The 72,089-nt window shown below is 48.0% G+C and overlaps 1 long non-coding RNA gene across 1 annotated transcript; it reads right to left on the bottom strand.

Moving 5' to 3' along the window:
* Positions 1 to 15,810: 15,810 nt before the first annotated feature.
* Positions 15,811 to 50,705, bottom strand: LOC138444306 (uncharacterized). Its single transcript, XR_011258429.1, has 4 exons — positions 50,522 to 50,705; positions 49,820 to 49,964; positions 47,926 to 48,082; positions 15,811 to 21,342 (listed from the first exon to the last, which is right to left on the bottom strand). It is a non-coding gene; the product is annotated as an uncharacterized lncRNA (long non-coding RNA).
* Between the last annotated feature and the right edge of the window lie 21,384 nt (positions 50,706 to 72,089).

Below are 72,089 nucleotides of genomic sequence, written 5' to 3' on the forward strand. Positions count from 1 at the left end.
GAGGGATGTACTGCCACACACCATCATGGCCTGGCTCAGTTCAGTTCAGTTGCTCAGTCATGTCCAACTCTTTGCGACCCATGGACGGCAGCACGCCAGGCTTCCCTGTCCATCACCAACTCCTGGAGTCCACTCAAACTCACGTCCATTGAGTCGGTGATGCCATCCAACCATTTCATCCTCTATCCTCCCCTTCTCCTCCAGCTTCCAATATTTCCCAGCATCAGGTTCTTTTCCAATGAGTCAGTTCTTCACAACAGGTGGCCAAAGTATTGGAGTTTCAGCTTCAGCATCAGTCCTTCCAATGAATATTCAGGACTGATTTCCTTTAGGATGGACTGGTTGGATCTCCCTGCAGTCCAAGGGACTCTCAAGAGTCTTCTCCAACATCACAGTTCAAAGGCATCAGTTCTTCCGCACTCAGCTTTCTTTGCAGTCCAATTCTCACATTGATACATGACTACTGGAAAAACCATAGCTTTGACTAGACGGACCTTTGTCAGTAAACTAATGTCTCTGCTTTTTAATATACTGTCTAGGTTGGTCACAGCTTTTCTTCCAAGAAGCAAGCATCTTTTAATTTCATAGCTGCAGTCACTATCTGCAGTGATTTTGGAGCCCAAGAAAATAAAAGTCTCTCACTCTTTCCATTGTTTCCCTATCTGTTTGCCATGGAGTGATGGAATCAGATGCCATGATCTTAGTTTTTTGAAGGTTTAGTTTTAAGCCAATTTTTTCACTCTCTTCTTTCACTTTCATCAAGAGGCTCCTTAGTTTTTCTTCACTTTTTGCCATAAGGGTGGTGTCATCTACATATCTGAGGTTATCGATATTTCTCCTAGCTATCTTAATTCCAGCTTGTGCTTCATCCAGCCCAGCATTTCGTATGATGTACTCTGCATCATAAGTTGAATAAGCAGGGTGAAAAGATATAGCCTTGACACACTCCTTTCCTGATTTGGAACCAGTATGTTGCTCCATGTCTGGTTCTAACTGTTGCTTCTTGACCTGCATACAGATTTCTCATGAGGAAAGTAAAGTGGTCTGTTGTTCCATCTCTTGAAGAATTTTCCACAGTTTGTTGTGATCTACACAGTCAAAGGCTTTGGCGTAGAAGTAGAAGTTCTTCTGGAATACAGTAGAAGTAGATGTTCTTCTGGAACTCTCTTGCTTTTTCCATGATTCAGCAGATATTGGCAATTTGATCTCTGGTTCCTCTGCCTTTTCTAAATCCAAGTTGAACATCTGCAAGTTCACAGTTCACGTGCAGCTGAAGCCTGTCTTAGAAAATTTTGAGCATTGCTTTGCTAGAGTGTGAGATGAGTGCAATTCTGCAGTAGTTTGAGCATTCTTTGGCATTGCCTTTCTTTGGAATTGGAATGAAAACTGACCTTTTCCAGTTCTGTGGCCACTGCTGAGTTTTCCAAATTTGCTGGCATCTTGAGTGCAGCACTTTCACAGCATCGTCTTTTAGGATTTGAAATAGCTCAACTGGAATTTTATCACCTCAGGTAGCTTTGTTTGTAATGATGCTTCCTAAAGCCCACTTGACTTTGCACTCCAGGATGTCTGGCTCTAGGTGAGTGATCACACCATCATGGTTATCTGGGTCATGAAGCTCTTTTTTGTATAGTTCTTCTGTGTATTCTTGCCACCTCTTCTTAATATCTTCTGCTTCTGTTAGGTCCACACCATTTCTGTCCTTTATTGTGCCCATCTTTGCATGAAATGTTCCCTTGGTATCTCTAATTTTCTTGAAGAGATCTCTAGCCTTTCCCAGATGGCGTGGTACCCTGTGAGTATTAGCAGGCAGTCTAGAGAGTTTCCTTATTGGGTGAGGATGCCGAGTTCAGAAAAGTCCAACATCACACAGCTAGTGATCAACAGGCAAGGACATGATTTAGTTGTAAAATCCCATCTCCTCTTTTCTTTGCATCGGTCAGCTACCTGGCCCTACCCCAACATGATGCTTTAACCCAATCACATCTCGAGAAATTGCCTTTAAAAAGGCTCACTAGACACAGGAACAGGCAGAGCCCTACGTCACCCCATCACTCACTCCTGAGTAACAGCCCTTTCCTCTCTATAGGCATAAGGTTGATGACACAATACTTCAAGAGATGATTGCATGCATGCTAAGTCACTTCAGTCATGTCTGATTCTTTGCAACCCTATGAACTGTAGCCCACTAGGCTTCTCTGCCCGTGGGATTCTCCAGGCAAGAATACTGGAGTGGGTTGCCATTTCCTCCTCCAGGGGATCTTTCCAACCCAGATCAAACCCTTGTCTCTTACATCTCCTGCATTGGTAGGTGGGTTCTTTACCTTTAGTGCCACCTGGGAGACCCCAAGAGACCATTACAAAGAGTCAGTTCAAAGCCCATGAAGCTCTACAAGTGTGTTAAGACAAAGATTTCTCATCTGGACACAAAACCAAGTCCTTCTGGATCGGGAAAGAATTTAGGAAGCTGTTAAGGATAATTACCTTGTTTTGACAAGGAAGAGAAAGCCAGAGATGGATAGTGACCTTCTCAAGCTCACACAGCTAGTCAGTGGCAGATCCAGGCCTAGAGTTCAAAGCTGATTCTCCAGGATTGGTGAACCTCGCATTCCACAAAGCTGGAGAACATTTCCAGAGCCAAATCACTCAGCAGTTTTGTCATCTCTGGTAAAGCCCTTTGACCAACTTTCACCCTTCCTTTGTCTTCAAATACAGCATCCTTCTAGTCCCCTTTGCAATTGTCCACCGGCTATCTTAAAATTACTGCAGTCTCATATGCTTATTTTAGCTACAGTGGGTCTGAAATTTACACTCAGCTTGTGTGAGCTTTTCAAAGCCAGAATCAACCCCCACACACACTTGTCTTTGAGTATAGGCCATGAAGTGCAGGCCAGTTATGGCCAAAAAAATCAAGGAGGAAAGGATTTAGCGAGCTTCTGCCCTCTCCACATTTCCTGGGTCACTAGAGAAGTTACTTCCATTAAGAATTCTCACTCGTCTGTAACACAAGAAATAAATCAGATGCTCAACCGAACCACACTGCCAGGGTGGCCTCCCCACCAAGTGTCAAGGAGTTGGCACTGTGGGCACCAATATTTATAGATCAGGTCAAGCAATGACACATTAAGGATGTTCTAAGAAACAGAGGTCTTTACATGCTTGACATCAACAGGGGAGGATAAAAGAAATGGAGTGCTGGGGATCTATAGAAACTTCCCAGCAGCCGAAAGGACCTGGAAGGCAGCATGGGAGGCAAATAGGGACTCCCAGGGGATTTTTAACACCCATTCCATTACCCACTAGTCCCTCCAACTTGCAGTGGTGGTTTGAATTGTGGGTGTTTCAGCAAATAGCGTACCTCCCAGCTTCAATCCATCTTCGTATTCCTACAGCGCCTAGCACACAGCAGGTACCCAGTAGCTGCCTGCTGTATGCTATGCTGTGCTCAGTCATGTGACCCCATGGACTACAGCCACAAGGCTCCTCCTGTCCCGGGATTTCCCAGGCAAGAACACTAAAGTGGGTTGCCATCTCCTTCTCCAGGGGATCTTCCCAAGCCGGGGATTAAACCCGCATCTTTGGTGTCCCCTGTATTGGCAGGCAGATTCTTTACCACTGGCGCCACCTGGGAAGCCCCAGCTCCCTGCTGAAGGACTTACTTAATGCGGTTAATGGCATAAGGCACTTGACAAAATAAAGTGAAACACATTTTGCTCACAGAACAGGGTTGTCCCCAGCCAGGGAACCCTTCGAGTGGCCAAGCAGACACCCATGAGTGGCAGTGCGTGCTAAAGGGTGTCACCAGCCTCCTGCCTTCGAGAGCAGACAGTTTGGCAGAGGACACAAGTGGCACACACACACGTGGTTTGGCTGATGCTTTTCATTTTTAATGTACTTCCTCTTTTGCCTGCTTGGAGGGTGACCTTCCCGTCCATCCCAGGGAACCATCTGCCCGGAAGCAGATTAGCCTTTGTTTCAAAAGGGATGCAGAAAGAAAGGTTGAAGCAATTTTCAGTTATTGACACACAAAACAGGATTATACACTGGGGCACTAGTTTTGTAAGCCAGGCTATTGTCTCAAAGAGGATTTCCAAATTCCTTTTTAGCCTCCGTTAGCATACCAACTGCCCCAGAATCCCCCTAATGAGTGGACAAATCCTGGGGCCTATTTGCCATTAAGGTTCAGCAAAGATTTGGAGTTAGAAAGGGAGAAGCTATGAAGAGTGGAGGCCTTCAGTGTCCCCTGACACGCCCACTGCAGCAGGGAGGGATGAATCCCTCAGCAGGTAGTAGACTACAGGGCCAGTGGGCTGGACACAGATCTGGCTGTCCCTCCCCCTCCCCCAACAGGACTGCATCCCATGAGAGTTAAAGAGAGACTGAGTCAGCCAGGGGTGTCCTTGGGACCCAGCCAAGGCCAAGCCAAGGTCCTCCCCTGCCTCTGGCTCTAGCAATGAATGCCCCCAGGCAGACAAAGCAGGGAGCACAGAGGAAATTCTTCCTAGGGACTTGGATTCAACCCTCACCTCCACACAGATTTAAGATTTTATAAGCCCCTCTATATATATACACCTGGACCCCATCTTAGCAAGTGCAACAGGTAAGTATTTTTATTCACGAGTTAAAATGTCCCTAATGAGACTATTTAAAATGATCAAAGCCAAATATATTCAATCATATTAGACAGTTAGTTAATTTTCTTTTTCCACTGTTTAAGATTGGGAGGGAAATCTGGTTAGGTATGGGGGAAAAACACTAGTTATATTTTATCTGCAAATATTAATTGTGTGAATAATCAGATCAGCCATATACACATCTCCTACATAAGGCAGAGTGTGATTATAGCCAAATGAATGGAAAGATAGGAAGCTAGTGAAAATCCAGAGAACCAGTCAAGGATAGGATGGGCATTTCTTGTTTCTCTCTAACGAACTCCCCTTTCTCACTTCCTCCAGTCATCCTGCTTTTCCTTGAAGGACTATACCTCCCCCAGTCCACATGGTCAAGGTGAGGTTATCAGTCACAGCCCCCTTGCTCCAACCAAGGCTTAGACAGATGCTCCTCTGATCAATCAGAGAAGTGTTTATCAACTTGAATGCAGTGATTGGTACAGGATGAATGCCCCTCTTCCCAATCAGAGAAATACCTCTTGTATGAACACAGTGATTGGTCTGGGATGGATACTGATCCATGGAGGACCAATCAGTCTTCTCTGTTCTTTCATATGAAGAGGCTGAGAAGGGTAGTGTTGGGAGGAGGATACATTTTGCTTTTAGATTTCAAGCCATAAAGAACCAAGCTTGGGGCTGCTGGGGAGAGTGCATACTTTCTTCTTTTTTTTAAATCCCATATGAGGAAGAGCCCTGACGTACAGAAGGAAACAAAGAAAAGAGATGGATAGGGAGAGGCAAAGTTCCAAATACACAAATTGTTCCCTGGATCCATCTGTGTCTAAAGTTAACCTTAGATTTCAGAGTGACATGAATCACTAGTTTCCATTTTTTTCTTCTCAAGCTAGTTTGAGATGAATTTCTTATCATCACCATCAAAAGAGAAGATGACTCATACAGAAATGCCAAGAAAGTTACCTGGAGCAGTCAGGTCTAAAGCTAACTCTTGGAAAATGGGAAGTCTATTTGAAGTCTATTTGCTTAATTTTTTTTTTTGTTAACACAGATAGAGAACAAAGAAATTAGAAGAGAGAAAAATGAATGCAGGTGCCAACAATGGTGGGCAGTGTGTGCGGTACTGGGGAAGAGTCAGAGGGCAGAGGGAGCAGTGGGACCAGGGTCAGAGGTTAGGCTGGGCCCAAACTGTCTAGACGCCGAATAGCGAAAAGAGGAGAGTCTTCTTTTTCCCTACAAGCAGTGGAGGTCCATAAACAGTGTTTGAGCAGAATATGGCAACATAGAAACAAGCTCAAGGAAGGATGGCTCTGACCTTGACGCTAGAGATCTCATCCAAAGGAACCTACAGCTCCCTGGTGGTTATCCCCATGCATTTTTATGTTGGTGGCTATAATCACAGAGAGAATGAGCATTCCAGGAGAGACCTTAACGAGCAATGCAACTTTTACAGAAGAAGAAATGGAGGCCCAGAGAGGGTACATGTTTTTCTTGAGATCATCATTAAGCAAGTCAGTGGCAAAAACCTAGACTAAGGTCTGAATCCCCACATGCCTAGATTGTGAAAGTAGTGGTAATGTCTCTATGCAGTTTTTCTCCTAGGCCAGTTAGGAGACTTAACACTTACATCAGTTTTCCATTGCTGCATAACAAATTCGTACAAACATAGTACTAATAACTTCCAAATGCATGCATACATTAGCTCAGGATTCTGTAGGTCAGAAGTCTGGCACAGCATGACTGAGTTCTCTGCTCAAGGTATGACACAGCCACAATCAGGCATCGGTCAGGCTGAGTTCTCATCTAGAGGTGCTGAGGAAAAGTTTACTTTCAAGCCCATTCTTGTTGGCAGAATTCAATTGCTTGTGGTTGTAGGACTGAGGATACTGCTTTCTGTCTGGTTGTCACAGGAGAGATGTTCTCAGCTTCTAAATCTCATCCCAATTTCTTGCTATGTGGCCCCTCCATTTTTAAGCTGTAAATGATGTGTTGAATCCTTTCCATTGCTTCAAATTTCTGACTTTCTCTTCTGCAACCAGCTGGAGGAAACCTCTCTACTTTTGAAGGGCCCCTGCGATTAGGTCGGCCCCACCCAATTACCTCTATTTTAAGGCCAACTGACTAGAGATCTTAATTACATCTGCAAAACCCCTTCACAGCAGTACTAAGATTAGAGGCTGAGAGGAGTTATGAGTCCTGGGCTTCCCAGGTGCTGCTAGAGGTAAAGAATATGCCTACCAATGCAGGAGACTTAAGAGACTCAGGTTCAATCCCAGGGGATTGGGAAGATCCCCTGGAGGAGGGTATGGCAACCTACTCCAGTAGTCTTGCCTGGAGAATCCCATGGACAGAGGAGCCTGGTGGGCGACGGCCCATAGGGTCACAAAGAGTCGACATGACTGAAGTGACTTAGCACACACACACGCACGCGTCCGGTAGCCATGTAGCCATGTCACACTGCCTGCGCATGCTCAGTCATTCTAACTCCTGGGGATCCCATGGACTCCTCTGCTCATGGAATTTTCCAGGGAAGAAGACTGGAGCGAGTTGCCATTTCCTCCTCCAGGAGATCTTCCTAACTCAGGGACTGAACCCATGTCTCTTACATCTCCTCCATTGCAGGCAGATTCTTTACCTCTGTGCCACCTGTCTAGGGGGTTATCTCAGAATTTTATCCCCACAGTACCACAGTGCCTCCTGGACTGGACTACTCATGAGGGGAGTCTGACAGCTTATTTCACTGAATTGGAGTGTGTGTGTGTGTGTGTGTGTGTGTGTGTGTGTGTGTGTTGGGAAGGTACATAAATACACACAAGACAAACCTACCATCTCAAATAAGAAAACAAAGCTTACGGTCAAAGCAAGAACAATAGCCCACCCTACATCTGGGTGGCACACCTGTGTTGCTCAGCGGCCTCTCCTCATAACTGACAACACTGTAACCCATTCAGGTGTGCCTGTAAAATTCAGTGTAGCCACTAGCAATTCCTTGAGAGCTTGCCCATTTGTTCTTTCTGGAACTTCAGTGTCCTACTACCTCTGGCATAGCCGTCTCCACCCTCCTCTTGCAGTCAACCCATGAACCTCAAAAGAGCTGCACTATCCCTCACTCTCTTGGGCCAGTCTGCTTTGGTTTCTGGACAGCCTGGAAAAGGCATCAGAGTAGTGGTCTGCGCACTTGGCCTGTCATCAGGCTGCAGCAGTAGGTGGCTCAACATCTGGGTCACTGGCCTGGGTCATCGGCCAGGGACCCAGGAGGTTCACCCTGGGTCCCATCCAGCCTACCCAAGCACCTTTATGTCAACAGACTTGTCCACGAGCCATATGGTCAGTCTTCAAAAAGTGGTTGGCACTTAGCTCATTTAATCAATTCCTTTACAGAGAGCTTGGAAGGGCTGAGAGGGAAATCAAAGAGAGAAATCCATAGGGAAACAAGGTAGATGGGAGAAGACACTGGTGTTCTAATTCTGGCCTCTGACTTCCCTCCCTTGCCCTTTGGAGCACCCCACTGCCCAGCCCCTGGAATCTCAGAGCGCCTGATGGGCCCCGCAGCAGGAGCCCCACTGTCTAGGAGAAGCAGCAACTGCCGCACTGCCTTGTGCTCCAGCAGAGCCTGACTCTGAGCCTCCCAGGCTCCAGCAGTCGGCTCAGCTCCGAGCAGTTTGTTTTTTGAAAAGTCTCATAAATTTCCAAGAAACTTCTCCAGACAACTGTCACGAGGCTGCACCTGCCAAACAAACACAAACAGAGCTCTCCTCCACCAGATTAGTTACTTAATTAAGAAGAGAAAGAGACAAGGCACATAATGTGGAGATAATTACCCGTCTTGCCAAGTCTCCGAGTGTAGCGTGGCACACGCCGGCAAATTGCAGCACTGCCGCTAATGCATATTCATCCAAAGTTGTAACTGCTGCGAACATTTTCCACACAGACAGCAATATGTTCAACCAACAATCTGAGCTCCCTCTCGGATTCCAGCATCTTCCCACACCCTTCCCCTGCCTTCCCGGGCTCCTTCCTTGTCTCTCTGTGAAGGAATTTGCTAAACAAAGCAAATAGCAAACAAGTTACAAGCAAATGTGATCAAAACCCTCTCCAGGGATGCTGCTGGGAACAATCAATTCTGGACCCCAAAACGAAGTGTTTGGATTTTTTTCCCCCTAACCTACTGACTCATTTCATTTAATCTCATGTAATTGAACGGCAAGGATTTATTGAGGGTTTGTGTGCCCACCAAGTGCTGTGGAGGCACAAAGACCTGTATGAGGAGGTTTCAGCCTAAGAAGCTCACAATCCATGGAGAGAGGAGTTCTCCTCTGTGAACTAGGTAGGGCGGGTATATGTTAATCCTATGTGACAGATGGAAACACAAGACCAAAGAGATTAACCCTACTGCTGAAACAACATAGTAACTACCTAGGTGATACGGACCTTGAACCGATATTGTATGGTGTGTGTTTAGTTGCTCAATTGTGTTTGACTTTTTGCAACCCTTCATACTGTAGCCCACCAGGCTCCTCTGTCCATGGGAATTTTCCAGGCAAGAATACTGGAGTGGGTTGCCATTTCCTCCTCCAGGGGATCTTCCTACCCCAGGGTTTGCAGTTATGTCTCCTGAATTGCAGGAGGATTCTTTACCCATCGTACCTATATTATCTGACTCCAAATCCTATGTACAAGACAAATAAGAGGAGAGTCTGTCTTGGAGACAAAGGAGGACAGAATAAAAATCAGAACCTGGGAAGGCCCAGGAGATGGCAGGGGGAAGGGGTGTGCCTGCTCCCAGCTTTGTCACTTCCTAATTCTACTACCTCTGTCAAATCACTGAACTACAAAGTTACCAATTTTCTCCTAAATAAAATATAGATGGGACTTCCCTGGTGGTTCAGTGGTTAAGAATCTACCTTGCAATGCAGAGAACTAAGATCCCACATTCTGGGGAGCAGCTAAGCCAGAAAGAAAGACAGTGAGATCAAAGAAATAGAAATGCTGGTAAGACTAAGTAAAATCAGAATCCTAAAACTGCTCTCTGGGATAGTGCCTGGATAGTGCTTGAAAAGACAAGCAGAGCAAAATGGAAGAACACGAAGAGAGAGGCAGGAAGTAAGATGGGAGCCTCATGCTATTTGAGGCTGATGTTATTTGAGTGTGGCTTAATATATAGCAAGACATCCTCAGAAAGAAATGGAAGCCAGGACATTTCAGGTACAGACAAATGCATGGAGAACATTCAGGAGAGAGAGTCAGAACCTGGGATGAAGTGAAGAGGACGATCAGGAGGGAAGGTTAGGAAGCCCCAGGTGCTACGGGGCCTTGAATGCCAGGGCGAGACACACGCACAAAGGCATTTGGACTATCGTTTGAAAAGCGGTGCTAAGTTTAACAGTTGGCAGGCAGGCCTTTGAAGAAGAAAGTCCATGAGGAATCCAATGCATCCAGAGAAGAAAGAATTTGGCCTGTTTCCAGAACATGCTCACGTGGTCGGGAAATTGACAATGTTTGACAATGTTGTCAATTTTGTTTGAAAGTACATTCTTATCTGATATCCTGCTCTCTCTACTCAGCCTTCTTCACCCTAGGCCACCCAAGAGAGCCCATGAGAAACCATATGCAGTGTATTTTAAAAAATGAATAAATTAACTCACTTCAAAGAAACTCTAAACTGCCTTTATCATTTCAGGTTAGGCCCTGAGAACCTCAAAGGATATTTAACAGAAGACAACGGTTGACCTCCTTGGTATAATCTAAAAAAGCTCAAGACATAATATTTACTAACCCTGCTTCTCTTTTACTCTATAAATCTCTTTCCAAGGATAACAAATAGGTTTCAACTGGGATGCCAGATCCAATTCACTGGAGCTGCCTGGAGTGCAGGGTGGTGGAGCACTGTGAGGACACTCCTGATCCAGAGGGAAACCATAATTGATTAGTGCCATAATTGATTAGTGATGCCTGTCAAGGACACGGTACGGAAGAGTGGCTACTAAGATATTTGCATCCCTGACAGTTGTCCCTGGGCTTTGGGCTAGTTTGAGCCTTCATGGATCCTTGGGTTATTTTTCCCATTCTAAAAGGAGTAGAGAGCGGGCAAGAGCAACAGAAGCTACCAGATACGGAACTCTTATAGTCTTAGAATGCAGGGGAAGTGGTTTTCTTCTCTAATTGCCCTTCCATGGCTAAGGGTGAGGAACAGTCTATGACAATGGTTCTCAATCTGGGATGGGGTGAAGAGGGGGATCAGGAGGGAAGGTTAGGTTGGGGCCAGGTGCTATGGAGCCTTGAATGCCAGATTATTCCCTGTGCATCAGCATAACCCAAGAGCTTTTGAAATGATGCAATGGCCCCACAGAGATTTGGTTTCAGCTGGTCCAGGGTGGGTTCAGGTGTCAGCATTATTCAAAGCTCCCCGGGTGTTTCTGATGTACAGTCAAAGTGTACCTTTGTGCCAACTGTAAACCCAACTAGGCCCTGACTTAGGCCCCACCATGAATTTTCTGTTCCTTGGGACTTCCCTGGTGGTCCAGTGGTTAAGAATCTGCCCTGCAATGCAGGGGCAGTGAGTTCCATCCCTGTTTGGGAAACTAAGACCCCTCACTCCATGGAGCAACTAAGGCCCTGTGCTGAGCCCACACACCACATCTAGAGAGTCGCAACAAAAGATCCCGCATGACACAATTAAGACCTGATGCAGACAAATGAATAAATATATCTATTTTTAAAGTTCCTGTTCCTTGAAGACCATGTGAAGGTTCTAGTCCTCTCCTGGGAGGTGCAGGAAGCTCAGCTGGTGACATGAGGCCAAGATCCAAGGATATGAGACTTGTGGGGCGAGGTCTCATTCTGTCAGTATTAGATTTCACAGGGACGGGTCTGAGCCAGGCCTGGGGTCAATGGGCAGACTTTGGATAGATGGACTAACCCGCATAGGATGAAGTATGGGGTCACAGAACGCGGATAGCAGCTGGAGCAAGCCGGGGCAGAGGCTCTGGAGGGGAACATGGAGGAGGAAACTGCAGTCGTCCTGGGACCAGGGCCACGTGGCTTGAGAAGAGCTAGCTAAGAACTGAGGTCATGAACCTGCCAGGTCCTGCCAGGTGTGAGTACTATCCAGATTTTCTGCCTGCCAAGTCTTTCTTCTGGGAGCCCCACCTCTAGCCAGCTTCTGGCCCCAGGTACTGCTTTCTCCGTTTGTATTTCCTATTCAAACAAGTTACTTGAAACCAAATTTTCCTTCTGGCCACAACGTCTCTCAGTATAGTCCAATTCCAAAACTAGGCTTTCAGAGCGGACTTAAGGAGCCTGCCCGTGAGAGTTCACTGGGGCCTCCTCCTTCCAGGTGGAACAGTGGGCTCCCTTGGTTGATGTCTCCCTCTGCGTGAGCCCCAAGAATCCTCCCCACCAGCGTGCACTCCAGGGACTGCCAAGAGCCTGTTGTTTCAACTTGGCACCTGCCCATGTTGCTTCTCTTGTCCCTTCCTGTCTCCCACCTGTTCACAGGGACTTCTAAATTAGTCATCTGTTGCCAAGGAAACGTTCTGCTTCCTCTGAGGTGTGAAGCCTGAGGGACTCAGTTATGGGGGAGGGAAAAGTGATTTACCGGGGCTGGCGTGGTGCCTACGTTCATCAATACCTGGGTGGCAAAGGCTAGAATTCTCTGGAAAGGTGTGGTCCTCCTACTCCCAGCATCAGCATCAATGGAAAGGTTTGTTAAGACGCAGACTCCTGGCCCCACTCTGACTTCCTAAGTCACCACTTCTGACAGTGGGTCTCGGAACTACTTATGGTGCCAAGAGACTCATGGTGGGAACAGAGTCTGGAGGTCAGAAAAGAGCATCTCCAGCTTGGCCAGTATGCAAACAGCTTCTGGAGGACTGTGGCATTTCCTAGAACTTGACCACATTCGGCTGTTTCTAAAAATTATGTCTTTATCACTTGGTATTTGTAGAACTCTGTGTGTGTGTCTCCGAGCTGAACACAGAGGTGGAAAGGAAGAGACTCAAGGATTAAATAATAGAGAAAACCAGAACTGTGATTTGGAATATTTCCTTTGTGCCCTGTTAAGCAACTTCCCAATTTCTAGCAAATCCTATGAGCTATCCCAGTGAAAACTGCATTCCCAGCTTGTTCAAGAAAACTCAGCATTTAATTAGATCTCCATTCCTGATTGAAACAGAACTAAAAGAACAGCAAAGGTCAGAACACTTTTGTGCTGGAATCAGACACACGCAGCTTTGCCTGCTCCCCGGAGATCCATAGAAACTATTCCCCATGGTCAGAGAGGCCAGAGGCTCCCTCTCCATTTATGTATCTGGTGACCATTGCCACTCAGCCCTGTGACGTACTAGAAACTGCTTTGAAAGCTGTAGAGCCCTATTCAAGTACGGGAGATGACTGTTCCAGGTGTTTGCTCTCCCCACTAATACTGCTCAAGCATCTGCTCCAAGTCAGCAGCTTTACCATACTGAAATAGGAGGGAAGCGGGTAGGGCACAACCCTTGAAAGAATGACATAGCCCAAGGACATGACATGAACTGGAACCAAACAGGCCCAAAGTGGCTGACAGGTCCACCTCCACTAGAACTTGAACCTCAGCATACACTCACTGTAACACATCACAAGCTAAAGGGCACACCCAGAGGTGCCACAACAGTTTCAAGTGAAGTGAAATTGTTAGTCTCTCAGCTGTGTCCAACTCTTTCATGTCCCCATGGACTGTAGCCTGCCAGGCTCCTCTGCGCATGGAATTCTCCAGACAAGAATACTGGAGTGAGCAGCCATTCCCTTCTCCAGGGGGTCTTCCTGACCCAGGGATCGAACCCAGATCTACCCACAGATACTTTACCATCTGAGCCACCAGGGAAACCCTGTGGTCACCCATAAAGACTGCAAAGTAGGTGGTGGCTCAATTCACAGAAATCTCTACCCCTTCCCCCAAATAACTGGAAATACTTCTCCCACTCATTAGCCTATGAAATTACTCAGCCCATAAAAACTCACCACACCATGTTTCGGGATCTCTTGCCTTCTGAGAGGGCCCACACTCTGTGGAGTATGTTTCTCTCTAAATAAATCCATGTCTTACCTATCACTCTGGCTCTCATTGAATTCTTTCTATGATGAGACATCAAGAACCTGAGCTTAAGTCCTGAGACCAGGAATGTGATCTCAGCTGAAAGATCATGGGTTCAATCCCAACCTGAGTTACATGTTTTCAGTACGTCTTCTCATCCTATATTCTCATCCCTATTTCACAGATGAGTCAACAGAAACATAAATGACCTGCCCAACTCATACAGTTGGTGAGAAACAGGGTTCTGTGTGCTTCCAAGAGAAGTCCCCTTTCCATTACCCATCATCCATCCCTGCAGTCTTTTCTTGCTTTAACTGAAGCCAGGATCCTCTGTGTTGATACTGACATTGAGTCTGACCCTCACAGCATCCAAGGGGGAAGCAACACTTTCAAACCAACTCATTTTAATTTCTTCTGATGAAAACCACCCGCTGGTATATATACTTGGAGACTGTTAGGAGGAAGAAGGCAACCATGGGAGAAGCAGAAAGCTCTGGGATGTTGGGCAGTGATGCCCCATGCTGTAGGAACTGTCTACCCATCGCCTTCCTCCAACACGTGTTCACCAAACCCCTGCCTGCTCCACAAAGTTTCAGCAGTTGGGAGGCGCATGGGGGAGAAACAGAAAACACGCCCTGCTCCCCAAGAACTCAAATTCTGACAGCTTCAGTGTGTGCCTGATGCTGAAGCTCACCTACTCTGTACACTGGTACTGAATCAAACTTCAAAGACAGAATTTTGCGTAAAGTAGAAAAGGATAACTTTATTACTTTGCCAGGCAAAGGGGGCACACAGCGGGCTAATGCCCTCCAAACTATGGTGTCCCCACTTGGAGACTTTATAGTAATTGTTCAGAGGGTGTGATCAGCTGGTGGACATTCTTCTGATGAGTTGGTGGTGAGGTAAGTAGGAGTCAGCATCATCAAACTTCACGTCCAACTGGCCTGGCGTCGATATGCTTGTGGTCAGCCTTCCATAGTCAATTGTTAAGTATTCCCACCTGCAAAATAGCTCAAAGATATTGTTGTGTGTATCTGTTGATGGGGAACCAGGATCTTACCCCAAGGCTGTTCTTAACTGTTTCTCCCTAGTCTCTCATTCTCTCTCTTCCCTAATAAAAAACTCCTTGAATTTGCCCATTGGAACTTAGAGAAGGTCATGGAGGTTGAAAGAAGGCTTTTTACCATAATCAAAGAAATGGAGGATACAAGAAAGCCCTGTGCCTAGGAGCCCCACAGATATCATGCATAGTGTCAGGCAGAACCCAGCCCTTCATCCCTCCTTTACAAGAAGGTGAATGGAGAAGACTTTGCTGTTTTTAAGGAGGGGGTTATTGGCAGGAGGATGGGGGCATCTCAGTGACAATGGAGATGCTCTAGGGGACACATCTAGGTGGACCTGGAGGCTCATTCTCCAGTCAGTGTACCAGCAGGATTCTTCTTCAGCTCCTCTTCTTCATACAATTGATAAGCTTCCCTGTGAACCCCTTTCTCCTAACAAGATGGAGCATTATGGAGACAGGAGCCTTTCCCAGCACATCCAATCCTGTGAGCCTGGCCTGAATGTGTCTGTGAGGTCATCCAGGCTCTGGGGCTGGGAGAACCCTGCTGCTTCTCTGCTTGGAAGTTTTATCCCAGGGTGCCCTCCTTTACACAAGACCGTCTGACACCGGATGTGTGGATGCAGGGAGCTTGCTTTGCAGAACGATGGCTATAATAAAGGTATGGGTCACACGACATGATCTTTGTGTTTTTGCAGAGTGAGATGAGAAGACAGGATGCAAAAATAATGAGGCTGTCTGCATCTGGGCTGGTTCTGAAGGGTCAGCGATTGCTGTGGAAAATCCTTTAAAGCCAGCTGTCTGGGACAGAGGACACAGGTGTGTGGCTTGATAGCACGTCTCCAAAGGCCATGTATCTCCCAAGGGAGTTCCCAAAGGGCACCCTGAGGTGCTGCAGCAAGGCCTCCAACCCACAGGACACTTGCCCCTTCAAGAGCATCCTGACAAGGACCTACAGGTTCTATCATGACTGTTGCAGGAAGGGAACCCTTTCCAGGACCTAAAAGTAGGCTCTTGTCTAACACCGGGGAATGAATCGTCAGAGGAGACACACGTGCTGGCAATGCAAGAGACTTTATTAAGACAGGGCGCCTGGGCGGAGAGCAGGAGGGTAAGGGAACCCAGGAGAGTTGCTCAGCTATGTGGCCTGCAGTCTTGGGTTTTATGGTGATGGGATTAGTTTCTGAATTGTCTCTGGACTATCTTTCTGACTTGAGGTCCTTGCTGGCAGTGTGTGTGCAGTGCTCAGTCAAGATGGATTCCAACGCGAAGGATTCTGGGAGGTTGGCAGAACATATGGACTGAAGTCTCCTCTCTCCTTTGACCTTTCTCAAATTCTTCTGGTTGATGGTAGCTTGTCAGTTCCGTGTTCCTTACCAGGACCTCCTGTCCTAAGATAACTCATGCAAGTGGTTGCTATGAGACCTGGACAGGGCAGGCAGCTTCTATCAATGGTTTCCCTGACTTGACGATGGAGTGTTCTCTTCTCCAGGAGTCAGCAACAGACACCAATCCCCCGCCCAGGGAGGCAAACAGAGCTATGTCTGCTCCCTTCTGCTTTGGCCCTAGACACTCAGTCTACCATTTCCTGTTTTCTTCCTTTCCTGGATTCATCAGGAGGCTGAAATGTTAGTGAGCAGAGCCCCATCCTCCTCCGGCTCATTGGGGGTCTTCTCTTAGGGAGACGGAGTTCATGCTCTGTGAGCAGAGAGGCTATGACAGGCCTAAGCTGGTGTTTTATTGTCTTATTTAATCCTCTTAACCACTCTAGTCATCTACCATCCATGCCCCTGTCTGTGTCCTCTGTGGTCAGACTGCAGTAATTCTTGCCTCTATCACTTTCTTTTTCTTTTTTTAATGACATGTCTTTTTGGTTTTGTGGGTTTTTGTGTTTTTTTTTTTTTTTTTGGCTGTGCCAGGCCTTAGTTATGGCACATGGGATCTAGTTCCCTGACCAGGGATCAAACCTGGGCCTCTTTCATTGCGAGCACTGGACCAGCAAGGAAGTCCCTCGACCACTCTTGAGCAGTGTGATATTGGCAAAGATTCCTAACTCCTGAGACCCCACCCCTGCCTCCATAAAATTGGCCTCTTAAACACACTGACCTCTTCCTGTGTTCTTGTGAGGATTCAAAGAGATGATGCCAGATCAAGAATATGGCACCCCATCTGGCACAAGATGGGCACATTTGCATATTATCATTTTGTGCATTGTTATTATGAGCTCAAGGAGTTATGAGTGACTTCCTAAAGGTCACACAGCTGATGAACAGCAGAACTAGATTTGAACTTAGTTCTGACTAATTCCAGAGTTCATTTACCAGAACACCTTATGGCTGTGGGTCTAAGATGTGGTCCAGGACCAGTAGCATCAGCATCACTGAAAATGCAAATTCTCTAGTCCCATTCCTAAGGAGTCAGACACTGGGGATGCCCCCAGCGATCACCCTACCCTCCAGGGGATTCTGAGAAGCTTCGGTGTGGGGAAATACAGCAGGACAGTCCCTCAACTTCCCTATGGCCTCAATCCGCCCCTCACTCAGATATAACTTCAGAACTTTTTAAAGCTCCATGAAGGAAGTACCAAGCAAAGCAAATCCTTAAGAACTGAGAGGATGGGGCACAAAGGAGCAATTAGAATCAAGGAGGAAGTTAGCACTAACAAGAGGGTAGTTATTTTGAGTGAATTTTTAAAAAACAACAACAACATAGGTGAGTCACATCTTCAGAAATTCACAAAATCCCTCTCCTTCTCCCATGCCTCCTTTGTGCATCCTCTCTCCATTCCTGGTCCTAAGAAGGGCCACAGGGACCTGCAGGGTTTACGATCTTCACCAACTGTGTTTCTCCCTCCATGCAACCCAGGCTGTTAAGAACAGGGGTGACTGGGCGTCAACAGCTGTCACAGTGAGATCCAGAAAAGAAAAGGGGAAAGAAAGACATGCCCCTTTCCAAGGGAAACTGGAAGAAAAAGCCTAGGAGACCCCATGTGCTTGTCAATGGAGGGACTGGGCAAGCCAGGTGCCTAGGACATCAAATTGAAGGAGACACTTGCCAGACCCAAGAGTATGTACCTCTTGAAAGTCTGCACCCTTGCCCTGGCCCTACCTGAAGGTAAACCTATACTTTGACATTAAAATGTTGGCTTCTCCCAGATAAGTCACCTGAGTCAGGAGAATCATTTTATTCTTTGATTGGAAAGAGCCACCTGTACCCACACAATAGACAGGTGAGGGCCCAGAAATCTCAGCTAACACCTGCTTGTGACAATCGTGCTTATGGAGCGAGCCTGTCTCACCACACCAAGGTGGGACCCATGCTGATGGTACAGCACCCTAGGGACCCCCGTCTGGGCCCTCCCAGCTGCCAGGAGGTAGTGCCCGCCCATGCCAGCTGCCAGGCCAGCCTCTCTGTGCTCAGGAGCCCTGCAGAATCTGAACAGACAGCAGGTGGGAACCCCACCGGGGAAGGCAATGAAACTCACAGCTATAAACGAGTTTATTATTGTTGTTAGCTCAGGAAATAAACGTCTCAAGCACTAATAAAATGTTGTGTTTTCTGTCTTTATGTCTCAGAGCTGAGGTTTTTCCCATCACCACGGCTGCCTGGAGCTGGTGACAGGGCCAGGGCCTGCTGACGGGGGTCTCGGGTGGCCCCTCCCCTGTCACTCAAGCCCTACCTGGTTCTTTCAGGAGGTGTCAGGAAAGGTAGGCACAGTGGAGGGACTTGACCAAGGAGGAAACTTCATATGAAGGAAACACACGCACACCTCAGGTACCTCCTCAAGAAGCATGATCAGGAACTTCCCTGGTGGTCCAGTGGTTAAGGATTAGCCTTCCAATGCAGGAAATGTGGGTTTGATCCCTGGTCAAGGAACTAAGATCCCACATGCCACAGAGCAACTGGACCCACATGTTGCAACTACTGTGCTCCTAGGCCTCAGTGAAGATACTGCGTGCTACAACTACAATGCAGCCAAAAAATAAATTCATTAAATCTCAAATAAAAAAGAAGCATGATAATTTCCTCTCTGTTCCAGTGCGGTGTGTGCTGCACGTGGCTGCAAGTGTATATGCTGAATGCGCTTTACATTATGAACACTCAGCGTGGAATTGTGGTGACAGGCCAGTTTCAGCTTTCTCTGAGACTCCATAGAGATTATGCAGAGACCCTCCTGGGGCTGACATTCTATAAATTCATGAATGGATTTTGAGGACAGGGTTTCCTTGACCAGGTAGACATGGACAAATGCAAGTGAGGACAAATCCATTGAGAATCTTGGGGTTTTTTTTCTGGCCATGGGTCATGTTTTGGTCTGGTCAAATGCTAGTTACTGTATCAAGTAAACTTGAAATCATTAGGGGCTTAACACAAAATAAATTTATCTCTTGCTCCACGAGACTGTTTCTGGTTGATGGGCACCTCTCCTCCACGTGGTGACTCTGGGATCCAGGTTTTACTCATCTTGTGAATCTGACCTTCTCCAGGAGTCTCTGAGTTCTCTGAGAGAAGGCAGGCTCCTACACCATTGGTAAGAACTAGTCTTATGGCCCAATGGTTTGAAAGGGAGCCTGGGAGATGTAGTCTCTGATTGAGGAATGGCCTTAGAATATGAAATTCTGGTAGGCAGCTGGTGGCAGAGACCAGCCTGTTAGAGCGATGAGCAAAGAAGCCAAGGGCTCAGGCTCCCAGCATATAGGGCTGAACCTGGCTGCCCCAAGACCTTCTGGTGGGGCATCTACCCCACCAGAAATCTTCATTGTCACCAAGGTCGGGGGAAAATGGAAAGAAATTGATGGGTGACTCCGCACAGATGCTCTCAGTTTCTCCAACTGCAAAATGGCATTTCTAAGAGTCCTTATTAACACTTTCCTGGTTGGGTCAGGATTACATAAGATGACACATGTGAGCACCCTCACCCCATGATACCTGCACTGCGAATGTTAATTAATGAAAGGGGAGTCTCCATTAGAGCCAGTGAAGCTGGGAAAGAGGCAGTTTCTGTGGCTGTGGGAAGGAGATAGTCTACTCTGCCTTCTGTCCTAACAAACGTCCCCAAATCTGATCCCGCGGTCCTTACATCTGAGCCTGGCCAGGGCCTTGTAAGTTAGAATCACGTGTGTCTTCTTGGTTTAAAGCCACTCAAGCAAAACTGAACTGACACCAAACACCTTCCCTTAGACTATGACTGTGGACACAAAAATCACAGAGAGAAGGAAACAAAAAATAAAAAAAAGGATGCAGTTTCAGCTATAGATGCTATAAAGCCATATTTAGTGCCAGTTTAGCACAATCTTATACTGCCTTACATTATTTGAAGGTTTAAGTGAGTCCACCAATCCAAAATAATTACCCTGCTAGAAGTTGAGAGAGAGAGAGAAATAAGAGATGTGATGTCCTATTCTCGAATAGCTGATGCCAGTGAGGACGTGGGAAAGGACAGCCATTCTTCTTTAAATGAGAACCCCTGTCCTGATAATAAACAAGGGCACCACAGCTGGGATGGCTCCAAGGGAGGGCAGGGGTCACCTTGCTGTGTACCCTACCAGGTCACGAAGTTGACTCTGCCTCTGCGGTCCTTTCGCTTGGTGATGGGCGTGGGCGTGCACTGGTGGGGATGTGAAGTGGGCCTGGCTTCCCCACAGGCCTACTGGCTCTCCTATCTTCACTGAGCCCCTTGAAAAGCGTCTCGACAGATGTAAAGAATCGGAGTTGAGCGGTGCACACAGTGCACCTGAAGGTCTCCTGCCTGGCCAGCCCACGCACCACAGGTTGCAGGAAACTTGCTCTTAATGCAAAGGGAACAAGACGTTCTCTTCCGCTCTCGGGGCTGGCCCACATGTTCTACAGACTCTGCTGGGTGCGTGGTAAGGGCTCCGGACATCATCAGATGCAATCAGTGATGCTGCTGGGATTCCCCCCTCCTGCCTCCTTTGCCTTTCCTCCCCACTCTCTCCCTCTACCCAGGCAGCTGAGACACTCAGTCTGCAAAGAATATTCTTTGCTTTACCAGATTCTCCTGCACCAATCTGAGGGCTCTAACCCAACAGGAGGTTAATGGTGCTTGTGTGTGTGTCTGTGTGTGTGTCTCTGTGTGTGTGTGTCCCCCTCCTTGGCCTGATTGAATGGAAAGAACACAGACTTGGGGGTCACACTGGTCTGGGTTCCAATCCCGACTCTGCCACTTACTCGATGTAACTGTGGGCTAACTGTGCAACCTTCCAAAGCCTCACTTCCCTGTGTGCAAAATGGAGGACATCCCCACCAGGAGACCTTTTGCAAGGGGTAAAGGATGACATGGCAGATACTAAAGGGCTGCTAGCTCCCTTTCCTTGTGCATGCATGAGTGTGTGCTAAGTCACTTCAGCCGTGTCTGACTCTTTGTGACCCCCTGGACTGTAGCCCGCCAGATTCCTCTGTCCATGGGATTCTCCAGGCAAGAAAACTGGAGTGGGTTGCCATGCCTTCAAGGACATGGGTAGCCATGCAGCCTCGCTTCTGTGCTCCACTCTGGAATTTCCACCATTAGAACTTCATCCCTTAAGCCTCTGATCCTTGTGAAAGTCCAGCATCCACTGGGAGAAAATCTGCATAGTAGAAAGATCACAGAGTTAAGGGGACTGGGAGACACTGAAAGCGAACATAGAGACATAGATTCCCAGCCTGCATGGCAGGGAGAGCCTAACTCTGGTTCTAACCTAACCGATTGGCAGCAGGTTCTGGGCGTGCTGTGTTGAGGCTGCTGTGTTGAGGACTCTGAGGTCACTTTTGGCTTGGAGGAAGGAGGCATGCCTGGTCAATGGGTGATGTCCGTGAATGAAGACAAGGAGGTCATTGGGTCTCAAAGGGTGTGGGAAAAGAGGGCTGGCAGCATCCTAGGTATTTTTGTTCCTGGGTACTCAGTTGACTTGTCCTCTGCCTGCCACAACCCAGATTATTCCTCCAGGAGTTCTTCCTGACTGATCTTCCTAAGCTTTTCCTTCCCTTTGCTTTCCTTTCTCTGGACCAAAGCAGCCTGACTGGCTACCGAGCATGGCTGTGCTTTACTGTAAGCCCAGCTGCTTCCAGCCAGAGCTGGCTCTTGCCCACAGAGGAGAGCAGCTTTGAGCATGCAGCACCATGCCTCAGAATCCTTCTCCCCAAGCCTCATTACGATATTGTCGATATTCCCCTCGAAAGGGCATCTCTCCCGACGCCTTCGCCTTTTTATTAATGTGTGTGAAGGCAAGTCAAGCCTGATTATCATGAAGACAATTGCTAAATCCCTCCTGGAGAAGGCTCATCCAGACTGTGTAGGCGGTTTAATTTCAAAGACCCATTAATTGGCAAAATTGCTTAAGCAGCTGCTCTTGATGTCATTTCAGGACCACGTTGTGAGACACAAAGAGGAGGGGAATGGGAAGGAAGGGAGGAAGAGGGCTTCCCAGTGGCCAGCCTGCTCAGCCTTGTGAACCAGGCCATCAGCCCAGCATCTGCCAAGGTCCACTCTCCCCAGGTAAACAGATATCAACACGAGGAAGACTATATCATGACCTGTGTCTGTGGGTGTGCCCAGCCGCTCAGTCGTGTTCAACTCTTTGCAGTTCCATGGACCGCAACCCATCAGGTTCTTCTGCCCATGGAATTTTTCAGGCAAGAGTACTTGGGTAGGGTGCCATTTCCTCCTCTAGGGGATCTTCCTGACCCAGGGATCGAACCCACATCTCTTGCGTCTCCTGCATTGGCAGGTGGATTCTTTACCACTAGTGCCACCTGGGAAGCCCTCAGCACATAGAGCCTGCCATAAATTAAGGCCTAAATAAAGTTTTGTTACAAGGAACATGCAAGGTTTATGTGCATGGGTCATACAGTTGTCCATTCATTCAATAAACATGTGCCAGGCATGGTGCTAAGTAAAGAGTGTGGGCCTCATTTGAGAGAGAAAGTCTGACAAGCTATCAAGGGATGTGGACCTGGGGAGATTCTGAGGTGAGCATAGCACTCCCAGCTCAGGAGACTGGAGAAATGTTTGCAGGGGAGAGACTCAGAACTGGAATATGGGAAAGGGACATAGCAAAGCTTTTTGACACCAAAGCCTTCCAGAAAGCAATAAATACAGAAATAAATATCTAAGTGTTCTAGTTAATATTCAGAAGACAGACAAATCCTGGGATGAGCATGTTTTCTAAAAAATTACTGAAGCATAACACATGCAGAAAAGAGGATATGTGTTAAGTAGATGCCTCACTAAATTCTTTATTATTATCCCCCTTATAACTGCCACCCAGATCAATAGCTAGAATATTTCTAGCTCCTGAGAAAGCTCCCCTCCCTAATGCCTCCTCCCAGTCACTGACATCCCAGGAGTAACCGCCCCCCCCCCTTTTTTTTTTTTTTGTCTTTAACTGTGATCACCACAGATTGGTTTTGCCTGTAATCATAGAGAAATCTTTCAGTTCTGGCTTCATTCGCTCAACCTTATATCTGTGAGACTCATCTATGTTGTGTAGAACTATTGGAACAAATAGGCTTTTAATGAATAGGCCCCTATGAGCCCAATTCTGGCAAAGACTTCTCATTACCTATCACACATCCATTTCCCATTCTTACTAGCAGAACTCCAATTTATATAGGGTGGTTACACACACACACAACTGTAAGACTACATTTCCCAGACTTCCTTGCAGCCCAGAGTAGCCAATGAGACATCAGTGAAAACCACTCAGTAGGGCTTCTGGGAAGCTCTTTACAGGGGACTGAGTCAGCTAGGAGGCCTCTTCCACCTCCCTCCTCCTTATGCCTGGTGTGTTGACATGATTGGAGAACCAGCGGCCATCTGAGGCCCTGAAGAGACTTGAAGATAGGGCCACGTGGTAAGGAATGCAGAGCAGAAAACCAAGAGTCTGGATCCCTAATGACGTCCTGGACCCTCCACATGAACCCTGGATTGCTTTCCTCCAGGCTGATACTTGGGTTTTCAGTTACAGGCAGGAGAACTGAATCCTAACAACTAGACCATATTGGTGCCTGGTTTCCATATGGTGCACATGGAATAAAATCCAGATTCTTGGCCATGTCCCCCATAGCCCTGTGTGATCTGGCTTACTTTCTGAGTTCCTCTTCCATTCCCTCCCTTGCTTTCCATTCACAGGAACCTTTCTCCTCCTCCTCAAATACCCAGAGCTCTTTTTTGCCTCAGGGCCTTTGCACATGGTATCCCTCTGGCAGGAGCTCTCTTTCCAACATCTGCCTGGTTTCTCCCATTGTTCAATCTCACCGTAAGCACCGTCTCTTCAAAGAGGCCTTCCCCAAGTACCTGACTGAAACTAGATGCCCCTGGTATTTTGCATTTGGGCACTTACCATACTTTTAAATTATACAGTCATTTGTTTATTTGTTCAAAGCCTGTTTACTTCCACTAGACCTCAGTTCCATGATGGCAAGGACTATGATTTTGACATATGGCAAGTACTTCAGGAATATTTTTGAGTTAACTTATTAATTTGAGGGAAATAGAAAGGAAGTTATATTCCCTAGCTGAGAAATCAAGTAGACTACAGACCTCGGCTCTACAATAAAATGAAAGCAATAATATATAAGATACCAAGATGAGTCAAACAGAGAACCAAGAGACCAAGGCCAGATTGGTGGGGGGACGTCAGGGACTCATACAAACAGGCAGTGTTCTGAGAATCTGCAGAAGAGGACTTGAGTGTGATCGAGGAAGGCTTTGTAAGATGAGGACAATTATAAGAAAGAGAAAGAAAGCAAAGAGCAATCAGTAGACGGAGGAAAGTCTATTCATTAGGATTGAGTTCGGTTGTGACAAAAGTATCAAATTAGCAATGTCTTAAAGAAGATAGAAGTTTGTTTTACTCTCACATAAAGGACCTTGAGTCACCAGGGACATTTGTGCTTTGTGCCGTGCTTCTCTGCCATCTTGAGCACATTACTGGATGGTCTGATATGGCTGCTCATGCTCCAGCCACTGCATCCAGAATCCATGAAGCAGGAAGAAAGAAGAGAAAGGGACAAAAGATGCGTGCCAGTTTCTCTTACCATCTCATTGGCCAGAATCTAGTTATATAGCCTGTCACAGCTTCAGGGAAGTCTGAGATAGGCAGTCATGATTCTGAGCCCAGATAAATGTCAGGATTCCGTTATTAAGGAAGAGAGACAGAGTGGATATTGAAGTACGCCGTCGCAGCATCTACCATAGGACAGGGAAGGCATTCCTTTTGTCAAGGTGTGGTAGATTGCAAAGGGAGCCGTGATGCACTGAGGCTCCTCCTGTCTGGAGGTGGAGCCTGTTTTCCCATCCTTCATACCTGGACTGACTGATGACTTGCTTGGGCCAACAGCATGTAGTGGAAGTGAGAGTAGTAGGGGAGCCATTTCTAAGCCTAGGCCTCAAGGGACCTTGCAGCTTCAGCTCTTGCTGCTCTTCTAATACTGCTACCACAAGAACAACCCTGGGCCAGCCTGCCAGAGGAGGAGAGCCCAAGAGCAGAAAAAGCGAGGCGCTCCTGCTGACAGCTAAACGATCACCAGACACACAGGCAAGGCCATCCAGGACCAGGCAGCCCCCAGCCCATACTCTTTCAACAGAGTACAGACATGTAAGCAAGCAGACTGGTAGAACTAACTAACACGTGCGTGAGCTGTAGCAATCGCTCTTTTGAGTCACCACGTTTTAGTGTGGTTCCTTACACAATCTTCTTTGGCAATAGGCATCTGACACAGGTGGGCAGGATGCAGGTAAGGAAGTGTGGGAGGCCGAGTGGAGAGGAGGCTTCTTGGGAGGCTGAGGTCAAGTCTGCTTCTCCCAAATAGTCCCAGTGATGTTTATTTATTCCAAATTAAGAGTCTTCCTGAGAACCAAAGTTCTTTCAAGGTGCTTTGGCTGGAAGAGGGAGTCAGGAGTCCCAGACTCCAAAATTCCACCATCTCTAGCAACTGTGTGGCAAGAAGCAAGTCCCACCCCCTCTGCTGTCCCCAGGCTCACCGTCCGCCAGTGATGGTGTGCACTTAAGCCTCAAGGTACCTTCAATGTTTATAAGGACAAAGTAAGCTAATGAGGAAGCGAAGAAGAAGAAAAAGCTGGAACGTAGAGCAATGGGTTGTGGGACGTGGATTGTTAGATAAACTGCTGTGATCTGGAACAGAAACATTGGCTCAAGGTAGAAAGAGAGGGCTCAGTGCCGCCCCCAAGTGGCCATGGCCTGCCTCTGGGGGTCTTTCAGGTTCCTTAAAGGGCTGTTTGCAACCACACCTTATTCTTCCCTGGCAGAATCCCAAGACCCCAAAACAAAAAGTAACTTTGATCTGCCTAAGCTCTCTCAGTGAGGAGGTGACAGCTGGAATTTCAGCCCAGATCTCTGGGTTTTGGTCCATTGCACGTGCTACACTGATTGCCCTGACACCGTATGAGTCAGAGGGGCTATGGGTGTGAGACCTTGGGGCCCCAGATCTTGGATGTCACCAGGTCATTCCCTCCGTCCAGTTGTGATTGTTCCCTGGACCTCTACACCTCCTCCACATCAGAGGAGCAAAGAGCTAATGGATGCCCCAGGTTGCACTGAGCTAAGACTGCTCTGGCATGTTTTTATGGTCACACAGCTCCCCTCCCAAGAGTGGGCAATGGTCAGTCCCCATCTCCCCCAGTGCCACTCTGAGCAAGAAATACTGGCCCCAGAATGCAACTGTACTGCCTTCCCACACCCAGGAGGGGAGTGGGCACCTCTGCAGCTCTAGTGCCCAGCAACCTGCTGGTGAACTTGGCCCCCGGGGACCATGTGGGTTTCAGATGCTCCCCACCCCCAAACCCCACTTAGAAGCCTCATCTGATTTCCTGGCTTCTGCCCAAATCACTGGTTCCTGCTGGGACTGGCCACCTGTTCAAAACCCCAGCTCAACTGAACCCAGTGACCAGCAGTGCCCCCAAGTAAAAAGGAGCAGATGATCTGGGTTCAAATATATGCTCTGCTATTTGCTGGCTGTGTGATCCTGGGCATTTTAGTTAACCTCTCTGAGCTTCATACCTGAAATAGACATGATAAACCTCACCCCTGCCGCCCCCCACAAAAGGTGGTTGAAAGAATCCAGAGTAAACTTTTTAAACAAATCATGTTATCCATCCATCCATCTATCCGATTGCCTCTGGTCGTTCTGAAACATAGGGGGTACATGTGGTCTCTCAGAGCCCCGTTCTACAATCTCCAATTCGCCCCTATCCCCGAAAACTACATTTCCCAAGCTCCCTTGCCCGCTGGCTTCTCATTACGCTCAGCCAATAGGAAATACGGAGGGAGGTTGAAAGGCAGGAAAGAGGGAGCGGTGGCTGGGGCCCTGGGGGCTACAGCAGCAACGGAAACAGTTTCAGCAGCATCTGCAGACTGGTGGCTCAGACAGTAAAGAATCCGCCTGCAATGCGGGAGACCTGGGTTTGATCCCTGGGTTGGGAAGATCCCCTGGATGAGGGCATGGCAACGCACTCCTGTATGCTTGCCTGGAGCGTCCCCATGGACAGAGAAGTCTGGCAGGCTACAGTCCATGGGCTCTCAAAGAGCCAGACAAGACTGAGTGACTAAGCGCAGCCCAGCTGCACAAGAGCAGACCCTCAGGTTCCCACTGGGTGGCCGCACCCAAACATGGCAGTGGGGCTGCACAAGGGCTGCGGGCGAAAAGTCCCACAGGAGCGGCTTCTTGGTGCAGGGTCAAGAAGCTTCATTTCTATTTGCCCTCTGACCTTCTAGCCCCTTATAACCAGTCCCTTGCATTATATCCTTGAAACATTTAGAGCAGCTCTAGTCTCCTGCCTGGGTCCTGGCAGATGCCATGGGCATCAGGTGGTCCACATCTGGAGAATTTCTCTCTTTGAGCATCCTTCACTGAACTCTAGCCCAGGCCCTTTGGGTGGACTAGACCACCTGGGTACTCCCCCCACCACATACATACAAACACACACAGCCTGACCCTCAGACCAGTCCCAGACTTGGGGCTCAGTTGCTGTACCCCTCAGGTCAATGAATTGAATGAAACCTTGCTTCTCCAGTCTGTAAAGGGATCCAGCCCCTCCATTCTATTTAATTTCCCCACCCGTCCCGGCCCCAGGCCTTGTCTTGGCCCCGGCAGTCCTCAGCTCACTCATTACCCACCCCTGCCAGGGGAGCCCAGCCACTTGAGTAAGAAAGAACCCTAAAATGTGTTTCCTACACACCCCTTGGACAAAGCAAAGGAACAAATGGTTTCTGCTGTCAGCACAGCTCAGAGGTGGCTCTGGGGCTAGAGCAGCCCCATAAACATCTTCCAATCTGACCTCTGCTCTTCAGAATTACAAGATGTGATTACGCCGACTATACAGATGAAAACAGTGTGTCTCAAAGAGTTGAAGTGACTCGCACATGGCTTTCTTCTGGGAAAGGCTTCCATCTGACATCAACACTCAACTTTTCCCACTGATGGTTCTTCCAACTCCTCTGCCCTGTCTTAGGTGCTCACGGGGGTCAATGCCCCTCACTCCCATCACACGGAGCCCTCAACTCAGGCTGAGTCCCAGGTCTTGGACTGTCGTGTCCTGAGACCCCAAACAAAACACATCTCAGATTCCATGTCTGTTAATTGTTATTTTCTGTCAGAAAGGGGAAAAAATTAATCTATACTGAAGTGTCAGTGATCTGAAGGATCTTCTATTGCTTAGAAACACATTTCTTCTGGTTCGAGGTCTTCAGCCCATGGAGACCACTGCCTCCAGCTGTGCAGGATATGTGGTCTCCTCCCTGGTGGGCACTAGCTGAGTGACTAGCCATCCACCCACCACCAGCTGAAGTCATGCAGTGAACACTGAGACAGTGGCCCTGCCTTTCCAGAGACCATGTTTAATCCAAGAAAAACCCTGTTAGAAAGAACTCATGACCATGGGTCAGGAGACCTGGATCTGATCTGGAATCTTCCATAAGCCCCTGACTCTCTCACTACGGAATTCTGTCCTCTCTCCAGAAAAATCAGGGCATATGTTTGTGCAAAAGTGAACACCTATATATGGACTATATGAGGTAAGGTGGGCCTCCCCTGTTGCAGAAATGAGGGGGCAGAGAGTTAAGGACTTGCCCAGTATCTCACGGTTTAAGAGAGTCAGAGTCTAAGGGACTGCCCTGGTGGCTGAGTGGTTAAAACTCTATGCTCCCAGGGCAGAGGGCAGGAGTTCAATCCTGGTGGTGAAACTAAGATCCCACATGCTGTAGGGTGTGGCCTATAAAAATAAATGAATAAAATTTGGGGACTTTGCTGGCTGTCCAGTGATTAAGACTTAGCCTCCCCATGCAGGGGGTGCTGAGGTCAGAGAGCTCAGATCCCACATGCCAAGAAAACCAAAGCATAAACAGAAGCAATACTGTGACAAATTTGATAGACTTAGAAAGAGAGAGAGAGCCAGAGCCTGACCTTGGACCCTGTTCTCAGGCTCTGCCTCTCGGCCTTCTGTAGTCACTTGGGAGCAGGAAACTTTGTAATCTGTAAAGGCTCTTGAGGGTTTATGCCTGAGAACCCATGAGCATCCTAGGCAGCACGGTGGGTGGTGTCACAGGGCCACCGAGGTCCATGAGCTCTGTCCATCTGGGCGGACCCTTCTCCAGCTGAAGCTCTGAGCTGCCTCCTCAAGTTGCCGGGTGGAATCCCAGCGTTTCCCCCGCCTGCCTGGGCCTGGCAAGCGGAGCCTGAGAACAGATGCCCGGCACCTTGTTCTTGGCGAGAGTGACGGATTTGTGGGTCTCCTTCCAGGAGCTGCACTCACTCCCCCGGTACACGCTGTGTCAGCCCATCCCCAGCTAGTGAAAATAAACAGAGCCATTATCCCTCCGCTGACTGCCACGTAGTCTATTTATACCACTTAAGACGCGGGATAAATGGCTTCTCAGTTTCATAATGAAAGGAATAGTTCATTTTGCAGAGCTGGGGAACTGTTTATTGAGTATAAAAACAACATTTATACTATGTTTTGATAATAAACTGATCTGGAAGTTAGTTCATTTAGACAATGGCTTGCATCTGAATTGGCTGTCTCTGCTGAGATTGGTGTGGGTGGGGGGCGGTGGGGTGTGGGGGGGGCAACAGGGGTGCAAAGTGCCTGTGGTCAGGGGGTGCTCAGGGCCCTGAAATGCCCTTTCCATTGACCACATCAACTCACCAGTCCTCGCAGCACTCTTTTAGGTGGTACCGTTATTATCCCCATTGCACAGGTGGGGAAACTGAGGCACAGAGAAGCTCAGAAGCTTTCCCAGGTCACAGAGCCAGTATTAAACTGTATTAAGTTGTACAGTTTAAATTAAATGCAAGCAAACTGGTTCCAGAGCCCACACTCTTAACCACCATGCCAAAGATTTTCTTTCAGCCTGAGAAAGGTTTAGAAGAGGACTTCTCTGGTGGGCCAGTGGTTAAGAATCTGTCTTCCAATGCAGGGGATGCAGGTTCGACCCCTAGCCAGGGAACTAAGATCCCACATGCCACTGAACAACTAAGACTGCACTGCAACTAAAGATGCCCACATGCTGAAACCACTGAGCCCATGTGCTCTAGGCTACAGTCCAACGGTCGCAGAGAGTCGGACAAGACTGAGCTACTTCACTTCACCACAGAAGATTCTAGGCCTCTGGTACGAGAATAAAGAGGACCTTATTCTGAGTTTGCATCATCATTCCGCTTTCCAGCTGTGGGCTTTTTTGAGAGGAAGAGATAACAGTAAATATTGACCCAAACCAGTTCATGTTCCTCCTGGATATGACCCCTGAGTCTAGGCAGAGCCATGTGACTAGCCCTAATAAATGGAATGTGGTAGAAATGAGACTTGCCACTTGTAGGCCTGGCTCCTAGAGCCTCCACAAACTCCTCTTTTTATGTCTACCTTGCTCATTTGCTGGCTGAATGCAGAAGATCCTGAGGAGGACTTTGAGGGCACTAAAGCGTTAATTGCTCAGTCATGTCCAACTCTTTGCAACCCTATGGACTGTACTCCACCAGGCTCCTCTGTCCATGGGATTCTCCTATAGCAAGAATACTGGAGTGGGTTGCCATTCCCTTCTCCAGGGAATCTCCCCAACCCAGGGATCAAGCTCAGGTCTCCTGCACTGCAGGCAGATTCTTTACCATCTGAGCCACTAAGGAAGTCTCTGAGGGAACTAAGGTACCCTCTTAAGCTAAACAAAAAGGGGCAGACACTTGAGTCACCTCTTGGAAGAGAGGTGCCCAGCAGAGCTGTCTGATGGCAATACCCACACTGGGCATTCCATCAGTGATAAGAACAGTGTACTCTCGTTGGGTTAAATCACCGAGAACCATATGCTTGTTACTGCAGCATAACCCAGCCCATCCTGACTAACACAACTGAAAAGAGGGTACCTGATGTCTCTTATGTGTTCAACAAAAATAATTACTGGAAGGGCTCTTAGAAAGGAACCACTTCTCTGGATAAATACAGATGGGGTCTGTGAAATAAATACCCATATATCATCTAACTATATCCTTCTAGCTCCACCTATAAATTCTCAAAAAGACTGAGCATTAATAATCAAGAGTAGCTTCAACATTCAGAGAAAAATAGCTTAGCAACTTTTCCACCAAATGGTAATTTCTTACCAAACTTACCATTGCTTTGTACCACTTGCCTTTAAACACTGCTCCATCTGGGAGAGTCTAAGGCCAGGACTGAGGTTCCTTGGTCTTAGCTTGAGTCTTTCCTGGTGGGACTTTCCTGTCCACTGCTCTTGAGGGTCTTCTAGTAAAGATAAGTGATTATTGGAGAGAGGCTCAGGCCCTAGGAGAACTGATGTGGCCCAGGAAGGAGGCAGGGGAAGAGAATAGAGGACTCCACCTCTAGAGCAAGAAAAAGCAGCAGGGTCTGTCCAGGCAAAGTGAGGCATCAGGCTGAGAATTCCCTTTACCTCCACCTATTCTCTTCTTTAAGAGATGCCATCTGAGACTTTGGGAAGTAGACCCAAGCCCAGCTGGATCTAGAGGACAAGTGGCCAGTGAACATACAAAACTATGGCCACCCTCCCAAGGAACCTGAGAAATAAGAATTAGAACCATAGTATATTACGGGAAGCTTTAAAAGGTTGCCTTTTTTCAATTATAAAACATGCTTCGTTTCTCATTTTGGAACTCAGAATATGTCTTCTAGCCCACAGCATACCACAGTATAATTAGGGGCACAGATGAACAGTGCTTTTTCTTTTTCATGCTACATAACATAACAGTGTCTTAGATTAGATGAAATATAGTAGAGATGTGGTCAGAATAATTTATTAAAAGTGCATTCCTTTGTTCAACTAGAAATTTTAGTGCTGTGTTTAAGTCTTGAGGTACAGGTTAAGATAGCAGGAGATAAATCCCCAAGTTACCAGCTGGAGGAGAGGTGCCCAGCAAAGCAAATATCAGATTTTAAAAAATATCTACTTGATGGCACTTAATCACCCAAAATACCAAGATTACAGGATTTCAGGAGAGAATGGCATATGCAGTCCTAGAGTGCTGACCACGAGAATTGCAGTCTTTATACTAAAGTTACCTCTGGCTGAATGTGGAAGACCGTCCTACCAGGATACGTCTGACACATTGCTGGTTAGTCACTCAGTCCTGTCTGACTCTTTGCAGCCCTATGGACTGCAGCACACCAGGCTTCCCTGTCCTTCACTCTCTCCAGGAGTTTGCTCAAATTCATGTCCATTTAGTCGATGATGCCATCCAACCATCTCATCATCTGTCACCCCCTTCTCTCACTGCCCTCAACCTTTGCCAGCATGAAGGTCTTTTCCAGTGAGCTGACTCTTCACTTAGGTGGCCAAAGTATTGGAGCTTTGGCATCAGTCCTTCCGATAAATATTCAGGGTTGATTTCCTTTAGAATTGACTGGTTTGATTACCTTGCTATGCAAGGGACTCTCAAGAGTTTCCTCCAGCACCGCAGTTTGAAGTATCAATTATTCAGTTGCCTAGCCTTCCCTGGTGGCTCAGACGGTTAAGCGTCTGTCTACAATTTGGGAGACCCGGGTTCGATCCCTGGGTCGGGAAAATCCCCTGGAGAAGGAAATGACAATCCACTCCAGTACTATTGCCTGGAAAATCCTATGGACAGAGGAGCCTGGTAGTCTACAGTCCATGGGGTCGGAGTCGGTCACAACTGAGCGACTTCACTTTTAGCCTTCTGTATGGTCCAACTCTCACATCCATACATAACTACCAGAAAAACCACAGCTTTGACTAGACAGACTTTTGTTGGCAAAGTGATGTCTCTGCTAGACACTTAAATAGTTGTTAAATTAATTAGAGTCTAGGACTAAGGAATGACGTTTCTTTAAGTCTCTTTCTCTTATATTTTGCTTCTCACCCTAGCCTCCCCTATTCCTCTCTATTTTCTATTATAGGGAGTCACAGGGGAAATTCTCAAAATTATAAAACATTCACAGGAAATCAACCCTCCTTTCAAGTCTATTCCCATCCTGTGCCCCAGCCCTTCTTTAAAATATACAAGTAATGTTAATAACTGTTACCAAACTCAGTATTTTCAATGTGTCGGGTCTGACACTCAATACTTTTCATGCACTGTAGCATTTTGTTAATATTTTCTTATGGTTTTTAACTCACCACTCTTTGGAATGTAGTTGTCTACCTCTTGTAAATCTCTTTTCAACAAACTAAGAAAAGATTCAGAAAACAAAGATCATGGCATCCAGTCCCATCACTTCATGGCAAATAGGTGGGGAAACAATGGAAACAGTGACAGACTTTATTTTCTTGGGCTCCAAAATCATTGCAGCCATGAAATTAAGACGCTTACTCCTTGGAAGGAAAGTTATGACCAACCTAGACAACATATTAAAAAGCAGAGACATTACTTTGCTGACAAAGGTCCATCTAGTCAAAGCTGTGGTTTTCCAGTAGTCACATATGGATGTGAGAGTTGGACTAAAAAGAAAGCTGAGCTTTTGAACTGTGGTGTTGGAGAAGACTCCTTAGGGTCCCTTGGATGGCAAAGAGATCAAACCAGTCAATCCTAAAGGAAATCAGTCTTGAATATTCATTGGAAGGACTGATGCTGAAGCTGAAGCTCCAACATTTTGGCAACCTGATGCGAAGAGCTGACTGGTTAGAAAAGACCCTGATGCTGGAAAAGATTGAAGGAAGGAGGAGAAGGAGACGACAGAGGATGAGATGGTTAGATGGCATCACCAACTCAATGGACATGAGTTTGAGTAAGCTCCGGGAGTTGATGATGGACAGGGAGGCCTGGCATGCTGCAGTCCGTGGGGTCACAAAGAGTCAGACACGACTGAACTGAACTGTAAATCTCTTAAGAGGGGGATTAGGTCTTTAATTCTTTGTCAGCCCCTGTCCCCCTCACCTGGGACTGGAACTAACATTTAGCAAATATTCACATGATGGAGTAGATGAAAGGATGGATGGACGGACATATGGATGGACAGTCAATACAATTATTTACACATTTTTAATTCTTGTGCCATTAAGAAATAGGCCAAAAGAGAGGTTCCCTACAACAACAGAGAGTACGAGTTCACTGAGGCAGGGATAGATTTCACAAGGCACAGCCGATTTAGTCAACACTGCAAATGAGTAAAAATGATAAAGTTCCCCCAAAGTCCAGAAAACCAGATGTGCATCTGCGCCTAGTCAAATACACATGATATATTCTTATTAATAAAGCCAGACTAGTGTCCAAAAATTATCCAAGGAAAACGTTCGCCCACCCACAGTGATGGGGGAAGCGATTACTTATTAATAAAGCAATAGCTAAATCTAATTATATCCCCATCAGAGGCAGTTGGTAATAAAACCGGGCTGGTCTTCCAGAGCTCTGTGACCTCGCTGACCCCAAATCAAAGTTTAAACCATCCGTCAGCTTCCAATACATTCCCAGCACACCTACCAATTATCAGCACCCTGGTGCCGCTGTCTGCCGGGGGTCAGAGGTCACCGCGTGCACCAGAGAGCTGGGAGCTGGAACGGGGCTTTAGAAATCTCATTATCCTGTTAACCATACATTTATCTGACAAGATAAAAGAGACTAGGTGACCAAGCTATCATTAAAGATTAATAGAAAGTATAAAAAATTCAGCTGCAACCAGCATTGCTGTTTAGAGCTTGTGATCGGCCTGACAGGGTTATTAATCAGAGCGCCAAAAAGATTTAAGTCTTGCTCTTGATATTTTCTATTTTTGTTTTTAGTTTAGTTTTTTTTTTTCCCTTCCCTCTGTCTCAAGTCATTACTTCGTCTCTTACCACCCCAAACCGGAGGTCAAAGGAGACTCCTGCTAATTGGCTCTTCTGGTTTCAAATCATAACCCATTGGGCCAATTATAAAATTGCCAGGACTCAGAGGTAACAAGGGATGCGGCAGAGAGATGCTGGTGAGCTAGGGCAGCAATTCAAGCTGCCTACGGGTCTGCCGCCCTGTCTCACGTGCCAGGCCTGTTCATCAGTGGGGAAAATCAATAGATTTTTAAATTAATTCAGCCCTAGAAGGCACACCCAAGCCCCAAGATGATTTCCCCTCATTTGTGATTCCATTTCAGTTTTACACAGAAGATTTTCAGACCACACCTAACCCAGGAATCAGAGGGCAGCCTCTGTAGTAAGGCTTAGGGATTCTTAGTCTCTGCAGGTCTCTCCTTATCACCCACCCACCCACCACCCTGCTTCTTCCCCGGCATCGCCCTTCCCCATTTTGGATCATAAATCAATGTCCTTTTCCTATTACCTCTGAATGGTGTGCGTTCAGATGACCACTCGGCAGGCTCCCCTTTGGCCTGGGGCCGAGGCCGCAGAGCTAGGAAGATTATGTAGGGAGAGAAGGAAGCAGTGTCCAAAGTGAAAGAGAGGCTCCAGTCTGCCCTGTGGAAGGGATTTGTGCCTCACAGTTCCCACAAGCCTGTTCAGCAGAAGCCCTGGGGTTGGCACAATCTCAGCTGCACGCACAGGATGTCCACCAGGCCTGCCTGGCCTCACGTCTGCAGCCTCTCCACCACTCACTGGCTGACCTCAGGAAAGTCACCCAGCCTCTCTGTGTCTGCTTCCCAGACTGGGAAACGGGAACAACCCCCTCCTTCTCAGGGTTGTTTGAAGATCAAAGGGAAACCTTGAGTCCAATCTCTTCTGTCGTAATCACTTCCTGACTTGCTCCAGCATCCTCTGGGTTCCATTAAAGCTAATCTGATAAATCAATTAAGAATAAAACTCTATTGACCAGCCTCTGGCGAGTTGCCAGAGTTCAAGGACAGCGTTTTATTCCTCTTCAACTTCACTCTCGCCACCCACTCAACACTCCTCGCTAGCACACACAGTAAGTGAGCTGTCTGATGGCCTCCCCTTGCAGATCACAGCACTGTTCATGCCTCGTGCGCACAGCCCAGCATACGCCACCACGACTGCTCCATCTGAGTTTGATGAAGGAAGGAAGGAACGCCTGGTCAGATGGAAAATCCAAATCACCTGCTGGGAGGGACATCCAGGTCAAAGACAAGCCCATGGGGTTGAGGATTCAGTTCAAGGATCCTCGGAAGGTGAAACAGAAAGAAAAATCAGGCAGAGAAGAGACTGGTGGGGAAGAGGAGAGAGAGGTGGTCAGAGAGAGCGGCTTGGGATTAAAGTCAGGCGCACACTCAGCCTTTAGAAAGTTAAGACTCCAGCTCTGTGGCTTAGGGCTGGACCAGTTGGTTTCTAGAATCAGGCAGCTCTGAAAAGGATGGAAATGTCACTGGTGGCTGTACGCCGGGAGAACCACATCCAAAGATTGCCTCGTTTTCCTGGCAAGTCAAGCAGGAAGAGGGGAAGGAAGGGAGGTCTTCCAGCAGGAGGTTCTCTTGAAAAAAGTGACATTTCAAGGGACAAACTTGTCATGATGTTACACAGAATAGAGGAGGAAAGAACGGGGCTGGGAACTGAGAGAGAAAGCTAGAGGAGTCGTCCAGGACTGACTCCACGAAGGTCCCCCCTGCGATGGTGATGCTTGGATATGATGGAAGACCAACCAGCAGCCCACCTCTCATGTTCCCGCTCCTTGCATCCAGGCACAGCCTGTCTGGTAGGTTCCCCCCAGACCCACATTCCGGGGCCAGGCCCAGTTCCACCAGGTAAATAGAAAGGAAGTTAACGGTTACTTCCTTCATTTCTCTCTCCTGATTCCCTCTGATTGTCCAAATCATTGTCTCATCTGCAAAAATGTGGTGTTTTATATTCAAAGCATTACATGTCTAACTAGCTGTGCATCTAATACAAAATTTCATCTTAAAGTGTCTTTTTCCCCAGAAAATAGTTTTCTTTGAAGCATCAACACCCATTGTTTAAAGATCCTACACTTGGAAAACAAATCCAGTGAAAGATAAAAAACTCACAACAGTAATCAGGTGAACAGGCTGGCTTTGCAGGCAGAAAGAGGGGATAGCTTCCTTACAGCCACACCCTCATAAAAATCTTCTGAAAGAGTCTGGAGCTAAGAAAGGTGCGTGTGTACATGTGTGTGTATTTGTCTGGGTGTATTTGGATGTATGTGAATCTGGGTGTATCTGTACTCACGTATATGTGAGCACTTGTCTGTGTGTTGGAGGAAAAAGAAGGAAACGAGTGTTAATTAGCAGCCTACCATGTTCAAGTGTTTTGGGCATTAACTTTATTTAGCTCTCTTGTAATGTACCCATTTTACAGTTAGGGAAAGTGATACTTAGGGCAATAAAGAAACTTGCTCATCTGCCCATGTCAGAGCTGTACCCTCAGTCATAGTCAAACCCATTTTTGCTGAAAGTACTGAGGGAATCAAAGTAAAATGGTTTTTCCCCAGTGGCATCTCCATACTTTCTCAGATCTATTTGTATATTTTATAAGCATTTTACGAGTGCCTTCTTCCTAAGCATAGAGGTAGAAACTTTACATATGTTGTCTAATGCTATGCTCACAACATTTCTGCGAACAAGTTTAGTACTCCAGTTTCAGAGATGAGAAAAATGGAAGCACTGAGAGATTGATTTCTCTATTTGTTATTGCTGTTGTTTGTCCCTAAGTTGTGTCTTACTCTCTTGCAACCCCAAGGACTGTAGCCCGTCCGACTCCTCCGTCCATGGGATTTCCCAGGCAAGAATACTGGAGTGGGTTGCCATTTCCTTCTCCAGGGGATCTTCCTGACCCGGGGATCGAATTTGCATCTCTTGCGTCTCCTACATTGGCAAGCAGATTCTCTACACTGAGCCATCACGGAAGCCCAATTCCTCCATGGGTGGTGGTGGTTTAGTCACCAAGTCGTGTCTGACTCTGGCGACCCCCTGGACTGTAGCCGGCCAGGCTCCTCTGTCCATAGGATTCTCCAGGCAAGAGTACTGGAGTGGGTTGCCATTTCCTTCTCCAGTCAGTTCCTCCATAAGGAAAACAGTTTTGTTTGACTCCAAAGCCTGAGCCCTTGACACTCTATCACACTGACTTGCTTCGTTACAGCCAAGTTTTAAGCCTTGAAAATTCAGAATATCAGTAGATAGGAAAATCATACACATATAAAAACCAGAGTTGTCTCATGATGATCTACATATAAAAGACAGCAGCTCCCCTACATCATTAAAACCCATATTCTCCTCATCTTCCCACTTTGTCACCACCCTCGGTATATTGGCTGCCATGGGCCAGCTTTCCTCGTGGTCACAGGACGGCTGCCACAGTGCCACACTTGATACACAGTCCTGACAACAAGCCGGAGAAGAAAAGGGACCAGTTAACTCCTATGTTCTCTCTCTCATACTTTTATTTTCATTTCCATTATGTTGTGTCCACTCCTCTAATCTTTTCTCCATGCATGTGTATGGAGACGTTGGGAAGACAGTCACCTAATGTTCCAAAAAGTCTTTTTGTACTTCGATGCATTGTTTGATTTGTTTTTGTAATAAACAGACTTTTTTTTTTAAGAAATAAAATGGTGAAGTCAAGATTTAAACAAACACAGCCAAACAGAACTTATGTCAGTCACCTGCTTAAGATATACCATTGTCTGCCCCACTGCTGACAAGATAAAGGCCCAGCTCCTCAGCAGAGCACACAAGGCCTGCGGTGGGCTGTGGTCCCCACGGTCTTGCCCTGGGACACAGGTCCTCAGACGTGTCGGACACTTCCTTGGCTCTGGCTGCCCCCTCTGGCTGGAAGACCTCTGCTTCCCTGCTCTTGGTGAAAGCCGTTCTTTCCTCAAAACCCAAGCCAAATGACTGCTCCTTGGAGCCTCCCCAGAAAGCTCCATCAGAGGGTATTTCTCCCCTGTCCAGGGGTCATAGAATTGTATAGAGAAATCTCTTTCTTTTTAAGTATACTGTACAAACTATCTTGCCCCATGGTTAGTTCGGGACAGTGGTGTGCTGGAGTTGGCTTCTGCTCTCAAGACCTAATTCTCTGCCTCTCTGCCAAAGATGCCACACTGACACCTTGAAAGTGGTTATGGTGAAAACATGCATACTGTGGGAACTGGCAAATGCTGTGATAGGGTATCATGCTTTCCCTGTGGGAAGCTGGTTATTAGACATTTACCCCAGTTTGGGTAGGTATCCTTTCTGTTCCTTCCCAGATACAACTCACTGAGGTCAGCCTTACTCCCTCCAGCACGGTGCTTGGCTTAGGGCAGGAAGTTAACATCTAGATTCTGGAAATGCGGTGTAAACAGAAGGGCCATCCGGAAATATACTCATTCCCCAGCTGTGGGCGTAGTCCGCCCTCGGCCTCGCTGCAGGCTGTGCAATGCAGATTCTTGTATTCTTCCTGGAGAAACCCGTCTCTGCCTGCTGAGAGGGAAGAGGCAGGGCTTCAGGGGAACAGGCAGGGCAGGGGAGCAGGTGATGTCAAATTGCCCCAGGCCTCCTCAGATCCCTAAATCTTACACAACAGAGAGACTTCAGTGACTCTGGACACGTGGAAATGAGCCAGATGGTTCACAGGTCTTGGAAAATGCAAGAAAAAAGTGAAGTCACTCAGTCATGTCTGACTCTTTGCGACCCCATTGACTGTAGCCTACCAGGTTCCTCCATCTACAGGATTTTTCAGGCAAGAATACTAGAGTGGGTTGCCATTTCCTTCTCCAGGGGATCTTCTTGACCTAGGGATCGAACCCCGGTCATCTGCATTGCAGGCAGACACTTTACCATCTGAGCTACCAGGGAAGCCCAATGGTTAATCCAGCCCTAGTAGCATTGATCATGTGCTTACTGCGGGTGTCCAAGGGGGTCTATCCAGTTACCCAAAGTACTGTCTCTGCTTTCTGAGGGAGATTGTAAGTGAAAGGAGAGCAAGAAGCGGGCCTGGGTGAGAGTCTCACAGGGTCCCTAAACCCCCAGGTGTGCAGCCGTGGCCCACCACACACCCACGTCTATGCGGGGCACTAGGGGCTGCGGGGGTCCTCAGAGAACTGACAGGCTCAGCCCTGAGACCAAGCCATTCACACCACAAGACTGTACGGCCATCCAAACTCATACCTGCGTGTGCCCTGGAAGCCCGTACAAGAGGTAGGGGCTGGGTTCCCGTCCCCATCATGGTGCCCAGTCTGCAAGCCATTCTGAGTCATGTTTGTTGAAGAAATCAGTCTGAGTCCAGGTCCTCTGCACCGAGTTTCCCCACACCAACCATGAGGTGCCTGGGCTTCGTGGGTTCCCACCACATCAACTTTGCCACTTCCTGTTTCTAGGTTTGAGCCAGCCCAGGGCTCAGGAAAGACTGAGTGCTTAGTGAGTTGTCCCCGTGACCGACCTGCCCCTCCTCCCTGGATCAGCCCCTGTGCAAACCTATGTCTGCTGCCTGGAGCCCGCCCAGCTGGCTCGGAGCCCCTCCGGTGCCTGCCTATGGGAGCTGATGACGAGCTTGAGAAGAGAGGGAGGCTCAGCTCATGTCCGCACCACTATCACTCAGCTTCCTCGAGGGAGAGGTCATCAGAGGCACGTCAACACCCTGGCGGCTGCTGTTCCAAGCAGACGAGACGGGAAGGGCTTGGGGACGCCTGGACCCTGCAGAACCAGTCTGTGGTGGATAAGAGCCGAACCACAGGAGGGGAGCAAGTGGGCCTGCACTCCACCCCAACAGGCTTCACGAGTGCATCATCTCCTCTCCCAGCCTCTCACAATCCCATCCTTCTCCACAGTTAGCATCTGCCTAGGGCACGAGCCTGGGACCTTCTCAGCCCAGGTGCAGCCCCCGTCACATCTCTCTCCTTCTTGTAATCCCCACCCTCCACTTGTCAGGCCTCCTGGCTGCCTCTCCCTCCATTTCCATTTTCAGAATATATCTATCTCGAGCCTAGGACAAGCCAGGGACTCTGCCGGGCACTGGAGAGACAGGCTTCACGAGTCTGGGGAGAAAGGGAACAGAGAAATATTTCTTCCTGCAATTTCTAACTATGATGCTTTACAATTTCTTTCCTTTCCTTTCTAACATGACTCCATGGAGAGATGCTCTTGCCCCATTCTTCAGCTGAGGCTCAGTTAAGGTGGCATGTCTTGCCCAAGGTCACTCTGGCCTCCAAGGCCAAGATCGTTATGGATGACAGCTTAACGGGACAAGGTAAGGGCTCCCTGCTCTCGGAGTAGACATTCCTCTTAACAGAGGCAAGTAGATGAGCCTCGGACAAGAGACATGCGCTAAAAAGACTCACTGGGAAGGCAAGCTCACCCAGCCTGTCCCTCGTGGTCCTCCATTGCGTTTGGCCTAACTGGTCCCCTCACTTGACCTTGGGGAGGAGATGGGGGGCAGGGAGACCTACAGGAAAAGACCAGCCCAGCCCTTTTGAGTGTGGCACTGTAGATTTTCCCACTCACTCTGGAAGGTCGAGATTATCCCCAGGATTGTCCCCAGGTACAGACAACAAAGCTGAGGCTTTGGGAGGTCGCTCAGAGACACGGGACCCCATGTAGACCCGTGCTGGAACCCAGCTCTCTTGACCTCCAGCCAGCACTATTTCTAAATTATGCTGCCTCCCAGACCAAATATGAGATGGCAGCTTCCCCCACTGCCCTCACCACATGCTCCCCTAACCTGTCTCAGCCTCCCCTCCACCCTACCCACCTCAGCTCCTGCCAAGAGCGCAAACCAAGGAGTTCCAGAGACAATCCCATTAGAAGGCATTCAGGAGTTGTCATTCATGGCATAGACTGGATGCTAAATTGATCTCAGATGAGAGCTTTTGGGGGCTTATGGCTCAGTCATATGGAATCTGCCTGTCAATGCAGGAGATACAGGAGATTCGGGTTTGATCCCTGGGTGGGGAAGATCCCCTTGAGTAGGAAATGGCAATGCTCTCCAGTATTCTTGCCTGGAAAATTCCATGAACAGAGGAGCCTGGCAGGCTACAGACCATGGGGTCACAAAGAGCTGGACACAACTTAGCAACTGAGCATGCAGTGGAGACACAGACAGAGAATGGGCTTCTGGGCAAGGGTGTGGGGGAGGAAAGAGAGGGTGAGATGAATGGAGAGAGCAGCATGGAAGAATCCACACTAACATATGTAAAATCAATAGCTGATGGAAATTTGCCGTATGACTCAAGGAACTCAAACTGGGGCTCTGTAACAACATAGAGGGGTGGGAAATGGTGGGAGGTAGGAGGGAGATTCAAGAGGGAGGGGACATATGTACACCTATAGCTAATTCATATTGATAATCTGGCAGAAATCAAACCAATATTCTAAAGCAATTATCTTTTGATTTAAAATAAATTATTTTAAAAAATGCAAACCACACCACATTTCAAGGCTGCTCTCACCTTCTGCAACAGCCCACACTCTGTGGAGTGTGTTTCTCCCAAGGCGGCCCTCACCCTCTGAGACGGCCCACACTCTGTCCGTGAAGTGTGTTTCTAAATAAATCCACTTCTTTCCTATCACTTCGTCTCTCACTGACTTCTCTGCAATGAGACATCAAGAACCTGAGCTTCACTGGGTCCCGAAACCAGGTCTGTGAACTGGGTTGGGAGACCGTGGGATTTGGCCAGTTCAAGAGCCGGCCATGTGGGTTCAAGTCCTAATCTGAGGTGAATGGTTTCATGGTGAGCTCTAGAACCATGGTGAGCTTCCTCCTCTTTCATGGAGGAAGCCAGTGTGGCTAGTGCGACTCTGAAGCAGAAAGAGCAGGCTTACCAGGGCTATCGGCAGGGTCACACCAGGTGGTGAGTCATAGGATACAGTAAGGCGTTTGCCCTTGATCTGGGCCAGTGAGGAGGCTTTAGGGCTTTCAAACGTGTCCGCATAGTGAGGAAGGGGCCAGCAAGTCAGGGGACAGCTTGATGGGGCAGAGATGGTGGCGGGAGACCCACTGGAGACTATAGCAGGGTCCACATGGGCGACCTTGATGCTTTAGAGGCAGGTGGTAACAGCATGAAAAAGAGAAGCAGGCACACTCCAGGATACACCAACAGCAAGGCTGAGCGATGCGCTGCAGGTGGGGGTGAGACACGGAAGGCGAGGCTGGTCCGGTTCCCCTCTATGGAGACCCCGGGTGGAGAAAACCCGAGCCTGGGATCTGATTGATAAGACTGAAAGACATGCCCAAGACCTTCCAGCCAGCCTCCATCTGGGACTCCTAGTCAGTTTCTGAACATGTAGCTCATGCTGAGCAAAGCAGAGTCCAGGTGAGAAGTGTTGGGGTGGGGGTGAGGGTGGGGGTGGGGGTGGGGGGGGGCGTTGCTTTCTCTTGGTCCCCTAGTGAGATCCTAGAGACAGACCTGGGGCATCAATCTCACACAGCCTTGATGCATGGGGCTCAGATGGTTAGCCAGGGGTACTGAGAACATTACATTGCCTAGAAACTCAGATTCTATCTCCATTTAAAGTAGTCTTGCTGACGATAAAATGCTATCAGGTATGCAAAAGCTCTGTGGATAGTACTAAGCATAAATGAAAGCAAAGTATTTTTATGACAAAGTTTGGGGCGGGGTTGAGATATGAAGATGAGAAGGAAGAGGATCACAGGTGGGGGTTGGCACAGCCCAAGCACAGGCCTGGGGATGGGAGAGGGCAAGGCCATCAAAAGGGGAAGGTGGGGAGACCAGCTAAGTGCTTTCATACACGTTATCTCGCTAGGCACTCATCACAGCATTCTCATTAAGGTAAATATCATGTCCTCATCTTTCAGATAAAGAAACACAGTGGGGCAAGTTGTCCACGCTCACCAGTTCCTAAGTGGCCAAGCCAGCTCATCTCACTCCCAAGCAGCCTGGCCCTTAATAGATGAAGAATTGCTTTCCAGGTTAAAAGTGGCTTTTAGAGGACGACAGCCTTCCCAGGAACTAGTTGAGGGGAGAAACCTTTAGTGGCCAGGACCTCTGAAGGTCAAGTTTAACAGCCCAGGGCAATTCTGAGAAAGAAATTGGCCTTTCTCAAAACGGGCCCCCGCAAATAAATGTGCTCTCATTTCAAAAGTCCAAATGTCACAGAGGCGGTGGGCAGGCCAGAGGGGTGAGGCTCTGCCCATGTGACTCTCTCTCCTGCAGCTGCTCCAGAGGAGCTGGAGACATGGAAGACACTGTCTGCTGATCAGCAACTTGGGCAAAACTTAATTGCTTCCCCGAACCTGAAACATATCAAACTGCATAAATAAATGTGCTTTAAATTATTAATAAAGGCATTTACATCTGAAGCCTGAAAATTAATTTAATTTCTTATGCTAAACTGGCTGGCATGGCATGTGATTTGAAGATTCAAAGACACAAAGAGTAGGGAAAAAAAAAATGGGAGCGGTTATCTTGGGCATTTTGCATTTATGATCCTGGGGGATAATAAGAAGGAAGGAGTGGGAAGAAAGGGTGGGAGGAAGTTCTCCTGCAGATCCAGATGAAAACCACTTCATCATGCGAAGGAAAACAGACAGGCCACCTTTCTTCAGGGCTCTTGCATATTGAAATGCACTGGAAAACTCAGGGAGTCTGAGTTTCCAGGGTGGGGGTGATGAATTGCTTGGCTTTCTCAAGGGCAGACATAATTAGAGCCAAGGTTGGGATGGATGTATCAGATGAGCTTGGAACGTAGGCTAGGAAGCATCAGCTAATGCCTGTATGGCTGGGGAGAAAGAAGCCAGAGATCCCTTTGGGTGGGTCCCCACAGCCCAACCTGGCACTGCCAGAGGGTCATCCCTTCAGCTTCCAGAAGCAAGGTGGCACCAAACATTCTTGCATCAGAACCCCAGCTCAGCCAATTATTAGTTGAACATCCTTGACCCAACCTCTTTCCTCTGAGCCTCAGCATCTTCATCTGCAAAGTGGGTTAATAGGATCTATCTCACAGCGTTTTGGTACAGATGCTGCACGGCATTGGGAGTTGCCTGAATCCAGACACTATTTGGACAAGTGATAGTGCTACTGTACTCTCTAGTATTTTTGATATCCACTGATAATGCCCAGATACCTTTATTTTTTAGGAGAGAGAGTAAAGGAGATGTTGGGCTGGGAGCTTGGTCTAGGGAGACAGCAGAAAAAGAGAGATGATACGGGACCTCTTCTCATCCAGCCACTGGGACAGGGCTGAGCTCTAAGATCTAGACGATGGAGAGTCAGAAGTCAAAATGGGGCTTCCCTGGTGGTCCAGTGGCTAAGAACCCACCTTGCAATGTAAGGGACACTGGCTCAACCCCTGGTCCAGGAAGAACCCACCTGCTGTGGGGTAACTAAAGCCGTGCGCCACAACGACTGAGCCTGAGCTCTAGAGCCCGCAAGCCTCAACTGCTGAAGCCTGAGAACTCTAGAGCCAGTGCTCTGCAACAAGAGGTGCCACCACAACGAGAACCTCTCGCACCACCACTAGAGAGCCGCGCAGCTAGAGAAAGCCTGCGTGCAGCAACAAAGACCTAGCACAACCCCTCCCCCAATTTTTTTTTAATAAAATAAAATTATGTTTTTAAAGTCAAAAGGTTTTGTAAGGTTACTGGAAGCAGAGCTGCCTTGTAGCCCATGGAGGTGGAGAGGGACACCATCCTCTCTCTGTCTGCCTGGAAGGGTCTGTGTGCCACTGTTCCATGCCCTGGTGGAAGAGGGTGGGTGGCCCCCCTCACAGAGTAAGGGTCATGCTTGGATGGGGGAGTGGGCACAGACATGGGGATTCAAGCAGGAGAGGAAGGGTGTGGTGGAGTTCGTGAATAATGAGGCCCTGAAATATCCAGAGAACACTCAGATCTGGCACTAGGGGACAGTGAAAGCGAATGAGCCGAGAGTTTTTAGTCACAGGCTTGCGGGCTGGAACACCTGGAGTACATCTCTGAAATGTCCATCATTAGGCAGGCATACAGTAGGCATCAACACAAAGTCAGCTCCCTTCCCTTCATTCCTATCTTGTGCATTAATCGGGTATTGATATTTTCCCTTATGTGGTTTCCAGGAGAGTCAAGGGTTAGGATTCTATACTTTAAATCCCAAGACTCTGATTCTGGGAAAGATTGAAGGCAAAAGGAGAAGGGGGCAGTTGAGGATGAGATGGTCAGATAGAATCACTGATTCAATGGACGTGAATCCGAGCAAACTCCAAGAATTAGTGAAGGATGGACGAGCCTGGCCTGCTACACTCCATGAGGTTGCTAAGAGTCAGGCATGAGTTAGCAACTGAACAACAACTTTAAACCCCAAAGAGAACCTGGACAAATCCAAACACACCGACTAACACTTGTTAAAACATCAGCTAACAGTTGACTCTGCATATTACTTTTAGCAGTTGAGTCAATGTTTTTATTTCAAATTCCCTTGAGCCACAACAACCACCTTGTAAAGCAGTAGCCCCACTCTACAGTAAAGGCAACTGAGGCCCAAGGAAAGTGACCTAAGGTCATGCAACTAGGAAACAAACCACAGAGCAGGGATTTAGCACGTGGTGCCCTGGCTGTATGGAGAGAGGCTGAGCTGGGACTAAAGCCAGCCCTTCCTCCTCACAGCAACTATCGCTGGCATAGGGTCAGCCCTTACTGAGTGTCATGCACTGTGCCAAGAGCTTTGCAAGCATCACCCATACATCTTCACCAAAGCCCAATCACTGAGACAGTCCTGTTATCCACTCCTATTATCCCCACATGTAGAGAGTACACTGTTCTTTTGAGAAGCTAAGTTTCATTCCCTCTAGTCTAGTGAGTAGAAAGTCAGGATTCCAGCAGCTCAGGCCAGAGGCCACGCCTTTGACTCTGAGCCCTACTGCCTCTCACCTAACAAATTCCGCTTCCCACCCGCCCAACAGACCTGAAGACGCGGAACATGCAGAGCTACTGTGCAGACCAAAGCGAGCCACGGCACCCCCACCCACAGCACAGAGTGAGCTCTCGGAGGACACGTGTTCCCTTTCCCAGGCCACACGGCTCCCCAAGCTGGGCCTGGAGGGCAGGAATGAAAAGACAGACCTGAGTCGGGGGGCTGAGCAAGGAAGCCTCTCTCTGCCGCCCGATGAGACAGGTGCCGGCCTCACAGTCTGACACCCACCAGGGACCTGGGCATCTGCCTCAGCCCTGCCCTGGATCTCTCAGCCTGGCAGGGGGGGAAAAGCACAGCTGGTCCTCTTTTCAACAGTTCCCACTTTTGTTGCAATTAATTAACGCCTGAACAGCCGTGTGCTGTTCGCGTCACTGTTTCTACTGGTAGGACACGGCTTAGTTGAAAGAAGGGTGGCTCTAGCATTACTTGGGCCTGCATTTGAGCCCTGAGGGGGCCTTGAGCAGGTGACTGTGCTTCTGGGCATGTCAGGTTCCCGGCTTACAATGAAGGGACCCCTTCCCAAGGTCACGGCCAGGAGCAGGTCAGGGCTGTGCTGTCGCTGACAGGGCATCACTGCTCCTCCAGTGACTGCGCTGGATGCAGCCTCGAAGGCAGCACCATGGAACAGAAAGGTCCTGTTTGCCATGAGAATTTGTCTTTAAAAAGGGGGATACCTGCTTCAACTTTAGTCATTTCTGTTTCTCAGGCATTAACCTTCCTAATTGCCTTTGAAAAGGCTTCTGAATTGCAACACAATAAAAAAAATGCTTCTTAAATAATGCTTATGAAAGATAGTATATGAGTTTCAGGTTGAATTTACAATACAGGTGGACATTATAGTATCGTTAGATTTTCGAGCAAATGGGGGCTCCTTTTGTAATCACAGTACGAAGTCAACAGGTATGTGCATCGTACAGGACCTGAACAATAGCTTTCTATGTTACATGACAATAGAAGCTTACCAGTGTTACCTCTTTACCCCATGCTGCTGGTCACGGCTTTGATTCAGTTGTCACTGGGACATGTGCTGGGGATATCTTTGTCAGTGATTACATGGCACGGCATAGTTGCTAAGAACAAGAGCCAGGTACTCCTGAATTCCACATGTTCTGTGTTGGGCTTGAGAGGAAAAATCGCATTTATTCAGAATTGTTTCGCCCTACTTTCTTTTTTTTTTTAATTTTTATTGGAGCATAATTGCTTTACAATATTGTATTAGTTTTTACTGTACAGTAAAGTGAATCAGCTATGTGAATACATATATTCTCTCTTTTTTTGGATTTCCTTCCCATTTAGGTCACCACAAAGCATTGAGTAGAATTCCCTACACTGTACAGTAGGTTCTCATTAGTTATCTATTTTATATTCAGAAATTGCTTTAACCCTGAGTGAAGAATTACACTTGGAGGACGAGAATAGCTAAGCTGCCCACTGGCTTCAATACCATCCTTTCTTCCTTTCTGGCTCCCATCTCTGTCCCATGTGAGCACCTCTGAGTTTTCTGAAATTCTACTTTACCCTACATGTGCCATTTTCTGGGAACATACAAATAGCAAGAACCAGACCCCCGCTCCTGCTGGCTGTGGCTATCCTCAACCCCAGATTCCTATGTCATGATCCCACCCTCAACCTCCTGGCCCCCTTCCTCCTCTCCCTCCTCCCAAGAGCTCAGAGCGTGGTCGGGTTGGGAGTCTGGCAGACCTGATTCTCATACCATGTGGCCCTAAGCAATTCTCCTTCTCTCCCTCATCTGTAAGATAGGAGTGAAATAGTTATCTATTCCATGGGTTTGATGGGACACGCATATATGATCTCGGAAATGACAATGTTCATCAACAGTAAAGAGCCATTGGTCATTATCATTATTCTGTCTCAGCTAGGTGATCAGCAGACATTCATCGAATTGGATTCATTCCTCCTAAAATAGCAGTGGTCCAAGTGGAAGGAGGAGCTTGGGTTTCAACAGTTGAAATTGAAGGAGAAGGAACTTCTCCCCTCCTCCCCATCCCCACCTGTTCACAGAAAATGGGATGCCGCTCTTCCCCAATTAGAAGTGAGCTGGGGAAGGGACTTTTCAAGGAGCTGCTGATCTGAATGGTGAGCCCATGCATCCTGGGCTGGATTTCAGTTGGTCAGGGGCAGAGTAACCATGAGCCATCCCCCGTCTTTTATTTCCTGTGCTCAGGCATGGGGGACACCACACTCCCCTCCCCAAGGATGCCGGCTGCTCAGCTGGCCTGTGATGTACTGAGGCTGGGCCTTCTTGGAACCGTGGCTCAGGTAAGTAAGCCTCACAGGTTGGACCTAGAGGGAAGAAGGGGTATGGGGTTTCTGAATCCCTAACATGCTTCTTGCTGAGCCTACTATATCTTCAAGAAGTAAAATGTCAGACCCTGATTGATTTCTTTGTTCAATGCACGCATGCATGCTCAGTCACTTTAGTCATGTCTGACTCTTTGCAACCCCGTGAACTGCAGCCCACCAGTCTCCTCTGTCCACGGGATTCTCCAGGCAAGAATACTAGAGAGGTAGCTGTGCCTTCCTCCAGGGGATCTTCCCCACCCAGGGATCAAACCCGCATCTCTTATGTCTCCAGCATCGGTAGGCATGTTCTTTACCACTAGCATCACCTGAGAAACCCTATTTGCTCAATTAACACGTCCTAAGCAGTTACTGCAGAGAAGGTGATGGCACCCCACTCCAGTACTCTTGCCTGGAAAATCCCATGGATGGAGGAGGCTGGTGGGCTGCAGTCCATGGGGTCACAAAGAGTCGGACATGACTGAGAGACTTCACTTTCACTTTCCACTTTCATGCATTGGAGAAGGAAATGGCAACCCACTCCAGTGTTCTTACCTGGAGAATCCCAGGGACAGGGGAGCCTGGTGGGCTGCCGTCTACGGGGTCGCACAGAGTAGGACACGACTGAAGTGACTTAGCAGCAGCAGCAGCAGAAGCAGTTACTGGGCTTCCCAGGTGGTGCTAGCGGTAAAGAACCTGCCTGCCGATTCAGGAGATATGAGACGCAGGTTCAATCCCTGTGTCAAGAACATCCCCGGGAGGAGGACATGGCAACCCATTCCAGTATTCTTGCCTGGAGAATCCCATGGACAGAGGAGCCTGGTGGGCCATGGCCCATAGGATCACAAAGAGTCGGACACAACTGAAGCAACTGATCACACGCAGGCAGTTACTATCAAGCAGTTTCTATGACGGTCACGGGGAAGAAGGAGATCAGAGGAAGAGGAGAGAAGCCTGGACTAATGGCCACATCTCCTCTCTCACAGAAATTCTCTGTGTCATACAGGGTTTCTCTCCTCAGCACACATGTACTTTCTCTCTCTACACACAAGCATTGCACACACACCTCAGCCTCTGCTCTCCTGAGAGACCCCTTGGTTAAAGCTGTTTTCTGGAAGCCAGAGGGAGCTCAGTAGGAAGACAGGCGGATTCAGTGGGCAGACTGGCCTGTCCCCTCCCCCAGCCCCCTCCTCCCCTCTCCCACCCGGGGACCTGCTCAGAGCTCCTCCCCACGTCGGATCAGCCTGGGGGGCTCACCAGGACTTGTGTGGCTTCACTTCAGTTTCTTAGATTTAGAAGACAAGACAGAAAGGGAAGTGTGGGGAGAGCCCGGCTGGAGGCCAAGGGGGAGCGGAGGGGAAGGGCCATGCCGCACCCCCCCACCATCCACCCCCCTCGCCCGCCCAGGCCCAGCTCAGAGCAGAAGTCGCTGATGCACTGCGGTCGCCCTGCGGTTCAGGCCCAGGGGCTTAGGCAGTCGGTTGTGGGAAGCATGATAACTGGCGAGCCGATTCGCAGAACTTCGAAGGTTTTGTAACAAAAGGTGACAGCACAAAGCCGGAGATAACAAGGTGCCATGGCGCTGTGCCAAGAAGCTGGGCAGTGGTGACAAAGGAGGGCCGGCACGAAAGCTGCTCCTCTCTGGCAAGGGCGGGCAAGCGGGGCCACTTCCGAGCCGAGACAATGGAGCCCCTTGGAAAAACTCACTTGTCGTGGCTGGGGCGGGGCTGTGACAAGAATAGAGATGAGCTCAGGCCATCCCCTCCTGCCAAGCCGGGAGCCCACGCACGTCTCGGACCACAGGCCCCCTGCCATGGGGGTCTCCTCACGAGCTTGCCATTTCAGTGTAGACGTGACCCTGGCCTGAGCGGCAGCCAGTCTGATAAACACACAGGGAACTGACGCCTGGGAGGGAGAGCTGGACAGAAAGCATAATCCGGTGACTCAGACACTCTGAGTGCAGACAGAGCTGTTGCAGAAGGGACTCACTGATGCTCTGTGGTCGTAGGACCATGTCCTCCTTCTTCACGGTGGCACTCAAGGCGGCCTCACTCTGGGCCAGCCTACTTTTCCAGCGCCACCTCCTACCCCTTGCCCCATTGACCGAGTCATCTCCCCAGACCATTTGCCAGGCACATCACACACTCAGCTCTTTAAGGCCTGAGTGCCTCTGCCCCGGCCAGCCCCTTTGCCTTTAATGCCCTCCCCTCTCCTTCTTGCCTGGATGATCCTTCAGGAAACTGCTCAAATATTTTCTCTCCTGGGAAGACCTCCTTTGCCCCTCAGGGGAGAATTCAACCCTGGCAGACCCAGCCCCTCCACCAAGCTTGCCTACATAGCCATCTGCTTGTCACATCCCTCCACCTAGACCATTTGTTTTCCTGTTGGTCTCTCTTCCAGGCTGTGAGGAGAGAGACTGTGTCTTAATTTACCTTTCACTCCCAAACTCTAGGTCAAAGTCTGGCATTTAGCACTCACCTGATGCTGATAGATGGATGGACAGAGGGTTAGATGCATGGATGGGAAGGAGGAGGGAAGGATCCAGGCAGGTGCACCCTGGTGGGGCAAATACTTCAGAACCCAATACCTCAACTGAGAGCCATCCTAGAACCTGTATTTCCTCCCAGGCTAGAAGCCTGGGGTCCTCTTCCTAACTGAAAGCCCCTTCTTCCTCGGCCCTCACACTCTCATACCTTGGATCCCAAGTAAGTGCTTGAGCCCTGCAAAGTGGTTTGAATCCCAAAGCCTTAGAGGGGGTAATGGGAAACCAACTTTCCCCTTAGGAATTCCTCCAGGGCAAGTCCTAGCCTGCTCTGTGCAGAGAAGGAGGGCTGGTCAGCCGTAGGTCAGCGCCATTACACACCCCTCACCCAGGCCTGGCTACTCACTGCTGTGGCCTTGCTCCCACACCCCATAGTGTCCTCTGGCCCAGGACTGGAATCCCCAGGACCCCTCCCATGCCTCGGGGTGACATCAGCGCCAGCCCCAGGAGAGGCTTCAACCCCAGAGGCATAGACACGAGCCTCTCAGAACAGACACCAGCCTCACCCAGGGGCCAGGAGGTGGGCAAAGTCCGACTGAAACTGGTTGAAACCAGACTTAGCCGGTTTTGCTCTGAGCGGTAGAGGAAGTGAGTGGTTCACACCTAGTGAGATGGAGCAGCCAGGGCTATCTGGAAGCATTTTCTACAGCCAGATCCCCCTGCAGACTGCACAGGAGACACAGCCCCCACCCTGTGAGTCCTCACGGGACAGGGCCCAACACCAGCCCACAAGGGACACTCCAAAACAAGGCTACGACCCTGTCTCCTCAGCCCAGGCCTGGCCCAGCCCTGTTTGGTGGAGACCCTTCAGAGAAGGGTGTGCGTGTGTGCTAAGTTGCTTAGCCGTGTCTGATTCTTTGCCAGCCCATGGACTGTAGCCCACCAGGCTCCTCTGTCCACGGGATTCTCCAGGCAAGGATACTGGAGTGGGTTGCCACGCCCTCCTCCTAGGGATCTTCCCAACCCAGGGGTCCAATCCACGCCTCTTACGCCTCCTGCACTGGCAGGCAGATTCTTTACCATTAGCGCCACCTGGGAAGGCCTTCACAGAAGCAGGGGAAGTTCTATTAACTCCCTGCCCTGAACTCACAAGGGTTTCCAGAGAACTCTGTCCATCTCTGTGTCCTTTCTCTAGAGTCCTTCAGAGAACTATTTATGCTCCTGGCTTGTGGTGGGTGTCCTCCCTTCTGGAAACTTCCATCTCCACCATCCTCCATGGAGCGTCAAAGCCAGGTTGCTGTACCTCCAAGGAGGCAATACCCACAGCAGCTAGGGTCCTTGCCCTTTTTGCCCTGGGAGACTCAAGCTTGCAGAGATCCAGCCAGTCTCTGCTGGGTTGCCCACACAGGCCACCACTCAGCCCTGCCTCTTTTCCTGGACAGAAACAAGCCTTTTCTGCTCCTCTTACCCATGAAGCTGAAATATTCTTCAGAGAAGCCAGCAGAAGGGGAAACCCAAAGCAAAGACACCAACAGGGACTCTCAGCGCTGGAAAGAAAGGGCACAGCCGTGGGAGCCCCCGCAGAGCTCCCTGGAGCCCTGACCTGTTTCCAGGCTATGCTGTGTTCAGGCTCTGAGCTCAGCTCCCTCCCCTGTGAGATGATCCAGAGCATAGCCTGCATGTGCGCTTGGCCATATGGGACCATTTGGTGAGACTTGGATTCTGAAGTCAGGAGGCATGGCGCACAGTAGGTGTTCAACAGACAACAATCCCCTTCCTGCTGCTTCACTGCCCGTGTGGGTTTAGGGTCTCCACCTGAGTGCTCAGGCGCTGGGAGCCCACCGGTGGATCTGAGTCCCAGCTGGCTATGCCTGGGGAACTAACCTAGCCGGAGAGGCCCGCCGTCTCCTTTTAGTGACATGGGCTTGGCCACGGTTGTTACATGGGAGGGCCGTTAGGGGCTGTATGACTGGATAGGAGCAAAGCACTTAGCACAGTGACTGGCATAGAGTTGGTGCTCAGAAAATGCCAGTGGCTCTGTGGTTAATTTTTATCCCATACACCCACACACCAGCACACAGCTCTCCTCCTTAATGCTAGAGCCAGAAACACCGTGACCCCAGGAAGAGCCAGGTCGGGGTACAGCCTCAGCCCGAACCCTCAGAAGCTGCTTCATCAACCATATCTCCCAGCTGAATCAGCATCACCTGTGGGACTTTTGGCACCACAGTGACACCCACAAACCCTGCTCTGGGGGGATGGGGTCAGGTCAAGAAAGGTGCCAATGAGTTCCCAAGGCAAGAGAATACTTCCCTCCAAGCCCACCACCCAGGCCCCAGTACACTGCGAGGTGCGTGGAGAGGCAGGCCTGCTCCATGTGGCCAACCTGTGACCAACGTACCTTGTGGGAAAATAAAGACTTGGAGCTGCAGCAGCGGGACCTGGGGAAAACCCAGAGACTATTTCACAGCGAGAAGCCCAGGTTCAGGAGGGGAAGTGACTGTGCCAGGTCACCTGACAGCCGATGCTAGGTCGAATCACCTAGTGGTTCTCGTCGCTGCTTTCGCCTCCTGACCATGAGCCAAGACTTCGAGAGATCGTCCTTCATATACAGACATGGACAGTTGTAATCACTCTTGAAAAGGCATTGTTTCTATACCCAACTGCTTTTTAAAAAGTCTTTATTGAATTCGTTACAATATTGTTTCCGTTTTATGTTTTGGTTTTTTGGCCATGAGGCATGTGGGATCTTAGCCCCCCGGCCAGGGATCAAACCCACGTCCCCTGCAAGTCCTAACCACTAAACCACCAGAAAAGTCCCTATACCTGACTTCTGACCATTCTGTTCCTCAGCTTCTTATTGTGATCAACTCTTCGGGGGTGAGATTCACATAACATACCATTAACCACTCCAGAGTGTACAATCAAGTGCATTCACAACGCTGGGCAACCACCAGCTCTCTCTACTTTCGAAACTTTTTATCACCCTATAAAAAGTCCCACACCTGTGAGATAATCCTTCATCCTCCCCTGGGAACCTCCGGCCTGCTTTCTGTCTCTGTGGGCCTTCTGGAGGCATCATATAAAAGGAATCACACAACGTGTGGCCTTTGGTGTCTGACTTCTTGCATTTGGCATAATGTTTTGCAGATTCATCCGCTTATAATATGCATCAGTGCTTCATCCCTTTTACGGCTACCTCATATTCTACCGTTATAGATATGCTATTCATCCTGGATGGACATTTGGACTGCTTTGTCATTTCTGAACATACAGGAAGACTGAAAAAATCGTGTGATGAGCACTCCTTTTCCCATACTCCTGACTCAGCAACAGAGTCTGGACTAGAGCGAGATCAGCAAGGTGTTTTGTCGGGGCGTTGAAGGAAGGGCTTGCTTCCAGCAGCTGCAGGGGTGGGTGGACCTTGAGAGGCATGACTCCCTCAAGGCAGCCCCTGAGGCATGTTGCCAGCCTCATCCTGGTCCTGGCCCTGTTGGACCATTTTAATCTGTTGCCATGCTTGCATTGGCTTTCAAGGGACCTGGTGCATATTTGAAGATGGATTATGGACCACATGACACTTTACTCCTCAGTTGCTCAGCTCCCAAGGACGACGTGCATAGTAAAAAACCCATTCCCCACCGTGATTTCATGTCACCTCCACCTTCCAACCATAGTCGCATTTCCCAAAGGCTCCAAGTTCTTCTCTCATAGACCTTTTGCTTAAATGGTTGGTTTATTTTCACAACCAACTAAGCAAATGATCTATGAAAGATGTTGTTTGGGGGCTTCCCTAGTGGCTCAGATGGTAAAGAATCTGCCTGCAATGCACAAGACTCAGGTTCAATCCCTGGGCTGGGAAGATCCCCTGGAGAAGGGAATGGCTACCCACTCCAGTATCCTTGCCTGGAGAATTCTATGGACAGAGGAGACTGGTTGGCTACAGTCCATGGGGTCATAAGGAGTCAGGTATGACTGAGTGACTTTCACTGTCCCTGTTTCTTTTAGTTTGTTTTTAACAGGATCTAATGGAGCTTCCCACATCACATGTGGATACTGTGTCTCTTTCACATTAAAATGGCCAGGGTTTCCCCCTCTGCCCCATGGCATAGGCCTTTTAAAGAGTGCCTTTTTATACAGAGTGAAGTCAGTGAAAAAGAAAAAACCAATACAGTATATTGATGCATATATATGGAATTTAGAAAGATGGTAACAACGACCCTATATGCAAGATAGCAAAAGAGACACAGATATAAAGAACAGACTCTTGGACTCTGTGGGAGAAGGCGAGGATGGGATGATTTGAGAGAATAGCATTAAAACATGTATATTACCATGTGTGAAATAGATGACAGGCTCAGTTTGATGCATGAAACAGGGCACCCAAAGCTGGTGCACTGGGATGACCCAGAGGGATGGGATAGGGAGAGAGGTGGGAGGGGGGTCCAGGATGGCGGGACACATGTACACCCGTGGCTGATTCATGTCAATGTAGGAGGCAAAAACCACCACAATATTGTAAAATAATTAGCCTCCAATTAAAATAAATAAATTAATTTTTTTTTAAAAAAAGAGTCCAAACCTTAGAGTCTCTTAGAATGGCCCACACCATGGATTTGCCTGACTGTTTTCTCCTGATGTTATTTAACTTGTTCTTCTGTCCCCTGTAGATCCCGTGACTTGGGATTTGGGGCTGGAAATTAAACATGCTGGCAAGAATACTCCACAGGTAAGGTGTGCTCTGCACGTCGTCTCACGTCGGGAAGCCTGTGATGCCAGGTGGTCCTGCTATGAATGGATGATGCTAAATTTGGCCAGTCGGATAAATGCATGGCCACCATAGTTGTCTGTTATAATGGCCATTTTTCCTTTTGTAATCAGTAAGCAAGCTGGGGAGACTCTTTGCCGCTGCACAAATACCCTGTTCCCCAACAACCCTTCACTCACTGGCCTTTAACACCCGTTAATGATTCCTGCTCAAATCGCAAATTCCACTGGAGGCTGTGAAAGGTGAGAAAGGTGTGGAAGGTGACTTTCTAGCTTTATCATTCCTTCTACAGGTCTCAGCTGGCATTCTTTTGAAAAGAAGAGCTCCCCTCTTCTCCTTCACCCTCTCTTTCTCTTACACACACACACACACACTGAATTCATGGATTTTTCTATTTGTTTCATATAAAGTTTCAAGCAAAGTTTCTACTTGTTTCACTAATGATAGCCATTTTTCTTCCTGATGCTCAGAAGCCTCAAATTTGGCCAAAGGATCCCTTCAAGTCTACTTCTGCACCTTTCTGACATGACTTCACTAGTGTTTAAGCACGTCCTCGCTTCTTGGGAAAGATTGAAGGCAGGAGAAGAAGGGGGTGACAGAGGATGAGATGGCTGGATGGCATCACTGACTCAATGGACATGAGTTTGAACAAGCTCTGGGAGTTGGTGATGGACAGGGAAGCCTGGCGTGATGCAGTCCATGGGGTGGCAAAGAGCTGGACACAACTGAGCAACTGAACTGAACTTGCTTCTTGGAACAATCAGATGTCCTAAACTTACCTTGTACTTTCCTTTCCTCGAGTCTGGAATCAACTGCTTCTCCGGAAAGGTTTAGTTCTTTTTGATGGTTAGTGGTCTTAGAAATCAAGACTGAACCCTGGGTGGTCTCATTGCTCCTGGAGTTCTTGCTTCTGAGCTCTTTCAGTGGACAAAGGTGGGGAAACTGAAATCAGTTTATAATATTATCAGTTCAAATTTAACCATCTATTTCTTCTCTTAACTTTTTTGCTGTTGCTAATTTATATTTGAATCTCGTTTCTCTCACACAGACTTAGTTTCTAACAGTATTAACATACATATTTATTTACTTGATTTTATGATATACATAAAATACTTCCAAAATTACTATATCATCATCACTACTAATAATAAATGTACTAAGGAAACTAAAGACTTCTTTAGTTTTATTTGTCCATGGAATATATCCCACCTCAGATGTACGGTCGTGTTTTTTTCAAGTTTCTTGAAATTATTCTTTTTGTTGTACAGTTAGGTGCTTAAATTAATTTACAGTCAGGTTTATTTGTTTGCATTTGTGAACAGTTTGGGAGTTTTCTCTTTTTTTCCTATTTTTGATATAACTTTATGAACATATAAATCATGTACCTGGTTAAAAACACAAAACTATATTCAAAACCATATTTGGAGCAATTTTACTCCCACATCAATCTTCTCCACCTTGTTTCCATGCCCCTCTATTGGTTTCTGGTTTATTCTTCTTGTGTCTTTTTATATATGTGTGTGCATATGTGTTCATGTATGTGTATTATTACTTCCCCTTCTTTTCTACAGAATTTATGTTAGGGTACAGATGAAAGTCTAGAATTCTGTGAGATAAAACAAATTTAAAGGAGACACATTTACTTCTAAATCTCAGACCCACTCCCTGCTAGCTCTGTGGCTTGAACCAATCATGTAGTCCCTCTGAGTCTCTGTCTCCTCATCTGTAAAATGGGACAACAATCCCTGCTTTGTATGGTTTGGGCTAGGATAAAGGTATGTCTCATATCACATTAAAATATTAAATTCTAGATAGAATACGGAGCAAAATGTAAAGAGCAAACTAAAGAATATATATATATATATATATATGTTTAATATTATACCTTCCTGTATAAGACACAGCCCCAGAATACGTAAAAGACCAAGGCTGTTTTATAGAGATGCAAAACAACTCTATGACAAAGGACACCCTAATCAATGTTAAAACACAAGCAACAGACATGGCAAAAGTGTTTGCAGTATATTCAAAACACATCAGGTACAATCACTTTGAAAAACTGTTTGGCAGTTTCTAGTAGAGCTTAAATATACACTCACCCTGTGGCCCAGTTATTCCCCTCCAGGGTATTTACCCAAGAGAAATGAGAACACATGTCCGCACAAAGACCTGTGTATAAACGCTCATAGCAGCTTTATTCTTACAGCCCTAAACCAGAAATGACCCTTAGGTTTATCACCCAGGGCAATGGGTGACCCATGTGACAATGGGACACCACTCAGCAATTAACAGGAACCAACTACAGATGACATGGATGCATCTCAGAAACAGTTTGTTAAGCAAAGGAAGACAGGCATGAAAGTGTCTGCTTGTACTGGATTGGCCAAAAGGTTTGTTCAGGTTTTCCGAAACATCTTACAGAAAAATACGAACAAACTTCTTGGCCAACCAATATGATCTGTTTACAGGAAACTCAGGTAGTCAAATGTAATGACGTGATAGGAATCAGTACAACAGTTGTTCTTGAGGGGAACTGACCAGAAAGGGATCTGAGGGAAACTTCAGGAGCAGGAAGATGTTTGTGCTGTGATTTGAGTGATGATTACATGTGTGTACGTTTGTCAACAATCTTCAAACCCTACCCTTGTCCCACTGTAGGTAGAATACACCTCAATTAAAAAGACAGTGGGGACTTCCCTGGTGGTACAGTGGATAAGAGTTGGCCTGCCAGCACAGGGGTCATGAGTTCGATCCCTGGTCTGAGAAGACGCCACATGCCTCAGGACAGCTAAGTCTATGCTCCACAACTTCTGAGCCCACTCACTGCCACTGCTGAAGCCCATGTGGCTAGAGCCTGTGCTCCACAACAAGAGAAGACTCTGCTCTCTGAAACCAGAGGAAGTCCGCGCACGCCAACAAAGATCCAGAACAACCAAAAATAAGTGAGTAAATAGAGCCTTTTTTAAAAACAAAAGTGGATTAAATAGAGGATATATAAAGAGTTCCTAGAAATCACTAAGAAAAGGTTGTGTGTGCTAAGTCACTTCAGTCATGTCTGATTCTCTGTGACTCTTTCGTCTATAGCCCGCCAGGTTCCTCTGTTCGTGGAATTCTCCAGGCAAGAATTCTGGAGTGGGTTGCCATGCCCTCCTCCACGGGATCTTCTTGACCCAAGGATCGAACCCTTATTTCCTATGGTTCCTGCATTGCGGGTGGCTTCTTTACTACTGCGGACCAGGGAAGTCAAAAAAGGGGTAAATACCGTTTTTAAAAAATGGGCAAAGACTGTAAACAACTTATTATTAAAGATATATTCATGGTTAGCCAACAAGTAAAGAAGAGATGCTCAGTTTCACAAGGAAGCTAGGAAATACAGGATTGTATTTTTGCCCATCAGGTTGGCAGAAGTTAAAAAGATTAATAATATCAAATGTTGGTAAGAAAAGAAATCAGAGAAACAATCACTCTTATGAACTATAAATTGGTGAAGGTTATTAAAAGATAATTGGTTAGCGCCTATCAAAATTTTAAATGTACATATCCTTTGACCTAGCTCTACAACTTCTGGAAATCTATACGAAAAAGGAATTATTTTAAATCACAATATTTCTGTACCCTGGAGTGAAGTAGTTCTATGAGCACCAATATGAAAGGACATATAACTAAATACACAAAAGCACAATTCAGAACAATACACAATATAAAGCACAATCCCACGTATACAAACAACGCCTAAGTGAGTAACCATATGCACGCATGCATGCTCAGTCATGTCCGACTCTTTGAGACCACATGGACTGCACCTTACCAGGCTCCTCTGTCCATGGAACTTTCCTGGCAAGAATACTGAAGTGGACATTTCCTCCTTCAGGGGAACTTCCTGACCCAGGGACTGAAATTTTGTCTCCCGAGTCTCCTGCCTTGCAGGCGGATTCTTTACTGCTGAGCCGTTGGGGAAGCCAGTGCAGATAATTACATGTATATATACATATACATATATACATACTCTGGTAGCTCATCTGATAAAGAATCCGCCTGCAATTCGGGAGACCTGGGTTCGATCCCTGGCTTGGGGAGATCCCCTGGAGGAGGAGGGCATGGCAACCCATCCCAGTATTGTTGCCTGGAGAATCCCATGGATAAAGGAGCCTGGCAGGCTACAGTCCATGGCGTCTCAAAGAGTCGGACACGAATAAGCAACTAAGCACAGTCCAAAGAGGGAACAGGAAATATTTGCTCTAAGTGCTGACAGGGTTATTTCCTGGGGAGGGTATCGGGGGTGTTTGGTAAAGGAGAAGTTTCCTATGTTACACTGTATGTTTTGAGTACTATTTTTACAGTGAAAGTATATTTCTGCACTCTTGCTGCCCTTGTGAAAATGAACATAAAAGGTTTCTTGACAAACTCTTTGACGCTAACTAAGGATTTATGAAGGAGTCATTGAATATACATATTTTGTCCTCTTTACATGTCCGGCATTGTCCAAGGGGTGAGAGAGCCCCCAAAGAAACGTATCCCGCTCAAATCCCTGTACATTCACCTTGTGACGATCATGCAATGCGAATCACGGAAATACAGTCCCTGCCGTCACCCAGCAGGCACCGGGAAACATTCAACAAGTGTGTGTTCAAATGTATTCTCGCAGGTGTGCTGGCTGTGAGAGTAGGGGCTGAGGGAATCCTTTCCTGCAAACTTAATCACACAGGGTACCAACCCTTACAGGACCCTGGCAGCCATGTGTGTTTTGGAAATCAGAAGTTTTATGATTTTAGTTGGTGCTGGTGGACAGTCTATATCTCATGTAGTGCATGTATGTATGCTAAGTCGCTTCGGTCATATCTGACTCTTTGCAAGCCCATGGACTGTAGCCCACCAGGCTACTCTGTCCATGGGATTCTGCAGGCAAGAATACTAAAATGGGTTGCAGGTCCTCCTCCAGGGGATCTTCCCAACCGAGGGATCGAACCCGCGTCTCCTGTGGCTCCTGTATTGCAGACAGATTCTTTACCACTGAGCCACTGGGGAATATGGGAGATCTAGCAGAATCTGGTGGAGAAGGCAATGGCGCCCCACTCCAGTACTCTTGCCTGGAAAGTCCCATGAATGGAGGAGCCTGGTAGGCTGCAGTCCATGGGGTCGTTAAGAGTCGGACACAACTGAGCGACTTCACTTTCACTCTTCACTTTCATGCGTTGGAGAAGGAAATGGCAACCCACTCCAGTGTTCTTGCCTGGAGAATCCCAGGGACGGGGGAGCCTGATGGGCTGCGGTCTATGGGGTTGCTGAGAGTTGGACACGACTGAAGCAACTTAGCAGCAGCAGCAGCAGCAGCAGAATCTGGGGCAGCATCTTATGATCAGGCACATACCCAATATTTCTGTAGCAAAATGCATGAATGTTCATCTCGAATATGCAGACTAGTTAACCACAGGTCAGCCCAAGTCAGATTCTCCAGTCAACTGAGCTCGTGCTAATCTGACAAAATCAGCTTTCGATGTTTGAGATCTCTCTGGATTTTGGAACTGTGGATAAGGGACTGTATTGCAAGATGCTCTCTGAACCTTACCTTATTTTTGTTGTATTGAAGCATAGATGACTTCAGGTTTCCCAGGTGGTGCTAGTGGTAAAAAAAAAAAAAAAAAAAAGTCACCTGCCAACACAGGAGACATAAGATGCTTCACTACAACTGAAGCGACATAGCACACACATAGATGATTTACTAAGCTTCACTTTGAAAAGTGATTTCTGACAACATAATGTCAGTATGATGTGCCTGTATTTAATATCATTCTTCCTCTCATCACTGAGCGCACAGTGGATGCCTTCAAGTTAAGGAAGTGTTGGTGTCCCTGAGGCTGGCCTTAGTCATGCCAAATAATTTCCATGTTTAGCCCAACTGTATTAAGATTAAGGAACCTAATGTTCCTACACTGTTTTGATTTTTTTTTAATTTTCTACTTACTTCTAGGAAATGATATAAGACAAAATACTATAGCATAGTCACATTCACACACACATGACGCAGGGTGGACTGAACGAAGTATTACTCAAGCCACATTTGTTAAGTCCACGCTCAGCTCTTCACTCATTGGTTGATGTGGAGACATCCAAAGCCAGCAAATGAATGTCCGCTCCAGCTCATCCAAGTCTAACACACAAAATTTCATATTGCCAGTTCTCATGGAAGTCTGGGGTTTGAATGTGATGCAGAACCCCCAAGCCAGAATAGTGACTCCGTCCCAGGTTGGCAGTGCCCCCTGGTGGTTAGAAGAAGCAAATACAAATCCTCTAGAGTCAAGTGTTCTCACTTTGATTTGCCAAACTACAAAAAACAAAAAACAAAACCTGCACTCAAAGCAATGAGTCACCATGAACTAGAGTCAGCAGAGACAAGCCACAGATTTCAACCAGGATTTCTCAGCCTCAGAGCTATTGACATTTGGGACCAGATAATTCTTTTCCATAAGGGCTATCCTGTGCATGTTTAGTAGAATATCTGGCCTCCACCCACTAAAGGCCAAAAGTGTGTGCACACTCACACACACACACACACACACACACACACACACACACAGAGATACCACCAGTTTTGACAACTAAAATGTCTCCAGACATTTCCAAATGTCTTGAAGGAGAAAAATTGCCCTCACTTGAAAAACATTGATTTAGATCTTCAGAGACTTAAAATATTAGAACAATAAGCGAGATCATTAAATAGCTGTGTATGAAAAACTTAAAGACTTAAAAAACAGAACAAAGACAAATGATAAAGGAATAAGAAACTACCAAAATTTACAGGCAGGTGTTTATGAAGGCTCAAATAGAACTTCTGGAAATGAGAAAAATATAATTATGAAATTAAAAATGCAATGGATATACCAGACTAGATAAAGAATCACTGAATTAGAGGAGAGATTTAAAGAAATTGCTCAGCTATACAGGAAGAGCAAAACAAGACAGAAATTGGAACAGAGAGATAAAAAATAAAAATCAAGGAAAATAAGATAAAGAGGTTAAGCTACAACCAACTGGAGCTCCAGAAGGAAAGAATAAGGAGAATGGGAGACAGGCAATATTTGCAGAGATAATGTCTGAGACTCTTCTGGATCCATATACACAGGAACTCCTGAAATATCAAGCTGGGTGAGAGTGCAAGTTGTTATGCGTTGGATGGAGGAAAGCTGAAGACTAAGCCTCAAGGGCTTATCACTGAAACTGGTATAGCAGTCCAAGCCAGGGGCCAATGAGGGCCATGCTGGCATCAACGACACAGATGTGGGAGATCCGAAAAGGGAGTGATACTGTGGCGGTGATCTGAGTTTGGCCTTGAAGGATGTTGAGGGACGTTCACCCAATGTGACTTAAGAGACCTTGATTTGAGCCCTTTATTTTATAGGACAACCTGCAAGATTGATTGGAGGTGGAGTGTAGAAGGGTAGAGAGGAAATGGGAAAACAGGGAAAAGAGCATAAACAAAGCTTTGGAGGCAAGCCTAACACTTCATGAGCAAAAGACCAAAAGGAGTCCTGTTCAACGGATTGGGGAATATTTGAGAGAGGAATTACAAAACTTATTGGATGGACAAAGTGAAACCAGCCTGGGGAAGTCCCTTGGGAGATAACCAGGTGTGTTTAGTCTTGAAACTGCAGGCCAAGGGTTGGTCAGCTGCAGTCTATGGGCAAGTCTGGCCCACAGCCTGTTTTTGCAAATAAAGTTTTATTGGAGCACAGGCACACCAGTTCATTTACAAACCATCTATGGCTGTTTTTGCACTGCGATAGCAGAGAGGGGTAGCTGCCACAGACACCACACCATGTGGCCTGGAAAGCCTAAAATATTTACTCCATGGTCCTTAACAGAGAAAGTTTGCTGATCCCTGATCTAGGCAGAAGCAGCCAAGCAATGAGGCCTTTCAGCCAATAACCAAGATTAAGAGGAGAAACCTAGAAGTGGCTAAAGGACTGTGTGTTTTGTAAGAGGAGGAAGAAAAGTACTTAACCTTTACTGAGTTCCTACTGTATGCCATCCCTCCTCCCACCTTATCATTACTTTTCACAATGACCCTTACTAGAAACGGGTACTGTTTTATTTTATTTTTTTCAGAGGTGAGTAAAATGGGATCCAGAGAAGTTAAGCGATTTGCCCAAGGTCAGCCAGTGTTTCAGGCAGAGCTGAGACTTAATTTCAAGTTGGTCAGATTCCAAAGCTGATGTTCTTCCTACCACACCTCACTGCCTTTCCAGGCACTGTGTATCCCAGACAGAAGGTGACAACCTCAGGCTGATGAGCAGGCTGCTGTGTGTCATAGCCAACAACAGTTAAAATGGTTGCGGGGGGGGAGGGGGGGGCGGAGGAGGGGGCGGGTGTGGTCAGTGTTTCCATCTTCTCTTGAAAACAGATCCAGAGGCCTACTCCAACCCGAAGTGACGGGGACCTCTGGCTCGGAGCTCCTCCAGCAATGCTTCCAACTTGTCCAAACATTGGCTCCACCTTGGCTCCCTCCACCCCACCCCGCCAGAGCCACTGGCCCGGCCGAGAATGCCTATCATACAACTTCCCTCCAGCCTCATCTCACAGCACGATGCTGAAGGCAGTTGGGCCATGTGATAGCATCTCCGTATCTACGAAAAAAAACACAAGGGTTGGCAGCCCTGCACGGTGCCACCCACAAGAGATGGCCCAGTTGATTTGCAGTGAAATTGCAACACAGCCTCTGCTTCTGCCCCAGCTGGATCCCAGGCCCTGGAGCAGAGCCCATCGGGGCTTGCTTCCACCCCCAGCCTGGCTCCTGTTCCTCCCATGACTAATTTGGATCCCCATCTGACAGCTACCATGACCACTCTGTCCAGATAGGGCCTAACAGACCTGCTTCTTGGTTTTGTGGTCAAACTGGTTCTTGAAACTTCCCCAGAGTTCCAGCAGGCTTGAGTCTGTCTGTGGGGAACTGTAACTGGCTGCCCCCTGGGGTTGAGCTGGTTGAGGGTTTGAGAAACCAAAAGAAAGAGATTAGGAAAGTGTGAATTCTACCGAAGGCCTTGGTTATCTATATGGCTGTGGGACGTAATGGAAGTCTCCCCCAGTGGATCCAGTGGCTGGCTCTGTACCTTGTCGGCTCTCCCCTTTACAGTCAGGTGCCATGCCACGTGCTCTCTAACCTCCAGCGTGTCCGTGAGGAAATGGATGTAAACAGAGGCAGACAACCTTCCCAGAGCACGTGGGAGGAACCCTGTGACCCCAGGCCTACTGACAGCCTCCCATGGACAGTTGCTACACCCTCCTACTCTCCTGGGAAACAGAGATGTGTGTCAGCTCCAGGGACACTGGGTCCATGCCTACTGGTGTGCTGAACTGCTTGCTGGCTGTCCCCGATGCAGAGGGACAGTGGGAATTGTGAGACACGGGCTCAGGCTTATCCCACCAGCCTTCCTCAAACACAGCCTGTTGGCCCCCTTGCTGTAGCCACAAGGTGTGTCCACATGGGGGGCAAGAAAGAAAGGGGTGGGGGAGCCAGAAGAGGGCAAGGGAAACAAGGAGGACACGGAAGGTTTAAAGAGCATCTGTTATGCCAAGCTCAGCACAGGGCGCAGACAGACATCACTACATTTATTCCTCATGTGCGGAAGGAGTCGTAATTTATTAGACAAACATGTGCTTCCCTGGGACACAGCACAGCTATAAGGACTGTAGCTCTGACTCCTCCTGTATCCCACCTCTGCCATAACTGCTGTGTGATCCCACTTAACTCATCTAAAACATAGGGGTTAAAAAAATGAATTACATCATATGGTTGTTACAGTGATTAAATGAGATAGCGTGTATAACGTACTCAGAACAATGCCTGATCTGAGCTCCCTATGTTACACAGCAGCTTCCCGCTGCCTGTTTTACACATGGCAGTATATACATGCCAGCGCTACTCTCTCAAATCGTCTCAACCTCTCTATCCCCCTCTGTGTCCATTCTCTATCTCTGCACCTCTATTCCTGCCCTGCAAATAGGTTCATCAGTCTCATTTTTCTAGATTCCATGTATATGCATTAATATACAATATTTGTTTTTCTCTTTCTGACTTACTTCACTCTCTGTGATAGACTCTAGGTGCTCTGTGATGACCTAGATGGGTGGAAGAGGGGGTGGAGGGATAGGAGGAAGGCTCAAGAGGGTCAGGATATATACACAAATGGCTGATTCATGTTGCACAGCAGAAACTAACACAGCATTGTAAAGCAATTATATTCCAATTTTTTTAAAGTGCTAAAGGAAAATACATAGACCTAGAAAATATAGCCAGCATATTCTCCAAAACCTAAGGACAAAGATTGCTTTTTCAGAGAAAAAAATATATATAATACCTGATACAGAGAGAGTAAAATCATAGTGTTAACTAATTCTGATTTTTTATTCTTTATTCTTGTTTTACTGTTGAAGAAATCAAGGCTCAGAGAGAAGCAATGACCTGCCCAAGATCACACAACTAAAGATGCTGGCGTTCACCTCTGGGTCTATCTAATGCCAATACCCCCATTTGAAGATTCTGAGTCCACAAGGGGATTGAGATAGAAAGAGAAACCTGAGCACCCTTGGGCAAGATAACTGCTGCAAAGGCAGCTGCTGGGGCTGTGGCTGGCCTCAGGAAGCGAGTGAGTCAACCTCACAAGGTCATGCGGTGAGGTCCCCTGGGAGGGGCCCAGGGCTTCTTGGCACCCTCAGCCCCTGAAGGGAACCCAGGTGGGGAAATGGCTCTGGGTGACAGGAGTCTGCCCATGCCTGAAGAAACCAGCAAATGATTATGCAGAAAGAATTGAGAAGAACGCTCGGCCTCCAGGAGGGCAGGCTTATTGGTGGTAAAAAGAGCCCCTGGCAACAGATAAACAGGAAGTCCTGTTGCCCAATACCAGACAGACACGCAAGCAGTCCCCACACACGAATGGTGGTACCGAAGCATGGTGCAGCAGCCCAGGAGGAAAGCAGCGAAAGCCCCCAGGGGTGGGGCATCCTGCCTCAGCCAGCCCACACACAGCCACAAAGTGGGCCAGGCCTCTGGCAACTGGGGAAGGTACACAGCCTCCTGGACACCCCTTTGTCCAGCCATGAAATGCAGATGATGAGACCCAACTCCCGGGGCAGTTCTAAGGATCGAGGTTAGATTATGGGGTGGGATGTGGTGTGAGTGCCCTTTCTCAGTACAGTTCATGACCCCCTGCACCCTTACTGCTATGCCCAAACTGTCTCCCATTCCCTCAAAGAGCTGGACTCAAGACAGGTTTCTACTGAGCTTCTCAGGTTCCTGGAGGGCAGTACTGAGCCTTTTCGTATTTACAGCAACTCCACCCCTCTCCCACACCTGATAGAGAATAATAGTGCTACTTCAATATCCCTGGGGACTTCCCTGGCTGTCCAGGGGTTAAGAATCTGCCTTGCAATGCAGGGGATGCAGGTTCGATCCCTGGTTGGGAAACTAAGATTCCACATGCTGTGAGGCAATTAAGCCTGAGCACCGCAACTTCTGAGCACGTGCACCTCAACGAGAGAGTCTGTGTGCCCCAGAGAAGATCCTGCTTGCCACAATCAAGACCTGATGCAGCCAATAAGTAAATAATTTTTTTTCTAATATCCCTGGACAGGTGCAGCTTCTGGCCACATCCCCATGTCCCTGGAGCCAACCGATCGGAGCTACCTCGACAGATAATCACTGGCTGCCTCTGAAGGTCCTGAGCTCTGCATCACCAGTGGTTAGAGAGGCCAGCACCACTTGGAGAGGAGGTTGCAAAGGGGATTCAATCACTGACTAGGAGTCAGATCTGCAGCCTTTGAAACCCTCACGGGCCAGCCAAAGCCTCTGTCCCTGTGTTGTTGGACTTCGTGGCTGTTTTACAGACAGAGCCCAAAGCCTCCTTGATAAAAAGTGCTATCTGCCTAATGAATGTCTTTCTAGGGCATTTAAGTTCAAAGCCAATACAATACTGGCAGGAAGGAAAGACGAAAGAATGGAAAAACAGGATGGGAGCTGGGGACCCCTGAGCCCAGCAGATGTTTCTACCAAAAGAGCTTCCTCACTTCCTGGGATCCCTGAGACCAAGCCCTACGGTCTAAGCAGGCAGGTCTGTGATCCCATCCAGCCCGACCTGTCCCAAGGCCTGAGGCACACCAGGCATCCGAGCACAGGCTACATCACACACGCTCTTTGGACTCCCTAATTGTTGCTCTGAAAATCTGTCAGAAACTCCAAGGGGCACCAAGGCAGTTCTTTGGAAAACAAGCAGACAGCAGTGAAGGGAACCAAAGCCTCAATTACGCTGGGGACAGAAGCCTTTCAAAAGAGATGATTTAATGAAAAGGTGCTGTCAAGAGCTAACTGTGTGGAAAGCAGCCTGTCCTCAGCTTCCTCTCTCCCTATCCCCACCCTCCCCCACCTAGTCAGGAGCCAGCACTGCAGGCCCAGTACTTCAATGCCTGAGGATTAAGCCCGGCAGGGCTGGGAAGGAAGGAGCTGCCAGGCCGGGTGCACAGGTCAGCTCGCTCAGGTCCTGTCCGCTTACCTAGCCTGTGACCTGGGTTCTGGACCCATGGTTCTGTGACCCAGGCTTGGAGAAGACAATGCAGCCACGGTATTTTTCTACAGCACTCCTCCCTGTTTGATGAAGAGGACTTTCAGCATAGATTTAGTCTTTATTGAATAGTTACCTTGACAAGTAATTTCTAATCTAGCCTTCAAACAATCCTTTGCGTTGCTTACTCCATGATTCCCATTTTACAGATGGAGCAACTGTGGCACGGGGGATCAGGGGAAGCAACTTGCTCTTCGTCTCATAGCTAGAAAGCAACAGAGCAAGTGTTTAAACTAGGCAGTCCAGGTTTACAGCCACCCTTTCACAACTTTCCTCCTAGTCTTGCCCTTTCTAGTGTTGATATGCCATCTTGATTAGCCTTCCAGACTGATTCCAAGCTCCACCTGTAATCCCCAGGTGTTTCCAAGTCAAGCCTGCTTCCAGGCTCAACCCCTCTCCCCAACACGGATTATCTTCTTGGGTCCGGGAGTCGCTGCCACCTACAGGCCTCATGTGCAAAGACACTGGAGCTCTTAGAGGTTCCCTGGGCAGAAAGAAGGGTGGCCTGGGGACCCAGCACCCACTGTGCTGCTGTGCTCCACCATATGGCTAAGCAATGGCAGAGGGTGGGGAGCTTTAGCTCTGGAGAGTTCTGCATCTGGCCCCTTCTGCAATGACAATCTGGACCCCACAAGGAAGAAAAAGGGTGGTGGCCTCTCCAGGGAGGCAGACACAGTGGTGGGAGATGAGCCCCCACGGGAGCCTCACCACCTGGGATGAGTCTGCCTCCTGGTGCAGTCCCGCCCAAAGACAGGAATTAATGGAGCTCAGAAAGAATATTTATCATTTCCGTACTACCTTTCTTTTGTAGCTTGCTAAAGACTTTAATGCCTGCACCATAATCCAGCAGGAGGAAACCCATGAAGCTCCGAATGTCCCTGTGTTTCAGAACTGTGCCAGACTCTTCTCCGTCAAGTAATTGGTAGGTATACACGGACTGAGGAGGGATTGAGAGAGCCAAGACCACTGGGGACAAACAGATTTAGCCGAAATGCAGTCAAAATGTAGACTGAGCAACAAAGACAGGCATTTTCTGCCAACCCGGTCTAGTCTGAGGCTTTATTTCTAGACTGATCACTGGCTTGCTGTGACAGCCACAGACACCACCTCCCTCAGTGCTAATCAACACATGTGAATGGGAAGAGGAGAGGGGAAAGAGAATGCTGGGTAACTTTGCACCTATTGAGGGGTGGGCACTGCGCAAGGCGTGCCTGTGTGCAAAGTCGCTTCAGTCGTGTCTAACTCTGTGCAGCCCTATGGACTGTAGCCCACCAGACTCCTCTGTCCATGGGATTCTCCAGGCAGGCCCACTGGAGTGGTTTGCCATGCCCTCCTCCAGGGGATCTTCCCAACCCAGGGATCAAACCCCTGTCTCTCTTATGTCTCCTGCATTGGCAGGCGGGTTCTTTACCACTAGCGCCACCAGGGAAGCCCACTGTGCAAGGTGCTTTATGTGCAATACCTCCCAAGGCCCCAAGTGGCAGTTTTTATATCCCTGTTTTAAAAAGGAAGAAATGGACTCAGAAAGGTTAACCCAAAGTCACATGGCTAGAATGGAAAGCAATGACAACAATGGTAACCAATACAACAATCACAGTCAGTGTTTATATAGCGCTTGCTGTGGTCTGGGAAATACACTGACATGTTTAAGCCTCACTGAAAACCACTGGGGCTTCTCCAGGGGCTCTGTGGTGAAGAATCTGCCTGCAATGCAGGCGGTGTAGGAGACGCGCGGTTGATCCCTGGGATAGGAACATCCCCTGGAGGAGGGCATGGCAACCCATTCCAACGTCCTTGCCTGGAGAATCCCAGGGACAGAGGAGCCTGGTGGGCTACAGTTCATAGGGTCGTACAGCATTGGACATAACTGAAGCAACTGAGCTCGAGCTCAAAATATTAGGTTGGTGTTGTTATCCCCATTTTGCAGATGAAAAAAAACTGAGCAGAGATCTGTAACTCCCACCTAGTGCCAGCAGTACCACCTTCCCTCCTGTTCATGTCACAGAACTGTTATGAGGACCAGCAGTATTGGGGAGCAGAAAAAATGTTTCTGCAGAGGAAAGTCACCCCTGGACCTGCCTTTACTTCCTTCCTGGAGAGGGTCCCTCTCTGGCAGCAACAGGCACTTCACCTCTGTTGATGAGTTGAAAGCCCCAGGGCTCATACGTGATTGTTACGATTTTTCCTGTGTCCCCAGAAAGCTGGAGTGGGTGGTTTCAGAGGTGCAGAGCACAGTTGGGAAGAATCGTGGAAGAGGGAGTGGAGAGCAGATTTAGTCATGAATGAGGAACGGATAAGGAAGTGGGAGAATAAATCTAAGATAGGCAATCAAGAATAGAAAGGTAAAAAAAAGGAGGGGAAGACTCCTTAGCCATGACCCAGGAGCAGGTCATGGCGCCCCCTAGTGCCTGAACACCTGTGCCTACCGCCCCAGGCCCTGACCCTTCTCTTTGATCCCCTAGGAACAAGAATGTACAGGGCCAAGGGTTAGGCTGGGTACAGGAGAGGCCTGAGAGGGAGTCATACAGACTGAAATCTGAGACCCACCTCTTCCACTTACTCTCTGTGTCGCCCTGGATAGGTTACGTAACCTCTCTGAGACTGAACCTCTTTCCTCACCTGTAAAAGGGAGATTACATCCTTGCCTTACAAGGATGATGTGTGGATTAACCACGGTGATGTCCAGACAGTTTCTAAGCACAGAAGTGACTGGCCTCCAGCAGAGCTCGGTAAATTTTGGCTACAATCATAAGCTGTTTTAAAAGCACTTGGCATGGAGTAAATACTCCACAAATAAGCACCATACAAGTGTAAATAATTATTAATTATTATGATGACTAATCATCATTATTGTTGATGATAAACGTGAGAACTGCTACCCAAATGCCAGCTCCCCCACTCAATCTGTCTGCAGTTTTCACTCCTCAGCAACAAAGAAATATTCTGGGACCCAGAGCAACTGCCGGT

This window comes from Ovis canadensis, chromosome 7 (assembly GCF_042477335.2).
Source record: "Ovis canadensis isolate MfBH-ARS-UI-01 breed Bighorn chromosome 7, ARS-UI_OviCan_v2, whole genome shotgun sequence".
Taxonomy (NCBI): Eukaryota; Metazoa; Chordata; class Mammalia; order Artiodactyla; family Bovidae; genus Ovis; species Ovis canadensis.